Here is a 72,089-nt window from a genome sequence, read left to right as displayed (position 1 = left end):
GAATTCCATGGCCTCATGGGACACTGGCAAACTTCAAATTTTTGGACTAAGCATTGGCTCAATATCCAAACACAAGATCAAAACTAGAAAGGTTGACCGGATACGGTATGTTCCTCCAATTCTGCAAGCATTAGTTTTGCTAGAATCTAGGGAGATGCCTTTGTTTCAAGGGATGCAACAGTAAGCTAGGCGTTTTAGTTCGAAAAGGAAAGCAGGAAGCCGTCCGCGTGCATGTTTGTGAGTAGGAGAGGACCCATTATTTTTAAAGGCAAATTACCAAAATACCCTTGTAATTTGTGGAAATTTCCAAAATACCCCTGGTTGTGAGAATTTCTCCAAAAATAAAAAAATTTGTAGCTTTTCATAAGAAGACTTATTGTATATCATACAAGATGCTTAAACTAGAAATGATATGCTTCATTATTTATGTTTAGACATGCTTGCCTTCTTTTGCGAGGTGTTTGGTGACAAATTACATGCTAAGCACTCAAAAAAAAAACTAAAAGGAGATGTCATTTTTTTGGGTGGGCTTTCCTGCTGGCAAACGATAGTGGGCGTCATGAGGCAAGAGGCTGCATGATACACGTGCATGATCCTTGGGCCGAGGGATCACTATGCTAAGCTATGCTCTAAGAGTGATTATATGTGAGGAGACTACTTATTTCTCGTAGAGATACATCTTCTTCTCTTCGTCTTCCTCACTCCGTGCTAGCTCTCTCCACCTTTGAAGGTGTTTGAGGTCTTGGGATTGAGGCCGTGGACAAGTTAATGTTTTTGCAAGTTAGTTATGGGCATAAGATTGGTGCATGAAGGTTACCATCTTCATGGCATCAACAAGGTCTCAAGGAACACAAAGCATGTATTATACCAAGTCTCTCTTCAAGGGAGAATCTCTAATACAAAAGCCTTTTGGAGGGGGGACCGGCTCCAAGCAAATCCGGTCCTCAAGCCTTGTCAATTTCTCTAATTCTTTCTCTCTTTCGTTCATGCCAAGCTAGCTAGGTATAATGTTTATTTTGCTACCTTCAATCAAGTATTGTCCTTATGTTCATTAAGAATCCTCTTAAGGAAATGCTCAGTATTGTTACTTTAAGTTTGCTACAATCCATGTTATTAGCCATATTCCGTTACATTGGTATCAGAGATATTGGTTTCTTTTCTTGCATAAGAAGAGAGGTCCTTAAGTCATTCATGAAAGGTTGGAGTTGTTCATTGCAAGACAGTAAGTGGGACATGGATTTATTATCCCGGTTGGAATTAGCTAAGTTAGGTACACCGTTAGGAACTATAGACTTAATAATGGAGTCTTTTGGGGCTTTACCTTTGGATTAACCATTATTGAGCTACTAGCAAGCTCAACAAGAACCATAATCAACCGAGCACTGTTAGACCCTCTCCAATACTCTTTATATTCAACAATCTCTAAAACCATGGGTTTGGCTGCTTGAGACCTAATTTTCAAAAGTTAAGAAGAGTAGCAACTAAAGTTTTGAAGTTGCCAAAGCACAAAGTAGCATATATATAAACTTAGTTAGCATGATCGACAATAATAAAGAGAGTAGAATGAATATTGACGACTTTGATTTTGCACATGAAGGTGCACTAATGATGCCCCGTGTTTGTGAACTATCTTATTACTAGGTTGCAACAAGCCATGGGCAACCCTGCTTTACAAGCCAAAGTTGCTCAACAACTTCGCACCCATAGGATTCTCCAAACTCCCCAAGAAGAGAGAGAGCCTAGGAAGCCTCTTGTAGACATTTCCAAAAGAAGACTCTCTCCGGTGAGAGAAGATGAGGAATCCTATGAATGAGAAAGAAGTGAATCTCCGGTCAAGACAATCCCCAACTCCTCCCAAGAGGAAAAGGTCGTCATATAGTCCTTCTCCTCGTCCTTTTGAGAAGGAAAAGAGGAATCAAAAAAAGAAAAAGGCAAGAAATAGGTCACTCTCTTCTCCATCTTCCTCCTCTTCCGATGAAAGCAGTGGTTTTTCTCCTAGGGAGTACAAGAGGAGAGGATCCCCAACTCCTCCCAAGAGGAAAAGATTGTCATATAGTCCTTCTCCTCGTCCTTTTGAGAAGGAAAAGAGGAATCAAAAGAAGAAAAAAGCAAGAAAGAGGTCACCCTCTTCTCCATCTTCCTCCTCTTCCAATGAAAGCAGTGGTTTTTCTCCTAGGGAGTACAAGAGGAGAGATTCTTGGGAAAGGTCCTACATGCTTAAGAAGTTCAAGGAGGGAGGAAAGAGCATCTCTGTTCTCACCTATGATGGAACCTTTGGTGCTGTGGACAAAGTTTTGCCAACAATTTGATGCGGCCCTTTGGAGATGAGGGCTCCACGAAGTCCTATGCTACGCCATGTAGCTATGCATTTCCAAAAAGTCTGCCAGACAATGGTGGACCAGTCTACGAGGTAATGGCGAAGCTCCAAAGACATGGAAAACTCTACGAGTTTCCATAATGAAGGAGTTTCTTGCAAGTGATGCCAAAGACAAAGTACTTACTGAATGACGAAGTTTGCATGCTTTAAAAGGCAAGGCCGTGCAGGGGCTTCGTGTGAATGACCGCTTAGGGTATGGAGCTATCAATAAAGTAAGCAAGGCTTGATAATAATATTGGGGTAGCGCAGTCAAAAAAGCAGCGCTATTGAGAGGGGGGGGGGGGGGGGGACGCTCCAGGAGAAAGAGTTGGTGGGGGTTGACGCCGTCGAGCGGGGAGGGCGGCGGAAAGCAGAGACAAGGGGCATCAACAACAGGGACAGAGGACATGAAGGAGAGGAGGATTTTGATGAGTAGAGCGAGCTGCTGAGAGCAGGGGACTCCAGTAATAACGTATAGTGCCTCCACTAGTTAACATCCAATCCAACCTAAAAGTAAGCGATCAAGTAAAAGACAACAAAACATTCTTTAGTAAATTGGTCAAAAACTTAAACTCCGTACTGCAAAAATGTTAAGGAAAAGTAGGGCCAATAGTGACACAAAGACTGGTCCTATAGCGGCCACTCCTCCTAATTTAGCTATCTCCTAATGAGTCTATCCAGAAGTATGTGGACAAGTTTTGGGATTTACATCTCAAAGCTACAATCTATCAAATGATAGACTTTGCTGAACAAAAGCTATGATTTTGTGCGGACTACCTGAAGATATGGCGAGTATGTCAACTCTCAAAGGCCTAGGACTATCACTAAAGTGATTCACCATACTATGGTTGCTTCACGAATCAATTTCCAACAAGGGGCTAAAAGAAAATTTAAGCCCATGGAAACTAGAGATTGAAATGAACCTAGAGGGAAGAATAATGCTCAAAATTCTTCCAAAGGAAACTCTAGCAACAACAATAAATCTAAGGTGAAAGGAGTCTACAAAGGCAAGAATCGACTTTCTCCCGAGGAGCTACAGTGTTATCGCAAAGATAACCGGTGCTTCAAGTGCGGGGAGCAAGGGCATGCCTATCATGCTTGCCCCCAAAGAAATGTGCTCAATGAGCCGCCTAGAGCCTCTATGGTCGAAGCTCCAAAAGAGGATGGATTTCTCCTTTCCTATGCTTGGGGAAAGGTAAGAGAGCATGATGCCTTTATTTTGTTTGAACCTAGTTCAACTCACTTCTTCATATCCATCGCGTTGGCCACCAAGCTAGGCATACAAACCCACGGGATGGGATGCATTGAAAGCCAATGGATCTTTTAAGGGACAAGATGTCTCCCTTAATTGTATAATTGAGGCTTCATGTCCAAAGCTATGTGGACAAAGAGGATTTCTTCATCTCCCCTCTCAAACATGAGGATGTTATCCTTGGGGCACCATGGTTCACTCGCATGGCTGCCACTATGAAGTTCCCTGAAAGGAGAATTTATTTCAATTACAACGAAAAATCCATGTACATAGGTGCTAATATGTTTGATTTTGATAAGTCAATGAAAAGCTCTGCATATATGATTTTTGTTAGAGAATCTATAAATGATTCTTATGTTTTCACAAGTAGCAATAAAGGGTATCAAGAGGAATTATAGTTGTTTAATTTCCTAAATGGATTCTAAGATGTTTTCATTGATGACATCCCTAGTGTGCGACCTCCAATATGAGGGGATCAAGACTATAGAATAGAGCTTCTACCAAGAATCTCACCGCCTAATAAACCTCCTTATGGAGTTTCACAAGCTCAACAAGAGGCGATCATGAGGCTAGTGCATGAATTGGTGAAAAAGGGATGGTGAAGCCTAGCGTCTCTCCATTTTGTTCACCAGTACTTTTAGTGCAAAAGAAAGACTGCACATATCACATGTGTGTCGACTATAGAGCACTAAATAGGATCACTATTAAAAAAAAGATTTCTCGTGCTGCGGGTAGAGGATCTATTTGATAAGTTACAAGTTTTGGCCTGACAAATGCTTTAGCCGCATTCAAACTCATGATGGACAAAAATCTTCAAGCCGCTCAACTGCTCTTGAGGAGTACAAGCGACACCTCCATGTAATCTTTCAAGTTGTGAGAGAGAACAAGTTTTTTATCAATCAAAAGAAAAGTGATTTTTTCCTATAAGAGATTCAATATTTAGGTCACATTATCTATAAAGATGGCACCCGTATGAATCCAACAAAGTTAGAGGTAATAAAAGGATGGCCTAATCCGAGGAATCTACAGGAGCTACAAAGCTTTATAGGTATGTGTGCATACTATAGACGCTTCATAGAAAAATTCTCACTAATAGCAGGCCCATTACATGACTTAACAAAAAAGATTGTTAAGTATGTATGGACTGCAAAAGAGCAAGAAGCTTTTGAGAAGCTTATCTCTCAACTTGTGCTCACACTACTAGATCTCTCAAAGCCATTTGAGGTCCAATTGATGCTTGTGGTGATTGTCTTGGAGCTGTTTTGCTTCAAGAAGGGCATGCCATAGCATATGAGAGTTGAAGACTCAACTTCGATAAGCGAGTATTGGGCAAATATGAAAAAGAGCTACTAGCTGTTCTATATGTCCTAGACACGTGGAAACATTATCTCTTGGGGACTCCATTCATCCTACAAACGGATCACAAAAGCCTCAAGATCTTCATGACGCAAACCAAGCTCTCTGACAAACACATGAGGTGGGAAAATTTTCTTTTGCAATTTAAATTTCATATTTCTCACTTTGCTGGCAAGCACAATCAAGTGGTCAATGCACCTTCATGATGGCCAAGGGTAAATGTGGTGTCAATAGCAACTCACAATGATCTATCTTTTATGATAGATGAGTATGCTACTGACCAAGACTTTAAGTATTTAATTACATTAGGGAAGAAAGAAGAACCATTCACCTTGGAGGATGGTTATTTTCTAGATGGCAATAGGCTATGTGGTACTCATCCATACAATAAGAAGGTCATGTATGAATCCCATGCTTCTCCTCATGCGGGGAAAAGAGGGATTCCATAATCTACTCTTTGATGAGTAGAAATGTATTTCTGATAGCCTACCATGAAAAGTAAACATAAAAGAGTATGTTTCAAAATATATGGTGTGCCAAAAGTCAAAATTTGATCGAAGGGAGCAACTTGGATTGTTTCAGTCGAGAGGCTTAGCAAGAAAACACACTCTATGCCTGTCAAAAAGGCTATTAAGGCTCATCAAATGACAACCCTCTTCAGATCTCAGATTTTCAAGTATCATGGCTTGCCAACATCCATAGTGTTGGACATAGATCCTAAAATGACCAGTAATTTCTGGAAGGGTCTCTTTGAGAATCTAGGAATTAGATTAAATTTCTCTTTTGACCTATCATCCACAAACAGATGACCAAAGTGAAATAAATAATCTAACAATCCTTATCTACTAAAAGCCTATGTCATGGAAGTAGATCAACGTTCTCAAGGAGAGAAGTACCTACCTCTTATAGAGTATGCGTACAATGACATTGTACATACTTCTATGGGGAAAGCACCTTTTGAGGTTAAAGAGGGAAGATCCAAAAGTCCCTTACTACTTAAATTACATGGGAAGATCTTCACTGCTGATGAATATAGCCGAGACTTACAAGAATCTTTTCCAAAGATTAAAGAGGTTATATCCTTCTCACAACAAAGGGGAAAAGGGATGTTGCTAATGAGCCTTAGACTTTAAGGAAAATGACTGGGTCTTGCTAAAGTTTCTCAAGGCTCGCCTAAGGCATACTACGGACAACAATCCTACAGGCCACCAAGAGTATTATACTAAACTAGCAAAAAGATACTATGGTCCTTTTTAAATTCTTAAGCCAATCAATGAGATGACTTAACAATTACTGTTGCCCAACCATTGGCTCATACACAATGCTTTCCATGGGAGCCTAAAGCCTTACAAAAGAGCGCCACCAAAAGAAGCAATAGTTGCAAACCCTCCACAAATTGAAGATCAAGAAGAGCTACTTCAATCTGAGTCCATTCTACGACATGAATACAAGGTATTAAGAAATAGTAAGATTATTCGACGATATCATATTAAATTCAAAAATTATCCTTTTGAAGATGCTAGATGGATGAAAGGAACATAGCTTAAAGATAGTATGAACCTTGTCAATGTTTACAATGCTACACTAGAGTAAGCAAATATAAATGCTTTTTAAATGTACAATGCTTTTGTCTTATAAGTTCTCTTTTTATTGTGCACAAATTTAAGTAGTATGCATGCTTAGAATCATGTTTGTGATGATTACGTCTCCCAAACACCAAGTATAAATTTTCACTCTACTTTGGGATAAAATGGACTAAAGGGCAGAATGCTTGCGGAAGCTAAGTCTCCCAAGCACCAAATGGACTAGTCATCCATTGTGGAATGATGTCATAGGGTAAAAAGGGATCCTCTACCCGCTAAGAAACATAAACTAATGACTAAAGTTATATATTCTCTACCTCATAGTCGAGGACGACTATGGTTTTTCAAGAGAGAGGTAATGTCATAAAATCTAATATCTACCTATCCCAAATGAATTTCTCATATTGAAGTGATCATTTAATGTGGGAAAATGAATGGGAAAAGAGTTAGGCTATATATATGTGCTTTTAGACTTATCTCAACATGGGACCAAAGGGACATAAATCTACATCTCAGTGAGGGTCCAAAAAGGAGATGGTCTACCAAAGAGCAATGAACAGATAATGGAACTTAAAAGACCTTAAGGTTAGCTTCATTAAATACCTCCAAAGGTTAGTGTTAATAGTCCTTAGACCTAGGACCTTTAGGTACTTTAGACCTTAAGGTAAGCTAAGCATGTGCTTGATGACTTAGGTGCTGAAGGTGTTTATCATGCTTAATGACTAAGGTACTTGTCGTGCTTGATGACCAAGGTGCTTGAGGTGTTCAAGTCAAAGATGAGCCCTAAAGGTAGGGGCATGAGAGAGCGCACACGCACACGCACACACACACACACACACTCTCTCTCTCTCTCAAGGCAAGCCCAAGGCTCAAGAGACATTAAGGCCACATGTCAGGCCCCTAGCAATATTGCCCTCATAAGGTGCATGAATCATATTGGATGACCTATAGGAAGGTCCAATGAGAATTTAGATTCAATTAAATAATTAACATATTTCTCTTAAAGGGGGGAAGGAGGACACTTGTCCAAATACTACAATTAAATAATTACGATCTCTCTCAAAGGGGGAAAGGAGGACACTTGACCAAATGCTACACCCCTTGCTTGTTATGACTAGAGCCATTCATTGGCCTAAGGCTTGAGCCAATAGGCTTGTAGCAAGACTAAAGTAGCAAAATCTAACTCTCTCTCTCTCTCTCTCTCTCTCTCTCTCCGTGTCTCTCTCTCTCATACTCCACAAGCCACACACACACTCCCCCATTGTGTGTTGTGCACACAAGTCATCTCCTTCTCCAAGATTGAGAAGTGGAGAGCCTACACCAACACCCCTTGGGTATGGAATGCTTATCCAACCAAGAGTTATGCTCAAAGCAATGCTTATCAATCTCTCCATCTTCATTATCACTATGATAAGCTATGCTCTAAGAGTGATTATATGTAAGGAGACTACCCCTTTCTTGTCGAGATACATCTTCTTCTCTTCATCTTCCTCCCTCCCTGCTAGCTCTCTCCACCTTTGAAGGTGTTTGAGGTCTTGGGATTGAAGCCAGGGACAAGTTAATATTTTTGCAAGTTGGTTACGGGCATAATATTGGTGCATGAAGCTTACCATCTTCATGGCATCAACAAGGTCTCAAGGAACACAAAGCATGTATTATACCAAGTCTCTCTTCAAGGGAGAATCTATAATACAAAAGCCTTTTGGAGGGGGGACCAGCTCCAAGTAAATTCGGTCCTCACCAGTTGTCAATTTCTCTAATTCTCTCTCTCTCTTTTGCAAGTATTGTTCATGCCAAGCTAGCAAGGTATAATGTTTATTTTGCTACCTTCAATCAAGTACTCTCCTTATGTTCATTAAGAATCCTCTTAAGGAAATGCTCACTATTGTTACTTTAATTTCGCTACAATCCATGTCATTAGCCATATTCCGTTACAAGCACATCTTGAGATATCTAAAAGATACGACAGACAAGTGATATGCTTTGAGAATAGTGATACATCCATTGTGGGTTATACAGGTACGGACTATGCAGGTTGTGTTGACACTAGAAGATTCACATTTGGCTTTGTAATCCTATTTGTTGGAGCAATCGTGTCATGGAGATCATGTATGTAACATTGTGCGTCATCTTCCACCATAGAGACAGAGTATGTGGCAGTTTTTGATGCTAGCAAGAAAGTTGTGGTTAGCTCGCCTAGTGAGAGATCTTGGCATTACTCAAACTCCAGTGTTGCATTGTGATAGTGAGAGTGTGATCGCATTAGCAAAGAACCCCGTATTTCACTCCAAGTCAAAACACATAGGAGTTCGTTATCATGTGCTGCTCGATATATTGGCTAGCAAGCACATTGAGCTAGTCAAGGTTCATACGGATGAAAACTGTGCAAAGGTCTTGCGAAGAGCCTACCCTATAAGCAGTTTGCACATTGCATGGAGATGATGGGTGTAGGGTGAAGCCATAGGATTGCTTCACGGTTGTACAAATGTACATACGTACACATATAGCCACTTAGGCCACGTTGGACTTCAAGTGGGAGATTGTTAAGGTTCAGGCCACCTGGCCAGACCACTTACTAACCTATCATCTGCCCTAACCCTATTCTTTGATATAAATTAAAGAATAAGGAGTTGTGAGAGGTTATCTTCACCCACGTTGTGCTCCATCCATATTGTGTCTTTATCACCCTCGCACGCACGCACTCACACATCGCTCTCACTCACGCTCCCCACAATCATGGACAAACTTCTCACATTGGTGGAGTATCTTTGGATACTTGCATGTTTGGTCCATGTAACAATCACATGGTATAATCTATAAATGAACCAAAACGTTCATAACTTTCATTGCAAAAATTTTATGTTCAAAAATTACAGTAATAACTTGGCACCACCAAGGAACCTCTTGGTAGCAGAGCAAGAAGGGGTAACCAATGTCACATAGTACCTTAGGTGAGTACCAAGATTTCCTAACCTTGTAGGGTAACCAATGTTGATTAGGGGATTGTATTAGGGTAACACACTATGGATTGGACCCAAATTCTAAGTAGGGATTCGCTCCCTTTGTGAGAATGCACGCCTGAGCAAGGGGCTTACTAGCGGGCGGAGTTGAACTATGAGAGGATGCTTCTTTGCAATATGAGTTGCCAAGCAAGGATGGTGTATGTCCCCATAGAGGAAAACTTGGTGCATCGATCGTAACTCAACTAGACTAGTCAATTGAAGGGTGTGAGGACATAACATGGTCCACTGAGGGTAAGTCAAGTGAACCAATAATCAATTGAGGGGTGTGATTATTTGTGTTGTGCTTTGATTATTGCCTCATAACCTTTTCATGTGAGATGATTGTACGAATGTGGGAAGGTGATGATTGGATTGTGTTTATGATAGTGCTAACAACTCAATTTTACCATCCAATTGAGGGTTTTATTTTTTGTATATTAAGATGAGATTTAAATTTGAATGAACTTTCAAATTATTTCTTACTTGTGATAAAGCCTCCTAAATGTATGCATTACAAAAAGGTTAAACAATTTCTGCTAAGGCATCTAGAAATAAGACATCCTAAGGAGCTTTACGTACAATGACTTATACATGTGAGACATCGTGGTAGTTTAGGAAAATTCATGCCTCATTTTTCTCTCCTGGAAAGGAGGTGGCATGGCAAGGTGAACCCAAGGAGATGCGTGGTTTCCTTTATGTTAATGGTGGTTTACAGTACAACAGTAAGCATCCAACATCCTAAGGAGCTTTGGGTACAATGACTTATACATATGAGACATTGTGGTAGTATAAGAAAATTCATTACCTCATTTCTCTCTCCTTGAAGTAGAATATCACATTATGTGGAAAGAACTAGGTGGCATGGCAAGGTGGACCCAAGGAGATGCGTGCTTTTCTTTATGTAAACGATGAATTACAGTGCAAGGGAAGCTTGAGGAGCAGTTGTTGTGTGATCGGAGCAAGTGTATGAGAACGGCAGCAAAAACAGGAGCATGAGACATTGGCAGTGAGCACGTGAAGCCAAGCGAGGTGTCCCTCATTTTTTTCATTGGAAAAAAAGCCTTTGGAAACAACTTCAAGTGCGAGCGTGAGTGGCTATGCAATGTGGAACAGAGGCATTCACAGCCCTGCTCACGTTCGAGCATTGGATAAGAGTTTTACTCTTGGAAACTTAGGAACAAGGGGAGTCTACAAAGATTCCACTACATAAAACTGAAGAAGGGCCATTGACATTGATTTATTTGAAGGGGGGAATGCTATACTTTCACATAATGGTTCTCCGCGAAGTTGCTTGCCTTTACCTTAACATTGACAATATCACGCCAAGCAATGCTCCTCCACATTCACGGTGTCTTTGCCTCTCAGACAATTAGGTACAAGGAGGTATCTTACAACCCCGAGACACCCAAACAATGGACTGAGCAAGACACTTGACAAGAGATGTCCCACCTCCTTTTATCGTATAGATGAACGAACTAATCAAACCAGTTCTATAACCTTGTTACCCTCCCCCTAAGAATGACCATGAGAAGAGTCCCTTAGTAAAATACAATATTGGAATGCGTTCTCAAGTGCCACCATTACCTCTCAGGTCGAGACCCTTAAGCTTTATTCCTTCATGATAGTGTTTTACCTTTACCGAACATGCCAAGCATGACGCTACTAAACTAGTTCCTTAAGAGGCTATAGTTCTTTGGTCGATCCAGTTAGACTCTTAGGTCAACCCATTAAGGCAGTTGAGCTAAAGTCATTATAACAAGCAATGTCAGCCTAATCTTCCTCGTTTGTTTTTACTAAAAAATGATCGAGTGTTTAAGTACTCACCATGCTCCTTCACAACAGTAGTATGAGTTAACTTACCGTGCCACAAATCAACTCCCAAGCAAGTAACATGCTCCCATGTTCTTCAATTCAGCTATTAAGAGCCTGGTCAAAGTAAGCAAAAATGACACACAGAGAGAGAGAGAGAGAGAGAGAGAGAGAGAGAGAGAGAGAGCATTTGGTGCACAGTAAATTAGGCTTTCAGAATCTCCATTGCGGCAACTACAGACATCTAATTTGGATCTAAGAGAGGTGTGCATTAGTTCCTACAAGTTTCTATGCCAATCCAGACCTCTTCCGTTATTTATAAATTTAACTCATCACATTGGCCATTATCAATTTTCATACATATCTTCGGTCAATTTCCTCTCTGTACTTGTATCCAAAGGGATTCAATCTAATAAGACAGTTTTGAAATCCTTCACATTGACATCATTCTCTGAATTATATAGCGAATATCTTACAGAGGTTGCAAACCTTGCAAAAACTAGGCATAATACATATCCAGCCCTACATTGAGTAAATCTACAGATGGGTTAAAATGCCAGAATGAGCTCACCTTTACACCTTACATTACGCAAACCCAAAACCTTCGTAAATATGCCCTTCAACAACTGCATACAATTTCGCATGCATCAATTCGTAGGTTGGATAAGGTGGAAGAACAAGCTGGAAAAAACAAGTGTGTGCAGTGGGCAACCATGTTATGTCGGTGTGCGCTCTATGTATGTGAAATTTTGAGGGAAGGCCCTCAAAACCTTCAGCTGGAAGATGGGCAATAGAGCTTGAGAAGAAAAGTAGTCGTCTACGCTGTTCCACATTCATGCTGGTGACTGCCTGCAGTTCAGTGATACAATTTTGAGACGAGGCAACTTTGCAATTCATCCAAATAACATCAATACAAAAGAGTGCCAAATGACACGAGAATGGATACATTCCCAAAGAGGCAGGGGCTAGATGACACCTTGCAGTCAAAAGTCGCAAAGACCTCTCTCTCTCTCTCTCTCTCTCTCTCTCTCTCTCTCTCTCTCTCTCTCTCTCTCTCTCTCTCTCTCTCTATGTATATATAACTTGAAAAAAAACCCTCACAATGCCCATAAGGTGCCAAGGAGACAATAAAAGACTCTTGGGCCAGCTGAATGACATCTGCAGAAGATATACCTAGATGAATCCAGGATAAGCCCAAATTCACCCTTAAAAGAAAAGTGCAAGGTATGCATGGTAGTCACCCACAAGACAATATAACCATCAGCTCCATCATGTACAGTATTGACTAAATACCACGACATCTCCACTAACGTTGCCAGTGCCCAATAGTGGGTGTAGAACTAGGTACTAATATATGCTCCCAAACACAACACACCACACGCACATGAGCATACATCAACGCGAAGTTCAGCGTACTGAGTTTCCGTTATACTCTGGAGATCAAGGGCAGACTCGGCCATAATGAAGCCTAGCACTAAAAAGAAACATTAATTTGAAAAAATTAGCACAAAAGTGAGGTAGTGGATAGGGCATACGCACCAAAAAAGATAGAAAGAATTAGCACAATAACAACTGGTTGTAACTCGGTTGAAAACTTCACAAATGTGAAGTCTGCATGTCCGCTATACAACTAAAAATGAATCCAAGATAAGCCCAAATTCACCCGAAGGGAAATTGCAAGGTATAGACCCATGGTAGTCACCCACAATACAATATAATCATCAGCTCCATCATGCATAGTATTGACAATATCCAGTCGCAGAAGACGTGATAGAGACTCGAAAGAGTAGAAAGCAGACACCATGAAGGATCCCGCAAGAACACACACACAGCAACCAAAGACAAACACGGAAAATGATGGGGCCAGCCAAATGACATCCAGTCTTGATGAAGACTCCAGAGAGCAGAAAGCAGACGCCATCAAGGACCCCACAAGAACACACACAAGCAGCAAAAGGCACGGACAACAAAAGACAGCAATACAAACAAAAAACAGAAAGCAGATTGATCACCATCAAGATCCCCAACTAAAGAATGGTACAGTAACCCGTAAGGTTTGGGCAAAGTTTAAGCCCCCTTTAAAAGCTCAATGGATGAGCCAAGGGATGTTGCTAAACAGGCTATTTCTGTACAATTTCCAACCATCCGGAATGGCCATTTCTGATACGTCACAGGATGGATCACTAGTACAGAAAGGCTTCACGGTCTTAGTGGAATATGGACTAAGGACCAGGTAGATGAATGAAGATGGGTTCTCAAAAAGCCTTTCCGACAAGCAGTTGCTTTCTGAAAAAGCAAGTTTCTCTACAATTGCTTTCCAAGAAAGCAAGCGTTTTTCTGCATGTCAGCATCGCATCCATGCCTAACCGATAAGTTTTTACGTTAGTTTAATTCTCTCTTCCCATCCATTCTGGCTTCTAAAAGCTTTTTCTGTATTCTTTAGTATCAAAATTCAGTTCCGCTTCTATTTTTTGACAGAAAATATCATCTAGTAGAGAAGTTGCACAAATAAATCCTTTCCAATTTGTTTTTAAACAACATGGATTTGAATTTTGATGAGGTGTTTTCAATAGATGTGGCATGATCCCAGGTTTTCAGAGATATCCACAGGGAACTATGTATGGTATGATACCAAGTATGTTCCCAGATGGCATCCAACATCCAATCAGACACAAAAGAAGACCAAACTTTCTGGAGAAATGAAATGAAATGTTATATTAACGTCTTCAAAAGGCCAAAGTGACGTATGAGACCAGAAAGTTACAATGCGGTGTATCTGATACAAAGTCGAGAGAGAGAGAGAGAGAGAGAGAGAGAGAGAGAGAGAGAGAGAGAGAGAGAGAGAGAGAGAGAGAGAGAGAGGAATGGTTCAAGCAAGGGAAGCGTTTCACTTGTGAGGAACAAGGGCATACTTCCGACATGGTGTCCCTCCTAGGAGGAAGACAAGACTGCTGAAGAAAGAAAAGCCAAGAAGGTAAGGCACGACCAGAATAGGTGCAAACAAAGACATGGTTTCAAAAATTTGCACAATCTCTTGTAACTTTCTTTTCAGTTGACGAAGGTTTTGGAAGGATTCAGACTTTGATTTGTGCAAGTAGAAGAGTTGGATGGTTTGTGAATACTTTATGAACAAGGTACATATTAGGCATGGATACAAAACGTCTCGTGACGTGAGCAACAAGTGCAAGTGAAAGATGATTCATGTAGTGAGCTACTTGATTTGACATGTTCAGAGAGGGATATTTTAGAATTCTATTTGAAAATGGCCAGAAGGCTCCTAGAAGTTTGGACTATATCATTGGAGCGGGACGACTTCACGGTAAGTCCTTGAGAAAAGATCTTCTCCTTAATACCTTAGGCATCCCTCTAGATTCGTCTAGTCGATCCGGGTATCTCTCGGGGACAGGTAGTAGGGAGTGAGGGCTGTGTTGAGGTTGTGCCCCACCAGAGTGATCATGTCGGGATTTTCCCCTACAGGCTGGGAGTATTTCTCCCCAGCCTTAGCACTTTTTCCCCTGAGCCCTAACGGCTTCTTGCCCTTTCTCCTCTTTTCCTATTATTTGCCCCTATTTTTATAGGTCGTGGGCTAGAGGTGTTGGTCAGGCATTTTTATATAGGGAGTGGGGGGCTCTCTCTTGGACACAGATTTGCAGAACCCTTTGTGAGGCACCCTCATTGGGTAGGCAAAGACAGTCAACCAAGAAAATGATTCCTGGCACTTTTGCTCCCTCTCTGGCGTTTTCCCAAATCTTCTCACAATATTGGAAATATAACAACGGAAATATGGAGATTAATTTGTAGATCAATCACTTTGTGCATACCTAAGGCTTAAGCACGTTGTAGTATAACATTTGCAAAGACATGCATAATTTCATCAAGATTCAATCACGCATGCATACATGAACTAAAACAAAATTACAGAGAGAGAGAGAATTCGACACTAGTTGAGGGCCGGACTTTTTGGAAGCGACCTCCCCCCCCCCCGGAAAGGACTTTGTATTGACTGTTTTCTTCAATTAAGGAGCATTTGATTACTTACGATGCTAATCACAATTCCCGCTAATCGAACGGAGACTCTAAAATTCGACAGCATCTTGTGAATAGACTAGATCTGCAATTGACTCAGGTAGGACTCAATCTCAAGGCCTTAAACACCTCGTGGGTGATGAGATCTACAGAGATCAAGTAAGAACTCAGGTTGCAAAAGAGGAATAAGAAATAATAACCTGTTCTATTGCTAATTAGCATAAGCAATATACTTAGCCATGGAGACGAGAGAGAGAGAGAGAGAGGATTAACCTTGAGAAGAGCATGGCGACCTTTCTTTAGATTGAGGACTGCATGAAGCTTCAAGAGCCAGGAAGACATAAGACCCCTACTCTCTCTAGTGCAATCCCACAAGAAAACAATAAAATCTCCCTTTTGCGGTCCTCAAATTAAAAAACGCTAAACATGAAAAGTTGTTCATCTCGCCATTTCCACCAAGTCATCCCAATTTTTAAGAAACGTCTTCTTTTTTAAGTTATTTTGAAAATAATCAAACTAGGCCTTTAGCAGTTTTCTATTTTTAAAACTACTCTTTTTACCTTCTCTCTTGCACCATGTCCCTTATCTCCATACCTTTAGCTTTGCATGTGTGGACAATAACACCTTGGCTCCCATTCCCACCTTTTGGTAAGCCATACTGCTTACTTTCAAAGGCTTATCGAATCCATTTCTGACTCTTTTGGACTCCTAAGTATCCCATTTTCGTCTCGTAAAATACCAGTTGAATCCTTATCGAAATCTGTTGCCACTTTTATAAAATGCATTTACCTTATGGAACTCTCAGTCCTAGAATACATTGTACTACCCATTTTACATTATTAGCCCTTTTACTTTCTTTTTATTTTCTCTCACTAGAATGGCCAATTCTAAAGAGAGAAAATCGGCTTAGTGGACCAAAAGAGAAATTTAGTGACAGATCTGTCTTGGCATTTTGTTGAGCAGCAGAAGCAATGTTGCAACCCCTCTATACTGCAGTTCCCACCTCAAGGCAACCTTATATAAAGTGACGTGCGCAGTGCACTTGAGCCACGTGGACAAGCTACTGCTACAGGTCAACGTTAGTCTTAGTTAGTATAGCTTAGGATCTAGCCAGGCACTTTGTGAGCCTCTAGGCAGATCGGTATGATCAGGCAGGTCCGACTCTCTCCAAGACTATGCCACTGGCTTGACACGTCAACAATTTGTGACATCCCCCCTTCTTGAAAGAAGAGTAATCGTCAGCGATTACAATATATCTGCAAAAACAATTGAAGTTAGCTCTATAACTTCTGAGGGTCATTTCGAGGGACATTGCGGGGGACAATCAATTTTCTCATTCCAGATCGGAGCTCTTGATATTCTAACGTAGTAAAATTAGCTATCACACCCAGACACTGATCTATAACGGTGTCTTGATGCACGAAAATTACATACCCAGGCAATCTCACCCAATTAGGAATATTCAGTGGCTGGCACATCACAATGCAACACAAATGCTCACATATACATGTCACAAGACATAACGAACGCCGCCTCTATGCACTCCACTGAGACAAACGGTTTGCGGTATGAAGCTACTCAATGACTACCTCATCACTCCCCCCACAAATAACCTAAAAAGTTACGTGCCATGAGTTAAGAGGACTGAAACAATCAAACACTCCCCAGACCGCAACCTGCATCGCTTGGAGGTTTCAAGCATGCAACTAAACGCTCCCCTAATCCCGTCTGCGTCGTTCAGAGGCTTTCCAACGTACAACAAAACGCTCCCTAGATATCTTGCCTACGTCATTCCGAGGTTCAGATATTATCAAACAACATTTCTCACTACTCCATCTGGGAGTGAATCACCAATCATTGAAACCAGTATTTGAAACCTGAATCAAACAAATCAAATTGGCACCAAGAAAGGTTTAAAACAGTTTCAATCCATTTCAAACAAATTTCAAACAGTACTTTCTCAGACAAAGTTTAAAAGTATCTGAATACAAAACATCAAGAAAATTCATTCAGGTTTTTTTTCGGAGAGCCGAACTTTGAGGACAACTTTCTTGTCCTTCTCCATCAAGATAATGGTGCGGTTCTGGATTTGGAGTGTCACATCATTCTTGTTGTGCTAAGGCATGCCCAAGAGAACGTCGCAATTGCCCAACTTAATGATGTGGAAATCGGCTTTTCCATGGTATCCATGTATAGTCACTTAAAGAGCCCCAATTAGCGGGACCATTTTGTGAGTTTGTCCATAGCTAACTCGGCTTCAATTTCGCGTCCTTGTGAATCATAATCAAAGTCCATTTGCTTCAGGAATTCTAGGTGGATGAAATTTTCGGTAGCTCCAGGATCAAAGAAAATCACGCTTTCAAGCCGTTGATTTTGTCATATGCTTTGCACAATTCTCTCTGGATTTAAGCCACAAATATCAAGTACTAGTCCAATAGTGGATCGAGCTCTCTTAGGCGAAGGTGGCCCTAGGCATCTTTCTGACGTCGGAGGGGAAGGTTGCTCTATAGACGTCCAGGCTCGTTGAGGACATGTATTGAATGTATACCCTATTTGAAAACATTCGAAGTATCGGCCTTCTTGTAAGAGGGTTTCTCGTTGACGCTATGTCAGACGAGGCCTTTGAGGTTGACTGTCACACAATTCCCGCAGATTGGTTCGTTGTTGCCGGGAATTCTAATTGCTTGCCGCAATTGCTTCTATGGTGAACGCCAGCTTTCCTTTCATAAGTTTGTAGCCGACCGCGGCGTGGTCCATAGGCTCTTGCATGGTTGAAACTTGCTTGGACATATAATATTACCACAACGGTGATGGCAGTCCGATGGTGTATCGTGATGGTGTATCGCTCACAATGGTCCTCCAAGGGAATGAACTTAAAGAAAGACACCCGAAGGTAGAGGTCGAGAAACAGTTGGTTATAGTCATCCATGGTCTCTGTCGCAAGAATTTTCAAGTTGCCCATTCTAATAAGATCTGGACTTCAAAGAGGGAAGTCATGTAACTACGTGCAAAATTTGTCTTAAAAGCTTGCCATGTCCTTGGAGCATGCGGTTGTGTCACGATTGAACTCCACCATTGCATAGCATGATCTTTAAGAAATCCCATTGCTCAAGAAATCTTGGATTCTTCTGTATAGTTCCCCAAAGCATAGATGTTGTCGAATTGCTATAGGAACTGCAATGCTTTCTTTCAATATTTCACCCCAGAAAAAGTGAAAAATTTTAGTGTCGTGCTTCCATCTTTGATATCCTTCAGCTGGTTAGGTGCATACCTTGGGTACAATAATAAGGATATTCATACAGGCTCCAACCATTGTACCCTAGTGGCGGTGGTGGTGGAGGAAGCGGTGGCAATGCCAGTGGCAAAGGCGGTTACACTCAATCAGGGTCAAACGGCTGCCCCATATTCTTGAACACTCCCCCGATCGGAACAGACGGCTAGGAAGGTGGCCGATTAGAAGCTCTCGTACTTTTTGGTGCCGGAGGAGGAGGTACCACCTGGGGCATCAGAGGGGGTAGCATATAGTCAGAAACTGTTGAAAACCCTCCAGTATCGGAAGATTTTGCTGAGGATGCTACGAAAGTATGTTGCAAATCTCGTCGAGAAGAAACTGCATGTACTTTGCCGAATCCATGAACGCCATTGTGCTCCGTCTGTTTTGGCTAGGACCGGTGTGCTTTTAGAAAAGCGCATAACTAGAGCTCTAATACCACTATAACGGAAGGGCACCACGTGCCAACGGCAAAAAACAGATAAAACAACTTTTAGTACTTCAAAACAATTGAATTGAGAGAGAGAGAGAGTATACGACACACGAGACAAGGAGTGGCGGAGTTCCATCCCAAGAGAGCACTCGCCCCAAACCCTGGCGCCCCTTTCGGTATTTCTTTATATTGCTTCAACCCAATACATCAATAGTGGCTCTGCTCTGCACTTACACACGGTAGAGTGCCAAAGAACAAGCCCATAACTTGTATTTAAAAGCCCCTTAGGCCATCTAAAAGCAGTACAATGAAAAGCATTGATTCTAAAAGCAACTGGCCTCCAAAAGCTCAGTCGAAATCAGCCAACAAGCAGGAAATCCGTACATTGCCAAGTCAATGGCTATCAACGCGATTCACCGTGTCCGTACAGCCTGTCAACGTAAAACGCAGGGGCATCCGTACAGACCAGCCACGTCATCAAACAGCTACACAGGGTTTTTTTGTGTGTATGTGTGGGTCCTACTTTATTTTAAGCCCCTAGGCACTTGGGCCCCCATTAGACGGGGTCCCATAAGTTGGTGGGAACTTCTTTTAAAAATTAGGCCACTCGGCAAGACTTTGTAAGTTGGGTTTAGGCCCCTCGGCCGAGATCTGTAGGTCAGCTAGGGTTGGGTCTGGGAAACCCCAATCCGCCGGGTCTTCAATGGCTTGAAACGTCAACAGTTAGTGACAACACTGATAAACTTACAAGGGATGCCCAAAACCAGAGCCCAAAAGCATCTGATCCAAAAGCACTTACACCCAAATGCCTTATACAAAAACTGTCAAAATCAGTAGCGCAAATCACGGAAATCCATATAGTGGTTGTACCTAACTTGGACATCCCAAGTCGAGAATCTGGCACAACACGTGAGAGAAACTAAAAACAACTTCATAAACTTAATCACAACTAAGAGAGACGACACAGCCCGGCGTAAAGTTTGGCGCCCCTTTTGATACTTCTTTTTATATTAATGCTTGGTAAAGTACAATGTCCAAGGGCCCTCTCTCTCTGCTCAATGCTCCCAAGCAAACGTGAGGGAGAGAGGCCCTTGCAATTCCTTTTAAAGGCCTTTTTCACGGGGGCACCCCAGATAGGGGGGGCGGGGGGGGGGTGGGGGCGAGGTGGATTTTTTGGAATGCCACAGAGTAGAGACATTGAAACCGGCCTATTCAATCCAAAAAGGGCGGTAGACTTTACTTCAAACCTTGATTTAGCTTTCACCCATTATTAGTCGTCTATTCTACCTGTACTTTCAAGACACAACACGGGGGAAAGGGATACAGGCTGCTAGAATGCACCTGTATGAGAAGACCGACACCAGATTGGTCCCTAACTTAGGCGACCCTTTCGGTATTTCTTTATTGTTTAAAAGAGGGAATAAACGCTGTGGTTCCCTACAAGCTGCCCCGCACAAGCTTTGCTGAATTTCAACTGTTCCGGCCCAATTTCGGCAGCATAACTATACTAGGACCCTTCACAGTCAGTATTCCCACGCATTGAATGACTTTCCCGACGCATACGGGCACTTTGCAAAACCTGGCGAGAATCTGCAGCACGCTGAATTCTCTGTTTTCAGCCCCGAAAATGCGCCAGATCACCTGTACAGCGGTCCCCTCGCATCCTCGAACCTCCTGGGGGTATTAGGGACCGTTTAGGGCCAAAACCCTAAACCTGCAAAATACACAATAGGATGTAATTTACTGTTTCGGGCTCCGTTTCGCGTGCCGGTCGCATCCGTAGCAAGTCCTCGAGTTCCCGCACCTGTAGGGCTACTTGCCCTTTGAATCAGACGAGATTTCTGGCGTGAAACCTCTCCGAATTCACATGTACCTGCGGGGGATTAGCCGCTAGCTGATCCAGTACCTGTGCAAGAGGCTCTTGCCTCGGCAATCACGCATGAACCCACACAACTGTACATTGGTCAAATGAAAAGCCCACTAGAGGGGCATAACATACTGCCATAGGGGAGAGAGAGGGCAGTGCGTAGCGTGCAGGGCATCACTCCTGGCACCGCACTGTACATAGGAGGGAAAGCAAGCACTCCATAGCTCTTAACCTGTGACAAAATCTGAAAATGAGCCTCTCCCAGCTTCAAATTCAGCGCCACCTTCTCTTGCATGAGGAAAGTGCACTAGAATGTGCCACTTGGCGCATTTACAAGCATTTTCCCGTTTCGGGGTTGCCGCCTAAAAATCTCCCAACCGGTTGCCCAGTTCACTTCACGGCAGAGTAAGAAAATGTTCTCCTTGTCATTCCGGAGGTAATGACGCAAACACATTTTCAGGTCTCAAAATAGCAGTTCCCTAAATTTTAGGAGATGCTGCCATTGTATCTTTCTAGGTCATCTGACCCCCTTGGTACACTGCAGCCACACCCAAAACTGAAATGTAGCCTCTGTAGCAAAGGATTCCACTTTGGCTAGTCAATGACCCCACTTGGCTAACCATAGTCCTTGTCCAACCTTAGTGCTCTCTTGCCCTCAGGCCTGGACTCCCTCTGAACAGTTCCACACTAGCTATGCAATGCAGGGCAGTTAGATTTCCCGAGGGGCGTTTTTCAAAAAGTGGAAATAAATAAATAATAGGAAAGAAATCATAAAAAAGGATAGATAGTAGTCACACGCTGGTGACATACCCCCCTCTTGAAATCTCAAACGTCCTCGTTTGCATCTATGTCGTACATGCTCACACTCAACACTGATGTATTCAACACCTGTCAACACATGTACGACACATACATGCTCATTGTCAACCCTGGTGTATTCAACACCTCGTCGACACATGTATTGCCTGCGTGTGAACCCTGTTCCAATGACATAGTGGTAGCTTCGCACTCTGCCATTGCTTTGAGTCACTAACTTTCCAATGACAAAATGGTAGCCAAATATTTTGCCACTGTCTTATAGTACACGTTGGGCCCAGTAACACTTTCGAGCATACCCAAACCGACAGTTTAAGAATACAGTTACACATGTACCCTTTAATAGAAGCAATTACTGTATCCTTGACAAACTGACAAGAAATACTCACTTCTATAGCACTAACCATCTTTTGGACATTCCATAAGAGCAATTGCCAAACTGACAATCTGTACAGCTCTAACATTCATGTAACAGGTATTTCATTTGAGCTCACTTTAAATACCATGTACATCATTTGTTTCAAAAGCCATTGTCACACTGACAATCCATGTAGCTTTGAAACTCAATAGGTCAATGTAGGTTGCAAATCGAAGGCTTCAAGGTAAAGTGATAACACAGTTGGTGACTCTGCAAGTTCACCTTCTTCCATCCACTTAGCATCCATTGGTGGATAGTTTCTGAACTTTACCAAGTAACGCCTAGCAACCTTGCCTTTCACTTTTCTTTCCTTATGTGCCAAAATCTGTTCCGGGACCAAGATCTCGTCAAGTTCCTCGACTTCTGGCTGATCTTCAGCTAGCATATCTTCTGGCACATCACCCACATAGGGTCTGAGAAGACTCACATGAAACGTATTGTGAATCTTCCAACTGTCAGGCAATTTCAGCCTATATGCAACATCACTGATTATGTCGCACACTTGAAAAGGCCCATAGTAACGCATGATGAGCTTTGGAAACAGTCTTTCCTTGCCCTTCATCTTCTTTAACCTTGCCTTTTCAAAGCATAAAAGCACCCAATTACCAAGTGAATATACCACTTCACGACGGTGACGATCAGCTGCTTTCTTTTGCTTTGCCGGAGTCTTTTCTAAGGCCACTTTGACCCTCTTGTACATTTCATCCATGTCCTGAACATACTTATCTGCTTCAAATATCTTGTCCTTTGTATGCAGTATGGGGGGAACTTTATTGCCACCTTCAACTATCTCAAAAGGTGCCTTGCCAGTGGATGAATGCACTATATTATTGTATGCATACTCCACCAATGGCAAATATTGCTCCCACTTTCCTTTATGCTCTGACACATAGCACTTCAGCAGATCTAGGACAGTAGAATTTGCCTCTTCTGACTGCCCATCTGTTTGAGGATGAAATGACGAAGAGAATTTGAGCGTTGTGCCCATATTCTCAAACAAGCCTCTCCAGAACAAACTTGTCCTGCGTGGATCACGGTCGCTAACAATCGACTGTGGGATGCCATGATACTTGAATATATTGCTCATAAACAAGCGTGCCATCTGATCTGGCTTTATCTTCTTCCTGACAGGAATAAAATGAGTCTGTTTGCTAAATCTGCAAATGATGGGCCATACCATCGTTTCCTGTCTGCGTTCTCGGAAGATCAAAGATAAAATCCATAGCAATACTTTCCCATGGTTTATCTGGAATAGGTAGTGGTTGCAATAACCCTGGTGCCTTTTGCCTGTCAAACTTGACCTTCTGGCAAATTAGGCATTCTCGCACAAAGGCATCCACATCCCTTCTCAATGTAGGCCAGTAGAAGAATGTCTCAACCGCTTTAAATGTAGCATCGATACCACGATGCCCTGCATACGGTGGGACATGACTCTCTTCCATAACTTTGCGTCGCAATGGCTTTGTGACACACAATCTGCCATGCATCATCATGAACCCATCTTTGAGAAGATAGTGTTTATGACATTGTCCATCCATTAGCTGCTCGAAGACCCTTGCAAAATCTTCATCATTTGCATACTGTTCTCTCATATCATCAAGTTCATGATGATAAGGAATTGACACAACTGAAATTTGTGGCTTCCTTGACAAGGCATCAGCCACAACGTTCTTCTTGCCTTCCACATGCACAATCTGAAAGTGGAACATGGACAAGATATTTGCCCATCGCATATGCTTCTCAGATAACTTTGCCTGTGTCAAGAAGTATCGCAAGGTCTGATGGTCCGTTTGGACAACAAAGTCTGCACCTAGCAGGTAGTGTTTCCAATTTAAGAGCGCATGAATCACAGCCAGTAACTCTTTCTCATAGACCTGCATGGTCATCTCTGGCCCTTGCAAGATTCTACTCTCATAGGCTACTACCCTACCATCTTGCATTAGCACTGCACCAATGCTACTACCACAGGCGTCACACTGGACCACAAATGACTTCCTAAGATCTAGCAACACAATGACTGGATCTGAAGTCATCTTTTCCTTTAAGAGATTAAAAGCTGAAATCTCTTTCTATGTCCATCTAAAGGTGACTGCCTTCTTTTGAAGAGCATGTAAAGGTGAAGCAATCTCAGCGAAATTTCGGATAAACCTTCTGTAATAGGAGTATAGTCCCAAGAAACTTCGGACATCGTGCACCGTCTTCAAATCTGGCCATGACTTGATCACTTCAACTTTAGCAAGATTCATTCTGACACCATCCTTTGAGACAATGTGTCCCAGAAAGTGGATCTCTTCCAGAAAAAATTCACTTTTCTTTGCATTGATGAGCAACCTATGACTGCGTAGCTCTTTGAACACAATGGCCAAGTGATGCCTATGCTCCTCTTCATTCTTTGAGTAGACTATCATGTCATCAAAGAATGTACCAACAAACTGCTGGTGTGGACAGAAAATTATGTCCATCATCCTATTGAACGTAGCAGGAGCATTTGTGAGACCAAAGGGCATCACTAAAAATTCGTAAAGGCCAAACGTTGTTCTAAAAGCAGTCTTGTGCACATCCTCTGATCTAATGCGGATCTGATGGTACCCACTTTTTAGATCTATCCTGCTAAACATAGCTGCTGCTTCTAAATTGTCCAGAATATCATCAATTCTAGGTATAGGGAACCTATTCTTGATGGTATTCTTGTTCAGTGCACGGTAGTCGATGCACATACGTCATGAGCCATCCTTTTTCTGCACCAACAACACTGGAGAACAGAATGGAGATGAACTGGGCTGAATCAGCCTCTTTTCTAACAGCTCCTGTACTTAGCCCATTATCTCTTTCTGCTGAGCCGCACTAACCCTGTACGGAGGCTTATTTGGTGGGCTACTGCCTGGCACCAAATCTATCGCATGGTCCTCGGGTCTCTCTGGCGGTAATTGAGACGGTAATGAATCGGAAAAACAGTCACTATACTGTTGTAAAAACATTGACCTTTCTTTATCTAGCACAGATAAATTTGATTCATCACAATCTGACACTTCACGTGCAAAAACCAAGTACGCAGAAAGATGCTTTTTCATTACAGAAGTAACAGCAGAAGCTGATACAGTGGGAATAGACTCCCCTTTAAGCTTTACATCCAGAATGTGAGTCTTTCCCCTGCTCTGTACAGTGATCTTTTTGTTGTAGGCATCCATGATTCCCTGTACACGAAATAACCAAGGAATACCTAACAACACATCACATCCGTCCAGTGGCATGATGTAAAATTCCTCAGCATCTACATAGGACTGGATATGTAGGCGCAACTTTCCAATGATGGGTGTCACAGCCTCTGTATGGCCAGGACATGCCAAACCTGCCTCTACTGTATACCCCATCTCTTCAGGTCTGATTCCCAACTTTGAAGCCAATTCTGGGGAAATAAAATTGGCTTTGGCACCTGGATCAAAGAAGATAAGCACTGTTTGATCCCTGACCTTTCCCCATGCTCTGCAAAGCTCACTTGCATCTGAATTTGGCTTGTCTCCCACCATATCTGGCACTAGAACAAAAATGGACTTCTTTCCTTTCTTGTCTTGTCTTCAGAATCAGCTGGCCTTTTCTTTGTAGGACAATTGTAAGCAATGTGGCCAGGCTGCTCGCAGATGAAGCATTTGTTCTCTGACCTCAGGACCTTCTTTTGTTCTTCCGACTTGCGAGAGAAACGTCTTTTCCATTTCTTCGCTGGTCCCTTTTCTGATTCAGCTGTAGCTTTGTCTTTCCCTGCGTTGGCCGGCTCCTGAGTCACTTAATTTTTCTTGGCTGATCCTTCCTTGACGCCAGTATTGAATTCACAATCTTCTCCCTTGAGCAAACCATTGCCAGTGTTTGCTACCTCGATGAGCTGCGTCAAAGTAGTGACTTTGGTCTTCGTGCAGTACTTTCTCAATCCTTTGGATAGGCCACAACAGCATTTTTCAATCTGTTTTGTCAATGGCACAAACCTATAGGAAGTTACTGGAAGTAGAGCTTTCCAAAACTTTCGATTGTAGTCATCCAGATTCTTGCAAGTGGCAGCATTAAGCTGGTGCCATTCTGTCATGACATCTGCTTCAAAGTCATCAGATAACCATGCTGCTGCAAAATCTGCTTGAAGTAAATCCATGTGGACGGAGCTTGCCCTTGCAGCAATAAAGTTGTCCACCATTGTCCCACATTCCCTGTCAAGAAAGTGGCTGCCTTGCGGACCTTTGAAGCCTATGTAAAGTTTCCTCCTGCATAGGGCTTGTCAAACTGCTGGAGGAATGAGAGAGCCTTCTTCCTGTCATCAAACCCTGTAAAGGTCGTGAATGTCACACCTTTGCCACCTTCTTTGTACGGAGTTGGCCTCTCCAGCGGCGTTAAATTGTCATATGGAAGTGACTGAAACATGGGAACACTATTAGGGTTCATTTGTGTTCCCTGACCGCAGTTAAGTTGACTTGGAAATGCCATATTTGGCTGCTGATTTGTAATTCCAGCCATACCAAAATTTGTCTGTGGCATCCCAAATTGGCCCTGAGTGCTTTGAAACCCTGGTAGCATGCCTGTGACACCATACATGGGGTTAGGCATCATTGTTTGAGCACCCCCGAACACTATTCTTGGCGTGTAATACTGATTTCCAGGTGCATGACCAGCCATGCTCTGGAACACCGATCCACCTCCAAAATAGCCAGGGTGTACTGAAGATGCTGGGAAGACCTGTTGCATAGCCTGTAGGTTGCTTCCCTTCCCATTAGAACCAGCTATAGGCTGCTGAAAAGTGGCTGGCTGAACTGGTACAGCTTGAAAGACTAGCATCTCAGCCACCTGTTCTTGCACCTTAGGCACAGGTTGTGGAGACTGCATGTTCTCCGTCAAGTGTACAGGTGTTTCCATTGACTGTGCAGTATGAATCACCTGTGCTCGAGCCTTAACAGGCTTTTGAATATGATCCAGTGACCCAACTTGCTGAGACGGAAGAGAAGGTTGCAGAAAGGCTAAAAACCTAAAAACCTCGGGTTCTGCATTACTTGTGTGAACATAACCACAGCAGTAGCCAACTGGGTCCCGAATATATCATCATCCGTCTGTGGTGGTCTTGAAGACTCACCCACTTCATGTGTCTGCTGACCCTGTGAAGAGGAAACCTCTTCAGTCACATCATCTGGTCTGACAGCCATAATTGCAATTCCCTGTGTCTGGTCTATGATCGCATGTGTCTTCAAGCCCAACCTGACCAAGGCTCACTTCTATGGGAAAAAGTGATTTAATCCCGTCGATGGAACCATGAAACCGGCCTGTTCAATCCAAAAAGGACGGTAGACTTTACTTCAAACCTTGATTTAGCTTTCACCCATTATTAGTCGTCTATTCTACCTGTACTTTCAAGACACAACACGGGGGAAAGGGATACAGGCTGCTAGAATGCACCTGTATGAGAAGACCGACACCAGATTGGCCCCTAACTTAGGCACCCCTTTCGGTATTTCTTTTATTGTTTAAAAGAGGAAATAAACGTTATGGTTCCCTACAAGCTGCCCTGCACAAGCTTTGCTGAATTTCAACTGTTCCGGCCCGATTTCGGCAACATAGCTGTACTAGGACCTTCACAGTCAGTATTCCCACGCATTGAATGACTTTCCCGACGCATACGGGCACTTTGCAAAACCTGGCGAGAATCTACAGCACGCTGAATTCTCTGTTTTCAGCCCCGAAAATGCGCCAGATCACCTGTACAGCGGTCCCCTCGCATCCTCGAACCTCCTGGGGGTATTAGGGACCGTTTAGGGCCAAAACCCTAAACCTGCAAAATACACAGTAGGATGTAATTTACTGTTTCGGGCTCCGTTTCGCGTGCCGGTCGCATCTGTAGCAAGTCCTCGAGTTCCCGCACCTGTAGGGCTACTTGCCCTTTGAATCGGGCGAGATTTCTGGCGTGAAACCTCTCCGAATTCACCTGAACCTGCAGGGGATTAGCCGCTAGCTAATCCAGTACCTGTGCAAGAGGCTCTTGCCTCGGCAATCGCGCATGAACCCACACAACTGTACATTGGTCAAATGAAAAGCCCACTAGAGTGGCATAACATACTGCCATAGGGGAGAGAGAGGGCAGTGCGTAGTGTGCAGGGCATCACTCCTGGCACCGCACTGTACATAGGAGGGAAAGCAAGCACTCCATAGCTCTTAACCTGTGACAAAATCTGAAAATGAGCCTCTCCCAGCTTCAAATTCAGCGCCACCTTCTCTTGCATGAGGAAAGTGCACTAGAATGTGCCACTTGGCGCATTTACAAGCATTTTCCCGTTTCGGGGTTGCCGCCTAAAAATCTCCCAACCGGTTGCCTAGTTGACTTCACGGCAGAGTAAGAAAATGTTCTCCTTGTCATTCCGGAGGTAATGACGCAAACACATTTTCAGGTCCCAAAATAGAAGTTCCCTAAATTTTAGGAGATGCTGCCATTGTATCTTTCTAGGTCATCTGACCCCCTTTGTACACTGCAGCCACACCCAAAATTGAAATGTAGCCTTTGTAGCAAAGGATTCCACTTTGGCTAGTCAATGACCCCAGTCCTTGTCCAACCTTAGTGCTCTCTTGCCCTCAGGCCTGGACTCCCTCTGAACAGTTCCACACTAGCTATGCAATGCAGAGCAGTTAGATTTCCCGAGGGGCGTTTTCCAAAAAGTGGAAATAAATAAATAATAGGAAAGAAATCAACAAAAAGGATAGATAGTAGTCACACGCTGGTGACAGACATGGCATCACCAAACCAGATTGGACACATGAGAGGCCGACCCGGAACAATCCCAAGACTGTACAAACATGTGCTCACGTGGGAGCATACAGATAGGACTGACATGGATGATTTGTGCTTTTGGGTACCAATTATTGAGAGCAAATGACTTTGAACTGCTTCTGGACGTCAATTAAAGATATCAGATGATTTATGTGCTTTTGGGCAGTAAAAATAATTAATAATTTTCAAGTCGTTATTGGAGGTTTTCGGGCCAAATGCCTATAAAGGAAAGACCAAGGTACCACTAGTTCTTAGTGTGTGACCATGTGATCGCATCACAGAGTGTGCGGATGCACACAAAACAGTTGTGACCGCAACAGTTCACCAATAAAATAAAGGGGTCCTAATTGAGGGCGTATGCTTCTGAGAGTGGAACTTCGCCACTCTATGTCTCCTTCCTACAGTGAATTTCAAGTTACAGTTTGCTGTTTTCTGTTCAGTTCAGAGTTGTTGCAGTGTTTTTACCCCCTTGTCAGGTAACTTGCAGGTTTCAGAGGCTCAAATTTCACAAGGCTGATTTTCTATCATTTCTAAAACTGAGTGGAGTATCAAACATGTGTCCAAATCACAAGATGTAGCAGACTGTAATCGCTCAGTAACTTCTTTGAACTTACATAATAAAAATCAAGACACATTTATAAACAAATGCGAGGAAGAGAAAATTACACGTAGGTGACAAATAAAAGAATGCAGAAAAATTTTACCTCCCAAAACCAAATAATGTGGCAATCTGAGCTCTCATAGCCATGGTACTCTGTGTGTCCTTTCCAATCTTCCATACAAATGTTTGCATCCTTACCAAACAACATTAACTCCAAATCACTTGGCTCCATAGCTTGCAAGAATTGCTGCACACTGCCATTTAGAAGTAGGTCTGAGAAACCTTGGCAAAAGCACTTCACCTGCTTTTGCACACACGTAACAAAGCGATGCTTAACCAAAAGCTCCACATACAGAATCCTGTTTCCACTATCTACAACCATATCCTTTCCCCCATCACAAAGCTCTACTGTTTTCAGCATTCCTAGCTCCTCAAATTCATGTACAAATGTCAATCCAAGAATATCCATATCAACTAGCTCAGGATCTAATTCCAAAATTTTCTTGCAGCTTTGGTACAGGACAGGGTCAGCATCCTTCACATCCTCCCAAGACATTGAAAGTCCAGCCAACTGCTTAAAGAAAATTGAGGAAAATACAACATTAACCTGAACCTTGTGCATCAATGCCAATGCTATTACTTGTCCAGAAAACCGAAATAAATTGAGATGTTCTGGATTCATATTAGAAGCTGCAAAAGAAAAATTAGCAGAGGTCAACAAAGAAGTAGGCAAGTAAAGTACAATGCTGAGCAAACAAACAATAAACTAATGATAACATCTTGTACCCTTATTTACTTGTTGCTTGTAATAAAAGAGGGAAATTAAATCGACAATTGAGGCGGTGTGTGTGTGTGTGTGTGTGTGTGTGTGTGTGTGTGTGTGTATGTGTGTGTGTGTGCGCGCGCGCGCGTGTGTGCGTGTTTGGGGGAGGGGGGATTACTTGATGAAATTTTGAACAAGACCTTGACTTTAAGGTCGTGCACCTTGACTTTAAGGTCGTGTGCAAGGACTCCATTCTTAGATTCCAAACTTGTGCAACAACACAGACTAATACAAAAGAGAAAATCCTTGAATCCTGATCTAAGCTATACACAATAGGAGATTGTACAACACACAAACCTTGAATGAAATTCTAGCATGTGCCTTAGGATAGACTTTCACGATACGTGACCTACCGACCAAGACAAAAAAGCAGAGTTGTAACAGCAAATTGTAATTTGTTCCATACATTTGAGAGAATACATGACGAGTTGACTAACAAAAGACGTTACATTGGCAGCAGTCTTAAACAAATGACGAAGGTTTAAAGATTAGATTAAGTCACAACTTTTGACATCATGGCAAAGAGCTTATATACCTAGATGAATACAGGATAAGCCCAGATTCATCCTTACAGGAAAGTGCAAGCTATAGACCCATGGTAGTCACCCTCAAGACAAAATAACCATCAGCTCCATCATGCATAGAATTGACTAAATACCAAGACATATCCCCACTAACGTCTTCAGTACCCAATGGTGGGTGTAAAACTATGTACTAACATATGCTCCCAAACACAACACACGCCACACGCGCACACACACAACCATACATCAACACAAAGTTCAGCGTACTGAGTTTCTGTCATGGCTCCGGAGATCAAGGGCAAACTCATCCATAATGAAGCCTAGCACTAAAAGGAGCTTTCAACAGTACTTGAATTACACGTTGCCACCTCTATCGCCTCAGATTGTTCCTCCTCCGGCACCAGAAAGCACAAGGGCTTCTAATCGACAATCTACTCAATCTTCAATTCCCATCTAGGGAGTTTTCCGGAATATGGTTCAACCTCCTAAAGTGTACCCAGTGCAACCGTCTCCTCCACCGTCGTTGCCATCACCTCCTCCACCTCCACCCAAATACAATGATTCGACTACTACTATTGAGGATCCACAGGTATGGCACGACTATGCCAAAAGACCCTATGAGGTGCCAAGCCAGCCTCCGATTCCACAACCACCTGAACCTCGACCCACGAGCTCTTCTTTCTTCAAAGCAGAGATGGTCAAGAAGGCCATCGGTCATCAGATCATACAGATTCAGAGTGAGCACCTCGCTGCCACGATAGCCCCCTTGATTGCACATGTATTCAACCGAGCTATAGGGGAGGGCTATCACGGGGACGGGCACCACGTGCCAACAAAAAAAAATAGACTAAGCAACTTTAAGCACTTCAAATAACAACTGAACTGAAAGAGATACACAACACGAGACGGGGAGTGGTGGAGTTCCACCCCAAGAGAGCACTAGCCCCAAACCTTGGCACCTCTTTCGGTATTTCTTTATATTGCTTGAACTCGGTACAATGCCGGTACTCCAAGCTCTGCACCTTCACGTAGAAGCGTGCCAGAGAATGAGCCCTTGGCTCATATTTAAAGGCCCTTGGCCATGAAAAGCAGTTACATGAAAAGCTTCAAACTCAAAAGCATCTGGTCCCAAAAGCAACCCAGCATAATTTACGGAATTCAATACAATTGCCACGGCATCAACATAAAACGCGAAAATCCGTACAGGTGCCACGTTAGCATGTCAACACGTTTTGCGGGCTGTCCGTACAGCTTGCCACACCATCATCTTCTACGCTTTTCGCGCGCGCGTGTGTGTGTGTGTGTGTGTGTGGGGGGGGGGGGGGGGGGTTCCTTCTTCTTCTGCTATTGCTTCTTGGGGTTTAGGCCTCTCGGCCAAGATCTGCAAGTTGGCTCCGTTCTTCAGTGGCTTGACACGTTAGCAGTTTGTGACATCCCCCCTTCTTGAAAGAAAGTAATCGTCCGCGATTACAGCATATCTGCAAAACAACTCAAGTTAGCTCAAAAAATTTTGAGGGTCGTTTCTGAGAGACATTCAAGCGACAATCGGAGAGACAATCAGTTTTCTCAATCCAGATTGGAGCTCTTGATATCCTCGGTCGTTGGCTTCCCAAAAAAATATCATCCATTAAGGAGTCTCATTCCAAATCGGAGCTCTTAATATTCTAGGTTGTTGGCTCCCCAGAAAAATCTCACCCAATAAGGAGTATTTAGTGGTTGGCACATCACAATGCAACACAAATGCTCACATATGCATGTTACAAGACACAACAAACAGCACCGTTGAGCACTCCCCTGAGACAAACGGTCTGCAGTATGAAGCTACTCAACGACTACCTCGTCACCTTCCCTATAAATAATCTAAAAAGGTTCGGGCCATGAGTTCAGAAGACTCGTACAACCAAACGCTCCCCAAACCACAGCCTGCGTCACTTGGAGGTTCAAGCATACAACCAAATGCTCCCTAGACATCTCGTCTGTGTCGTTCGGAGGTTTTCTAGCGTCAAGATCCCATATGAATAAGATGACTGGACACTGTGGTGAGCGCATCAAGAGTTTCGAAGGGATAAGATAGCTACACAGGGATCTAGGTGCATCTAGACTTTTGGACGTTGAGATGACTAGACTGAATGATTGAAACACAGTATTCAGTGTGAATTAAGTGTGTGATTTGTGAGTTGCATGTTCAGTGAATGTACGATCTTGTGGACTCTAGTACATAGGTACATAGAGTCAATGTCTACTGAAGAAGGTTTATGTCCTATAGCTGTTTTGCAGGTGTAATTAAGGACTTTAAGAGAGGGGTATGTGACAAGTCAGTGACGTAGCAAACACTAGTAATACCAACTCATGGAGCACCCGTTGAGGGGCATAAACCCAATTATCAAAATCTTGAATTCTGGAGCAAGTTTCTGTAAATCGCGCTGACTTGATGACATGGCACTGCTGTACGGATTTCCACATTCTGCGTTGTTGCCGATGACGTGGCAAGTTGTATGAAATTCTGCAAATTACGCTAGTTGTTTTGAACAACTTCTAGCGCTAGCTTTTTGGAGCAGTTTCTTTTGAGTTTAAATGCTTTTAGAACTTATGCTTTTGGGGGTCTGTTTTTAGCATCCCTTGTAATCTTTACAAGTGCCCCATGGGCCAACCTTTGGGGCATCTGGGCATAGAGCTTGAAGAGATGGACCCATCGGGAGTTGTACAGTCTTAAAGCAACAATAAAGAAATACTGAAAGGGGCACCAGTCTTTGGGGCCAACACGTCTCGGCTTGGAACTCCGCTGCTCTCTCTCTCTCTCTCTCTCTCTCTCTCTCTCTCTCTCCACAGATATTTGAAGTGTTTTAAGTGTGAAGTTTCCAGTTATCTCTGTGTTTCCGTCCGATCCCTCGCCGAAAGTGATTACATTTGGTGATACTAGCAATTCATCCTCTTCCATCCACTTTGCATCCATAGGTGGATAGGTTTTGAACGTCACCAAATGACGTCTTGCAACTTCCCCTTAACTTTTCTTTCTTTAGGTGCCAAAATCTGCTCAGGTACCAAGATCTCATCAGTTCCTCAACTTTAGGTTGATCTTCACCTGGCATATCTTCTGGTACATCACCCACAAAATGTCTTAGAAGACTTACATGAAATACATTATGAAACTTCCAACTGTCATGCAATTTCAGCCTATAAGCAACATCGCTGACCTTGTCAAGTACTTAGAAAGGCCCATAGTAATGCATGTTGAGCTTTGGAAACAACCTTTCCTTGCCCTTCATCTTCTTTAATAAACAGCAAAAGAACCTAATCACCATGTGAAAACAAGAGTTCACATCGGTGACGATCAGCCCCTTTTTTGCTTTGCTTGAGTCTTCTCCAAGGCAAGCTTAATTTTCTTATACATTTCATCCATATTTTCTACATATGGATCTGCATCAAAAATCTTATCCTTTGTGTGCAAAATGGGAGGAAGATTGTTACCTTCAACAATTTCAAAGGTGCCTTGCCTGTTGACGAGTGCACCGTATTGTTGTATGCATACTCGAGCATGGGTATATATTGTTCCCACTTGCCCTTATTGTCTGACACATAGCATTTAAGCAGATCTAAGACAATAGATTTAGCCTCTTCTGACTGTTGTATGCATACTCAAAGCATGAGTAAATACTTTTCCCACTGTCAAAGGTGGGAGCGGAAGATGCAATGAAGACAAGAACTGGTTCATGATCCGGTGGGCACCTCAACTCAGATCTAGAACACCTGCAATGCCGAACACATGAACAAGGCACGCCGAGGTAGAGCGAGACGGGACATTTGAGAATGAGAGAGAGAGAGAGAGAGAGAGAGAGAGAGAGAGAGAGAGAGAGAGAGAGAGGTCTCGGAAAGGCTCTCCATGTTGATAACAATCTGCTCATACAAGTGACCAAGGGTGGTCCGGCATAGAACTGACATGCCCAAGGGATAGACCCGAGGTGCACACGACAACGGCTGCTACTGACACTGCCAACTCCTCCTGCACACGAGACCATTGACATGGCCTCGGCATGTGCATCACCTCCAACATGCTCTGAGAGCATAGAGCTGGTGCATCTCCTCCTGGCTAGATCTAGATGTGGATCTAGATCTTGGTCGAGGAAACCTGCCACTACATGATCACAAGGGCTGTAAAAGGCTGCCCTGAGATGTAACTGCAATGTAGAGATGAACCCCAAGCACTGCTCCTGCTGCCCATGAAAAACGTTGGGCTCATCCTCCTCTGCAGGCTGCCGGCTGCACCAAAAAAGCTGGTGTGGGTGCTGCCCAAAAACGCTAGGTTGCCAACCTACTGTCTACCGGCTGCTGGCCTCAAAGGACTTCCCACTGGGGCACCCATGGGAGGGTGCCCCCCAACTAGGGTTGATCTGCAGTGAATGGAAGTGACCCCCCCCCTGCCTGCCTATATACGGCTGTCCTCAGCCTGCCCGACCCACACCTCCAGCCCCACGACCTGGTGAATAGTGGAAAATAGGGAGAGAGTAGAAAGGGGGCACCGGATGCCAATAGGCTCAAGGGGGAAAAAATATGCCAAGGCTGAGGAATGCTATTCCCAACCTGCAAGACAACTGGAGACCATGGAACCAAGACAAAACTTGAGCTAAACATGGCTAGACACGATCCGACATGAGAGACCTACCTCACACTGCTCTGGCACAGCCACAAAACAGCCCACTCCCTAGCACCTGTCCCAGGGAGAAACTAGGATTGACTAGACAAATCCGGAGAGATGTCTGAACTCTAACACCCACTTGCCCTTATCGTCTGACACATAGCATTTAAGCAAATCGAAGACAATAGAATTAGCCTCTTTTGATTGTCCATCAGTTTGTGGATGAAATGAGTGTAAAACTTGAGCGTAGTGCCCATGTTTTCAAACAAGCCTCTCCAGAATAGGCTTGTCACACAAGGATCACGATCGTTGACAATTGATTGTGGCATACCATGGTACTTAAACACGTTGTACATGAACAATTGTGACATCTGATCAGATTTTATCTTCTTCCTGATAGGAATAAAGTAGGCCTCTCTGCTAAACCTGCAAATAATCGTCCATATGCCATCATTCCCTGTCCACGTTCTCGGAAGATCAAAGATAAAATCCATAGCAATACTTTCCATGCCTTATCTGGAATAGGCAGTGGTTGTAACTGTCAAAGTCGACGATGCGGAAGCGTAGAGACCAAGGGGAGTGAGCACGAGAGAGAGAGAGAGAGAGAGAGAGAGAGAGAGAGAGAGAGATTTATCGTCCACGAAGGTCAGATATGACCTATGGGACCAAAGCAAAAATAGTACATCGATACCTTTCAAGCGAAGGTATGGGATACATATCAGCTAAGGTCTGAGGGACCATCGATAGGGTAAAAGAAGATGAAAAAGACAAACACAACTAGAACTAAAACTAAGGAGGGTTAAGGGATGAGGTGTCCGTTTGGGAGTCCGAAACTCTTGGATGACCGCTTTACCATCTCGGTAGACCGCCCATTTACCTTGTTTGCGGGCTTCATGTATCTTCTTGAGCTCATCTGCTTTGAGTTTCAGTTGGTTGGTAGTCAATTCCTTTGCTATCTAGAACTTGGTTCCCTTGAGGAGGCGGGATTGGCGCAATAGCTTCATCCGTTCCTCCTTTGTCTTGAAGGTGACGACGCAGTGCTCAAGTGGCACGCGACTATTTGTGTCGTTGACTGTGTTGGGCTCAATGGTGATTCCTTGGAGGATGTCGTTGAGCTTGGCGATCACATCCTCTAGTGTGTCCTCGTTAGTGCACCAAGGTGATGGAAGTCCCCAATTCTCACTTTGAGACTGAGAGATTCTCGTAGTTTGCGTTCTTGAAAGGCCGCATGTATTTCGGTGTCGATCTTCTTTGTGATTTCATGCGTTACCTCGTGGACTGTCTCTTGAGCAATTGTGACTTCGGCGAGGGAGGCTTCAACCTCGCATGCCTTTGCGAGAATGGTTTGACTCCCTGCTTCTTGCAAGCTCTCGAGCTTGTGTACCCGTTGCTTGAGAGTTGCGTTCTCCTCTATGAGGACTTGGACCTGAGCCTCGAGGGCGGAGATTCTTGATTCTTGGCGGGCGGAGGTATCCTTCTAGGGGACGACAGCCGCAGCAAGGAAACTCCGTGGGCAAAATGCCGGCGTGCCAAAGGTGGACATATCATCCACGGGTTGTATGGCTGAGGCTCGTTGAGATTGAGTTGAGACCTTGGGCATTATGGCACTCTCTGTAGTGGGACACTCAGACTTTTGACTGTGGGACCGTCCCCTACAAGGCATCAAATCCTTCGACTGTGGGACTCGGTACAACAAGGGAAAGTACCCAACAGTTGGGCTACATTGCATTTTTGGATGCGGTCCCAATGGGGATAGATGGTCAGAAGACCAGTGGGAGCCCAACGGAAGCTTCTCCTAAAAATTAGGAAAAAGCTATTTTGGGCCACAAAATCTGTTCGCATCATTACCTCCAGAATGACAAGGGGAACATTTCATTACCTCCGGAATGACTAGGGGAACATTTTAGAACTCTACTGCAAAGTCAGGCAACCATTCAGGAGATTTTTCAGCGACAACCCCGAAACGGGAAATTGCTTATGAATGTGCCAATTGGCACACTGTGGTGCACTTTCCTCATGCAGAAGAAGGTAGCGCTGAATTTAAGCTGAGAGAGCTCATTTGAGAGATTTTGTCATAGGTTAAGAGCTACAGACTGCAAGCTTTCCTTCTCATGTACAGTGTGGTGCAAGAAGTCATGTCATGCACATCTCACAGTGCTCTCTCTCCCCCCTACGTGCAGTAATGTGATGCTCCACAAGAGGGCTCTTCATTTGACTCATGTACAGCTGTGTGGTTACATGCGTTTTTGCTGAGGCAAGAGCCTCCCTGAGCAGGAAGAGGAGTAGCTAACTGCTACTCCAAAAAGCAGCCACCGGTGAGGGTGATAACCTCACCGTACAGGTGCGTTTTCAGCGTGGTTATGCGCTGAACTTTGACTGTTTTTCAGCCATACGAACACCAGAACCATGGGGAATAGTGCCCCACTGTTAGAGGACAGTTCAGGGACTGTTTGGGGCTGAAAACGGGGCAAAAAACAGTAAATACAGCGTGCTGAATTTACTGTTTTTGGGCAGAAATCAGAGGGTTTATGGGCATTGGTTTCGGGCAAGTTTTGGGGCTGTTATGCTGCCGAAATTTTGCCAAAACAGGTGGTATCAAGCTAGATACAGGTAAAGAATTCCCAGGACTCTTCTTTGTAATCTACCCACTTAAAGCATTAAGAAATACCGAAAGGGGCGCCAATTTTGGGGCCTAGGGGTTGTCGGCGTCTGCTCGGAGCATTCTAGTTTCCGAGCCGTGTGTGCTTTAAGTGTTAATTCCCGTCGCAGGTTACCTTTGCTAAGTACTCTCCGTGTGTGTGTCTAAAGTAAAGTAAAGAATTTCGGGTGAAAGCCAAAGTCTACCGCCTCACGGGCCGGTTTCAATGTGCATGTGGACAAGCTACTTCAGGTCTAGGGTTCAGGTCAGCTTAGGAAGTGTTCTAGCACCTTTGTGAGCCTGTGCGTAGGCCGTGCATGTCTAGTTGCATATCCTCTGGTTGCACACAGCATGATCATCAGCATGACAATCAGTACCCATTAAGAGCATTTTGGAGTGCAAAGAACCCATTTTCCCTATTTATCCATTTTTCACATATTTTTTAATAAGTGACTTTATTGAGAAACTGAGTAGGCCAAATTTGCTAAGTTCTATAAAAGAAACCTAGCGCTAGCACTTTTTGGCAAAAGAGGTAGCAGAAGTTCCAACAACTTGCAGTGCACCTTCTCAGCAAGACGGGCAGGAGGCCTAGCATTTTCCAGCCAACAAGAAGCAGATAGCGTTTTGGTTGCAGATCAGCCTAGCGTTTTCAGCAGATACCGGATTCAAGCACTTGCAAATTGCATATCAGGCCTAGCGTTTTTGATCTTGCAGACTTGTCTAGCCTTTTGTAGTTTCGGCGTCAGATCAGCCCCAGATCATTAGGGTTTTCAGTTTTCAGCTATTATCCTTGCAGAATCAGTCCTTAGCCTCGCTGATCTCACCTACCCGCAGCATATCCTCACCGTACCGTCAAATCAGCCAACGTTTTCAGTTTCAGCCCGCTGTCTGCGTTTTCAGCGCATCGTTGTCGCGTCCTCGCCATCGCCGTCCTCGCCGACATAGTGTCGGAATTCAGCAGAAGTCAGCGTTTTGCAGATTTCAGTCCGTCCTCGTCGTCGTCATCATTGTCATCGACATCGTCGGCAAGTCCATTGCATCTAGACCATTGTACCAGATTTGTGCAATCAATAGCATAGACCTCTCTCGCCATAGAGAGGGGGGCCCTTGGAGGAGGGTTTGAGAACCGTCTGGTGTCATATTCTTTTCTCTCTCTCTCTCTCTCTCTCTCTCTCTCTCTCTCTCTCTCTCTCTCTCTCTCTCTCTCTCAGCACCTTCATTCACAGTGTCATTCACTTTGTTTGTGATCATTTGCACTCTCTCTCTAAAGGAACGGAAGGCTCTCCCTTCCGTAAGTAAAAGGAACCCTTGAGCACAGTTCGGAGCCTTATCTTGAGCAAAGTTCAACATTCACTTCCGCTGCACCTTACATTCTTCTTGCCTTCCACGTGTACAATCTGAAAGTGGAACATAGAGAGAATGTTTGCCCATTGTATATGCTTTTCAGATAACTTTGATCGTGTCAAAAGTATCACAAGGTCTGATGATCTCTTTGGACAACAAAATCAACACCTAGAAGGTAGTCTTTCCAACTTGAAAGCGCATGAATCACAGCCAATAGCTCTTTCTCATAGACTTGCATAATCTTTTCTAGCCCTTGCAAGATTCTGCTTTCGTAGGCTATTACCCGACCATCTTGCCATAATATTGAACCAATACTATTGCCACAGGCATCGCACTGGACCACAAACGACTTCCTGAGATCTAGTAAAACGATTACTGGATCCAAAGTCATCTTCTCCTTCAAGAGATTAAAAGCTGAAATCTCTTTTTGTGTCCATTTAAAAGTGACCTCTTTCTTTTGTAGAGCATGAAGGGGTGAAGCAATCACAGCAAAATTTCAAATGAATCTTCTGTAATAGGAACACGGTCCCAAGAAGCTACGGACATCATGCCCAGTCTTCAAAGCAGGACACATCTTGATTACTTCAAACTTGGCAAGATCCATTCGAACACCATCCTTTGACACTGTGGCCTAGTCAGTGAATCTCTTCCAAAAAGAATTCACTTTTATGGGGGTTGATGAGTTACTTGTGATTGCGTAACTCTTTGAACACAATGGTCATGTGACGCCTATGCTCCTCTTCATTCTTCCAATAGACTATCATGTCATCAAAGAATGTGCCGACAAAATATTGATGTGGGCGGAAAATCCAATCCATCATCCTATTAGGCGTAGCAGGAGCATTTGTAAGACCAAATGGCATCATTAAGAACTCATATAGACCAAATGTCATCCTAAACGTGTAACAGACTTAGACACTCCAAGTCAAGAATCAACCGCGACAGCACCAAATAACCACTTCAAAACAATCCACAGATCACAATAGATTTGCACTGGCCCAACGGAGTTCCGTGCCTAGAGATATTGGCCCCAAAGACTGGCGCCCCTTTCAATATTTCCTTTTATATTAATCAATTCAAACTACAAGAGAGTGTGTCGGGATTCACTCTCACACTCTGCGTCCAGATGCTCTGAGAAGTGAGGCCCTCACCACTAATTTAAAGGTTACAAGGGACGCCCAAAAGCAGAGCCCCAAAAGCTTCAAATTAAAAGCAATTGCTCTCTCTCTCTCACAGAGAGTCAAAACTTGAAAGCAAAAGCATTCTCTCTCTCTTTCTCATTGCGTAGAGAAAAAGCAAAACGTCGCTCATCATTTAAAGAAAGATTTTTTTTTTCTTTTTTGAACCTCCACGATTTCCAGAAATTAGGGTTTCTCGCAAAAATTAGGGTTTGCAAGAATTTTAGGGTTTCTGGTATAAATTAGGGTTTCTGTTGTCCGCCACGTCATCACTTTGTGACATACCCCCCTCTTGAAAGCATTGTAATCGACCGCGATTACGCCTGCAAAACCGACAAAAGCCATAAACCGTCTTACCAGACACTGACTGTTAGTACCTACATACTAGGAGCACACATCTAGCACATGTACAAAATCGATAGTCACATCACACGACATCACAGGACATCACATGACATTCAACATTCATTCGGATCTTAGACCATGATTTATCGGCAATGTAGCTAGCAATCACATCTAGGTCCAATCGGGACCTCATCGATGTCCGATTGACTAACCCCTATTGCAACCATGTCTATTCGAGATCAATCACATCAAAATGCTACAGTCATTTCGGCTATCAGTTCCTGCACTCAAAAGAAGTCAAGAACAAATCAGTATCATTATCAAGAATTCCATTTCATAAAGTCATCAAGCAGAATACTATCAGCTCTCAGTATCCCTGAAGCTCAAAGAGACATCAGTGACTTTAGTATCAAAATCAAGGCATCTGTTGACAAAGGAGCGGAGTAACTCCCCTCTTGTGCATCCCATTGCACCAGATCTTCGGCCAAGCTAAATTTCTGGGTTCCGTTTGGAGTAGACTATGCTAAACCAAAACATCAAGGTAAAGTTTCACAATCCGAGGAGTATCTGCTAGGTCCTCCTCCTCCATCCACTTCGCATCAAATGCAAGAAAGTTCTTGAACTTAACCAAGAACCGCCTTCGGACATTACCTTTCTTCGTATCCGTATGTACCAAAATCTGTTCATCTCCTCATTTTCTTCCACTGCGGGTTGCTCATCAGGCACATCACCCTTAATAGGTTTCAAGAGACTCACATGCAATGCATTGTGAATCCTCCAAGTATTTGGCAGTTTCAATCGAAAGGAGACATCATTTATCTTTTCAATAATCTGGAAAGGCAGTTTCAATCGAAAGGAGACATCATTTATCTTTTCAATAATCTGGAAAGATCCGTAGTATCACATACTAAGCTTTGGAAAGAGCCTCTCCTTTCCCTTTTTCTTTCTTAGGCGTGCCTTCTCAAAACGTAAGAGCACCCAATCATTCTCCTTCAATTTCAAGTCGCGACGATGGCGATCCGCTGCCTTTTTCTGTCGTTCTTGAGACTTCTGTAAAGTCTCGCGAACCTTGGCAAAAGCCGTATCCAAATCTCGCAAATATTCATCCGCTTCAAATATCTAATCTTTCGTGCTCAGGAAGGATGGGACCTTCGCATCACTTTCAACAATCTCAAATGGCGTCTTCCCCATCGAAGAGTGTATCTTGTTATTGTAGGCAAATTCCACCAAAGGTAAGTTCTTTTCCCATTGAGTCTTCTGATCCGAGATACAAGACTTTAATAAATATAAAACCACTGAATTGGCAATCTCAAATTGCCCGTCAGTCTGCAAGTGGAACGATGGCGAGAACTGCAACCGCGTGCCAATGTTCTCCCAAATTGCCTTCCAAAACAAACTCATAAATCTGGGGTCTCTATCGGAGACAATCGTCTCAAATGTGCCATGTAATCGGAAAATCATCGTGATCATTTTGTGTTCTCGGGAGATCAAAAATGAAATCCATTTCAATATTTTCCCAGGGGCGGGTGGGTATGGGTAAAGGCTGTAACAATTCCTGTGCCTTATGCCTGTCAAACTTGACCTTCTGGCATACTGTGCACAAACTCTCCACATCCTTTTTGAGTCTCGACCAAAAGTAGTATCTCTCTACCCCTTCATGGTGGTAGCAATGCCGCTGTGACCCGTAAAAGGTGGACAGTGGCATTCGGTCATAACCTTTTCCCTCAAGGGCTGAGTAACGCAAGTAGCCTTCCCGAAGGGAGTATCCAGCTACTGTCTCCCCATCCCGTATCTGTGTGAAAATATTTGCAAAATCTGTATCTGTGGCATACTGATCGACCATATCCTCGAAGCTCCTATGATGTATCGCGGAAATAGCCAGAACCAACGGCTTCCGAGACAAAGCGTCTGCCACCACATTCTTCTGTCCCTGCACATGGACAATCTGGAATTGAAACTGTGACAAGATGTTCGCCCACCGCATCTGCTTTTCCAAAAGCTGCTTCTGTGGCAAGAAGTAGCGCAAACTTTGATGGTCTGTAAAGACGGTAAAATCCGCTCCGAGTAGGTAATGCCACCACTGAGTAAGAGCATGGATAACCACCAAAAGCTCTTTCGCATAAATCTGTGCTGTCATCTCCGGCCTAGAGAACAATCGGCTCTCGTAAGCAATGACATGGCCTTCTTGCATCAAGACCGCACCCAGACTATGACCATAAGCATCACAAAATACTTCAAATGACTTCTGCAAGTCTGGCAAAGTCAAATCTGGTCCTATAGTCAATTTCTCTTTCAATGTCTGAAAGGCAATCACCTCTGTGGATCCCCACGAGAAAGGGACTCCTTTCTGTATCAAGATATGCAAAGGGGAAGCAACCTCTGCAAACTTTCGAATGAACCGTCTGTAGTACGAACACAGTCCCAAGAAGCTTTCCACTTCATGGACATTCTTCAAATCGGGCCAATCACAGATAGTGTCTATCTTGGCCGGATCCATTTGCACTCCTATCACTGAGACAAAGTGTCTCCAAAAAAATGTTATCTCTGAAGCATATGATCTTTGTGGTCTGCTTCATTCTTGAAGAAAACAATGATATCATCAAAGAAAGTGCCAACAAATAGCCTATACTCTTGAAAAATCCTGTCCATCATCCGGTTAAATGTCCCAGGAGCATTGGTTAAGCCAAAAGGCATCACCAAAAACTCAAATAACCCAAAAGTCGTCCGAATGGCTGTCTTGTAGACGTCTCCCGGCGCGATTCGGATCTAATGATATCCACTCTTCAAGTCAATCCTGCTAAAGCACGAGGATCCCTGTAACCTGTCGAGTATATCATCAATCCTAGGAATCGAAAATCTGTTCTTGATGGTGATTTCTTTGAGAGCGCTATAATCGATACACGTTCTCCAAGATTCGTCTTTCTTTAAATCCAACAACAGTGGAGAGCAATACGGTGAAGTACTATACTGGACAAGACCCTTTTCCAAGAGGTCTTTCACTGGGTTCATAATCTTTTCATTCTGTACTCGGCTCACACGGTAAGGTGGCTGGTTCGGTGGCGTGCTTCCAGGTATCAGATCAATGGTTTGATCTTCAGACCCTCTGAAAAGCAATCGGCATAAGTGTGGAGAAAAATCTTGGCGTTCTTTTGATCGGGTCAAAACATATTCACAACCTTTATCCATCGTTCAATTCTCTCCCAAAAGAATGAGTAAGAAACTAAAGTTCATCAAGTACAATCTCTAAGCCCTTCATTTATCGAAGTCGCTTTCTCGGCCCGGTAGTCAACCACGGCGTAGTTCTTGTGGTACCAAGGGATTCTGAGTAGAACGTCACTCGCGTGCCCTGAACACCCCTGTCATTGCAAACGAAGTTTGCCAATGCTCGGTGTAATGGCAACATCCCATCCGGGTGCCAGTCGGACTACCTCCGCCTGCGGCGTCAGTCTGTCGGGCGTAATTCCAAATCGAGCCGCCAATTCCAAGTGAAAAGAAGTTGGCCTTGGCTCCTTCAAAAGAGCTTACTGATCCTTCACTTTGCCCCAAAAGCGGCAAAGTTTGTACTTTCATTCATTAGATTCGGTGCAGGTCCCACGCCGTGTGGTACCAGTTCTGCTTTTCTATCTGCCTTTTCTACCACGTTCGTCAGCTGCTCTCGAACTCTCAGGCCTGTCGTCGTCTTTATCATTATGTTCTTTCTGTGCCTTCTTAGGGCACTTCGCAAAGATATGTCCATGTTCCCCGCATCCAAAGCACTTCCCCTCTCTGATGAAGCGAGCTCTCTCCTCAGGAGTAAGCTTGGGTCGTGCATCCTTTTTCTCTGGGTTGCTCTTTTTCTTTCTACTTTCATTCCCAGAAGTCTGTTCGGCTCGTTGTGTCATGGCCTCATCTGTGGGGTAGGTCAGACTGCCAAAGTGAATGGCAAAGCCCCGCTTCGCATGACTCATCAACTCCTAAATAGAAGCTGACTTCTGTTCCAAGCAGTGATCTCGGATCTCTGTAGGTAGACCCAAGGTAAACCGCTCAATCTGTTCTCTGAACGAGATCTTCTTGAATGAAGAGGCGGGTAGAAAAAAACTCCAGAATCTTTCACAGTAAGCATTGATTGTATCTTTCTTGGTCATCCGAAGATGGTTCCAAGCAGCTCGTATATCTCGTTCATATTCTTGCGTCAACCAAGAAGAAATAAAAAGCTTCTTAAATTTCAGCCATTTAACTGGCGCAGTCTTGTTTAAAAGAAGCGTGGACCACCAAGTATGAGCATTCCCCTTAAGGTAAGAGGTAGCTCTCCGAATCTTGGAGTGCTCCGAATAGCATCCTCCCGCGAAAGCCATGTCAAACTGTTGTATAAAAGACAAAGCCTTCGAAGCATCTGAATATCCTGAAAAATTATCAAACTTGATCGAGTGGCCACCTTCCTTAAACTCTCGGACTTTCTTGCTTTTATCTTCAAGAAAGTCATACGCTTAGTTTTGTAAAAAATTTTCTTGTTCACATAAAAGTTTCCGTCATTGGAATCTGAGTTGTCTATAGACGAGTCCTCAGTAGAACTGTCAGTCTCTGGGCGAGATGTAGCCTTCTTTGCCTTTTTCTTGCCCTTTCCGAAGCTTTGTTTCTTGCTTCACTTTTTACCTTTTCTGTCTTCTTCGCTCGAATTTGAAGAGCTAGAAGAACTGTCAGATGAAGATGAAGAAGAAGAAGAAGACGATTTGGGTACTCCTTTAAATCGAACACGCTTCTTCCGTTTCTTTGCCTTGTCAAAAGTCGACTGACGACCCAGATATCCCGGGAAGTCGGTGCTTTTCTTCTGCTTTTTGTTGTGCTTTTTGGCTTTCTTTTGCGCGTCAAAAAGCTGATCAATCCGTGCATCAACCACCTCTTCTAATTCCTTCTCTAAATATTTCTTGTGAGCAGAAGGTTTCTTGCGAGTGGGTGTAGTGGTTTTCTGTCACTGCTCATGCACTTCTTAAAAAGAAGTCTCGCTCATATATTTTGCAAATTTTGGGTCCTTCGCAAAATTGAGCATCATCTTCGTTGCATCACCGATCAACTGGCGACGCTCCATCTCTCGCCGCTCCGCTGAGTAGGCCGAGGCGAGCCATACTCTCTGCCGGAATCTTCGTTGTGATCCCTACCCGCATCTCCAGATGCAGAGGGAGTCTATTGATCCTTGCGTGAAGCCATAGGTGCCGCGGAAAAAAATTGGGGATCGGATTTCTCGTAGAAGAGAAATCGGTCGTGCTCTGATACCACTGTAACAGACTTGGACACTCCAAGTCGAGAATCAACCACGACAGCACCAAATAACCACTTCAAAACAATTCACAGATTACAATAGATTTGCACTGGCCCGGCGGAGTTCCGTGCCTAGAGATATTGGCCCCAAAGACTGGCGCCCCTTTCGGTATTTCGTTTTATATTAATCAGTTCAAAGTACAAGAGAGTGGGTCGGGATTCACTCTCAGACTCTGCGTCCAGATGCTCTGAGAAGTGAGGCCCTCACCACTAATTTAAAGGTTACAAGGGATGCCCAAAAGCAGAGCCCCAAAAGCTTCAAATCAAAAGCAATTGCTCTCTCTCTCTCACAGAGAGTCCAAACTTGAAAGCAAAAGCATTCTCTCTCTTTCTCATTGCGTAGAGAAAAAGCAAAATTTGCGTCGCTCATCATTTTTATTTTTATTTTCAGCCTCCGCAATTTTCGGAAATTAGGGTTTCTGGCAGAAATTAGGGTTTCTGGCAGAAATTAGGGTTTTTGTTGTCCGCCACGTCATCACTTTGTGACAAAATGCACTCTTGTGTACGTCCTCTGGCTGATACAAATCTGATGGTATCCACTCTTAAGATCTATCCTGCTGAAAGTTGCCGCACTCTCTAGGCGATCAAGAATATCATCAATCCTTGGAATGGGAAACCTGTTCTTAACGGTATTCTTATTCAATGCACGGTAATCAATACACATGCGGCAAGAGCCATCCTTCTTCTACACTAGAAGCACTCGGGAGCAAAAGGGTGAAGAACTTAAATCAGCCCTTTTTCTAGCAGCTCCTCTACTTGGCTCATAATCTCTTTCTACTGGGCCGCACTAACTCGGTAAGGAGGTCTATTTGGTGGGCATAGACCAACTTTGACCTCACATAGACGTTAAAAAGCTCTCTCTCTCTCTCTCTCTCTCTCTCTCTCTCTCTCTCTCTCTCTCTCTCTCTATAAATAAATATAAAAAAACGGCTTGTCCCCTCTTTATTACCATACATTACAAAAGGCAAAGTCTGCTAATTACAAATACAACATAAAGCCACATTACATGATAGAAAAAATTGTGACAAAACCCCGCAGGATCTCCACAAAGCACACAAGGCATCCAGATATGAGCAGATAATCAGAACCGAAGGAGGCATAAGACTCCACGACACATCTGCCCAAATGCTCCTACAGCCCCAAGAGATACAGCATGTCACAACTCTGTGACGTGGCATCCTAACACACACACACTCGTGCACGCCGGGGGGGGGGGGGGGGGGGGGGGGGGGGGGGGGGAGGGGGGGGGGGCAACTCCCGGAAACTGCGGCTACAGGCTGGCTGGACTGACACGTGGCTGACCTGAGATTGCTGACTTGGCTGGTTGGACTGTCTGAAGGCAGCATACGGAAATCAGTACAGCAAAATGCTTCACAGCGCTGGGAAAGAAAATAAACTACGCAATTTTACTGGCAGCTTTTTGCTACGCTGGCTGAAATTCTACGTCGGTTGTTGGCCTTGCTTTAGTTTACGCAAGTAGTTGAGAGAGAGAAAAACTAAAGTTGCTTCATTTTTTAAAAGCCTAGTTTAGAGGCAGTTTTTATGGGCAGTTTTTAACGAAGCTTTTGGCATCCCTTGTACTCTTTAAATAAGCAGGCATGGCCTCTCATAACTCAAAGCATCTGGACGCAGAGTCTGAGTGTGAGCGCCTGCCCGCACTCTTGTACTTTGAACTCAGATTAATACAAAAAGAAATACCAAAAGGAGCGCAAGGTCTTTGGAGCCAATATCTCTAGGCACGGCTCCGCCAGGCCAGTGTCGAATCAATTGTGAACTGTGAACTATTTTGAAGTGGTTATTTGTGTTGTCGCGGTAGATTCTCGACTTGGAGTGTCCAAGTCTGTTACAGTGGTATCAAAGCACGGTCGATTTCTCTTCTACCGGAAATCCGATCCATATTTTTTTTCCGCGGCACCTATGGCTTCAGGCAAAGATCAATCGACTCCCTCTGCATCCGGAGATGCGAGAAGGGATGACAACGAAGATTCACATGAGTATGGCCCGCCTCGGCCTACTCCGGCGGAGCGTCAAGAGATGGAGCGTCAACAATTGACCGGCGATGCAACAAAGATGATGTTTAATTTTACCAAGGACCCGAAATTGGCTAAATATATGAGCAAGACTTCTTTCAAAGAGGTGCACACACAGTGGCAGAAAACCACAAAACCACCCCGAAAACGCGCTCTCAAGAAACCTCCTACTCCCAAGAAGTATACAGAGAAGGAATTAGAAGAGGTGGTTGATGCACGGATTGCTCAGCTTTTTGACGCGCAGAACAAAGCCAAAAAGCACGGCAAAAAGCAGAAGAAAGGCACTGACTTCCCGGGTTATTTGGGTAGTCAATCGACATTTGAAAAGGCAAAGAAACAGAAGAGCATGTCGATTTGAAGGAGTACCCAGTTCTTCTTCTTCTTCTTCTTCTTTTTCTGACAATTCTTCTAGCTCATCTGACTCGAGCGAAGAAGACAGAAAAAGGCAAAAAGCGAAGCAAGAAGCAACGCTTTGAAAAGGGCAAGAACAAGGCAAAGAAGTTTAAATCTCGCCTAGTGATTGACAGTTCTACTGAGGACTCGTCTACAAACAGTTCGGACTCTGATGACAGAAACTTTTACGCAAAGATGAAGAATTTTTACAAAGCCAACCAGTATGACTTTCTGGAAGACAAAAGCAGGAAAGTCCGAGAGTTTAAAGAAGGTGGACAGTCAATTAAATTTGACACGTTTTCTGGTTATAGAGATGCTTTGAAGGCTTTGTCTTTTGTACAGCAGTTTGACATCGCTTTCTCGGGAGGGCGTTACTCAGAGCACTCTAAGATTCGGAAAGCTGCCTCTTACTTTTAGAGAAATGCTCGAACTTGGTGGTCCACGCTTCTATTAAACAAGACAACGCCAGTTAAATGGCTGAAATTCAAGAGGCTTTTTATTTCTTCTTGGCTGACTCGAGAGTATGAACGTGATATACGAACTGCTTGGAACCATCTTCGGATGACCAAGAAGGATACAGTGGATGCTTATTGCGAGAGATTTTGGAGCCCTTTTCTACCCGCCTCTTCATTTAAGAAGATCTCGTTCAAGAAACAGATTGAGCGGTTTACCTTGGGTCTACCTACAGAGATCCGAGATCACTCCTTGGAACAAAAGTCATCTTCCATTCAGGAGTTGATGAGTCATGCGAAACGGGGTTTTGCCATTCACTCTGGCAGGTTGACCTACCCACAGATGAGATCATGACGCGAAGAGCCGAACAGACTTCGACAAATGAAAGTAGAAAGAGGAAGAGCAACCCAGAAAAGAAAGATGCACAACCCAAGCTCACTCCTCAAGAGAGAGCTCGCTACATTAGGGAAGGGAAGTGCTTGTGGAGAAACTGGACATATCTCCGCGAAGTGCTTTAAAACGGCACAGAAAGGATAGAATGACAAGGACGATGAGAGGCCTGAAAGTTCGAGAGCGGCTGAGGAACGTGGAAGAAAAGGCAAGATGAAAACAGGACTGGTTCCAGATTGCATGGGTACCGATCCCAGCACATTGGACGAGAGTACAGAACTTTGCCGAGCTTGAGGCAAAGTGAAAGACCAAGAAGCCCTGATTTTCTTCGATGGAGGAGCCAAGGCCAACTTCATTTCACCGGAATTGGCAATTCTAGCGGCACCCGGCAGGGACGTAGCCATTACACCTGTCATTGGCAAACTGCGGTTGCATTGTCAGGGGTATTTGGGGCATGAGGACTTTTACATAATACCTTTGGAAGGTTGTGATGTCCTCTTGGGAATTCCCTCGTACCACAAGAACAACGCCGTGGTCGATTATCGGGCGAGGAAAGCGACATTGACAACAAAGAAGGGCAGAACCATTGTACTCGATATAAAACTTAAGGGTGAGTTTGTCCCTATTGTATCGGCTTCGGCCATTTCTAAATTAATGAAATCCAGCCTGTTTGTTTACTCAATTTTTTTGAAAGAGTTGAGTGATGAGGATAGAACAAATATGTCTGAACTTGATAAAGAATGCCAAGATTTTCTCCACTCTCATGCCGATTGCTTCTCAGAGGGCCTGCTAGGCGAGAGTTACCACCCGCTCGTCCTGAAGATCATACCATTGATCTGATACCTGGAAGCACACCACCGGACCGGCCACCTTATCGTGTGAGCCGAGCCCAGAACGAAGAGATTATGAACCAAGTGAAAGACCTCTTGGAAAAGGGTCTTGTCCAGCCTAGTACTTCACCATATTGCTCTCCAGCGTTGTTGGTTTTGAAGAAAGACGGATCTTGGAGAATGTGCAACGATTATAGAGCTCTCAACAAAATCACCATCAAGAACAGATTTCCGATTCCTAGGATCGATGATATACTCGACAAATTACAGGGATCCTCGTGCTTTAGCAAGATTGATTTAAAGAGTGGATATCATCAGATCCGAATCGCGCGGGAGACGTCTACAAGACAGCCTTTCGGACAACTTTTGGGTTATTTGAGTTTTTGGAGATGCCTTTTGGCCTAACCAATGCTCCTGCGACATTTAACCGGATGATGGACAGGATTTTTGGAGAGTACAAGCTATTTGTTGGCACTTTCTTTGACAATATCATTGTTTTCTCCAAGAATGAGGTAGAACATAGAGATCATCTACTTCAGGTCTTTCAGGCATTACGAGATCACAAGTTAGTGATTAATGCAACGAGAAGTAGATTTTTCCTACCAGAGATACACTTTTTGGGACACATTGTGTCAGCAGAGCAAGAGTGCAGATGGATCCGGCCAAGATAGAGACTATCCGTGATTCGTCCGATTTGAAGAATGTCCATGAAGTTAGAAGCTTCTTGGGATTGTGTTCGTACTATAGGCGGTTCATTCGAAAGTTTGCAGAGGTTGCTTCCCATTTGCATATCTTGACACAGAAAGGAGTCCCTTTCTCGTGGGGACCCACAGAGGTGACTACCTTTTAGACTTTGAAAGAGAAATTGACTACAGGACCAGTTTTGACTTTGGCGGACTTGCAGAAGTCATTTGAAGTATATTGTGATGCTTGTGGTCGTAGTCTGGGTGCGGTCTTATGCAAGAAGGCCATGTCATTTCTTACAAGAGCCGATTGTTCTCAAGGTCGGAATTGACAGCACAGATTTATGAGAAAGAGCTCTTGGCGGTTATCCATGCTCTTACTCAGTGGCGGCACTACCTACTCAGAGTGGATTTTACTGCCTTTACAGACCATCAGAGTTTACGCTACTTCTTGTCACGGAAGCAGCTATCGGAAAAGCAGATGCGGTGGGCGAACATCTTGTCACAGTTTCACTTCCAGATTGTCCATGTTCAGGGACAGAAGAATTTGGTGGCACATACTTTGTCTCGAAAGCTGTTGGTTCTGGCTATTTCCACGATACATCATAGGAGCTTCGAGGATATGGTCAACCAGTATGCCACAGATCCGGATTTTGCAGACGTTTTCACACAGATACGGGATGGGGAGACAGTGACGGGATATTCCATTCGGGATGGCTACTTGATGAGGAAAACCATGTTGTGCGTTACTCAGCCCTTGAGGGAAAAGGTTATGACCGAATGCCATTGTCCACCTTTTACGGGTCACCGCGGCATTGCTACCACCATGAGAGGGGTAGAGAGATACTTCTTTTGGCCGAGACTCAAGAAGGATGTGGACGAGTTTGTGCGCAGGTGCTTGGTATGCCAGAAGGTCAAGTTTGACAGGTATAAAAACAGGGATTGTTACAGCCTTTGCCCATACCCACCCGCCCCTGGGAAAGTATTGCAATGGATTTTATTTTTGATCTCCCGAGAACACAGAGTGGTCACGATGGTATCTGGACTGTTATTGACAGATTTAGCAAGCAGGCTCATTTCATTCCTAAAGAAAACAGTCAAGCCGGATCACTTAGCGAGACTAATTGTGGCCCAGATTTTCAGATTACATGGCATGCCTGAGACGATTGTCTCCGACAGGGACCCCAGATTTACGAGTTTGTTTTGGAAGGCAATTTGGGAGAACATTGGCACGCGGTTGCAGTTCTCGTCATCTTTCCATCCACAGACTAACGGGCAATCTGAGATTGCCATTTCGGTGGTTTTAGATTTACTGAAGTCTGTTATATCTCGGATCAGAAGACTCATTGGGAAAAGTATCTACCTTTGGTGGAATTTGCCTACATCAACACGCTACATTCTTCGACGGGGAAGACGCCATTTGAGATTACTGAAGGTGCTCCGAAGGTTCCACCCTTCCTAAGCACGAAAGATAAGATTTTTGAAGCTGATGAGTATACGCACGACTTAGACACGGCTTTCGCCAAGGTCCGCAAGGCTTTGCAGAAATCTCATGAAAGACAAAAAAAGGCAGTGGATCGCCATCGTCGCGATTTGAAATTGAAGTAGGATGATTGGGTGCTCTTACGTTTTGAGAAGGCACGCCTCAGAAAGAAGAAGGGAAAGGAGAGGCTTTTTCCAAAGCTTAGTATGAAATACTACGGACCTTTCCAAATCTCCGAAAAGATCAATGATGTCTCCTTCCGACTAAAACTGCCTGATACTCCTCAGATTGTGAACCTTTACCTTGAAGCTTTTGGTTTAGCATAGTCTATTCCAAATGGAACCCAGAATTCAGCTTGGCCGCAGATCTTGTGCAGTGGGATGCACAAGAGGGGAGTTACTCTGCTCCTTTGTCAACAGATGCCTCGAATTTTTAGAATACTAGAGTCACTGATGTCTCTTTGAGCTTTAGGGATACTAAGAGCTGACAGTATTCTGCTGTATGACTTTATAAAATGGAATTCCTGAATATGAAACTAATTTGTTCTTGACTTGTTTTAAAGTGCAGGAATTGATAGACGAAATGATTGCAACATTTTGGTCTGAATGATCTCGAATAGACATGGTTGCAATAGGGGTTAGTCAATCGGGCATCTATGAGGTCCTGAGTGGATCTAGATGAGATTGCTAACTACATTGCCGATAAATCATGGTCTAAGATCCGAATGAATGTTGAATGTGATTTGTCATGTGATGTCACTGTCGATTGGTACATGTGCTAGATGTGTGTTCCTATGGCATAGGTACTAACAGTCAGTGTCTACTAAGGTATTTTATGGCCTCTGTTAGTACCTATGTCTGTTTTGCAGGTGTAATCGAGGGCGATTACAATGCTTTCAAGAGGGGGGTAAGTCACAACTCTGTGACGTGGCATCCTAACACACACACTCTCGTGCGGGGGGGGGGGGGGGGGCAACTCCCAAAAACTGCGGCTGCAGGCTGGCTGGACTGACACAAGGCTGACCTGAGATTGCTGACGTGGCTGGCTGGACTGTCTGAAGGCAGCGTACGGAAATCAGTACCGCAAAATGCTTCACAACGCTGGGAAAGAAAAAAAACTACACAATTTTACTAGCAGCTTTTTGCTACGCTGGCTGATATTCTACGTCAGATTTTTAGCCTTGCTTTAATTTACGCAAATAGTTGAGAAAGAGAAAAACTAATGTTGCTTTATTTTTTTAAAGCTTAGTTTAGAGGCAGCTTTTAAGGGAAGTTTTTAAGGAAGCTTTTGGGCTCTGCTTTTGGCATCCCTTGTACTCTTTAAATAAGCAGGCAGAGTCTGAGTGTGAGCGCTTGCCCGCACTCTTGTACTTTGAACTCACATTAATACAAAAAGAGATACCGAAAGGGGGGCCAGTCTTTGGGGCCAATATCTCTAGGCACGGAACTCCGCCAGGCCAGTGTCGGATCAATTGTGAACTGTGAACTATTTTGAAGTGGTTATTTGTGCTGTTGCGGTAGATTCTCGACTTGGAGTGTCCAAGTCTGTTACACAACACTACCAAGATGTCATGCTCTAATATCTTCCCTGACTAACCATTGCCACACACCACCAGGTCAACAGCAAGCTGGACCATCATCCACACCAAGGAGCTCAACCAATAGTAAAGATCTTGAACACCAGAAACACCTGGAAAAACCCTAAGGAGAGAGCCTCATCAACCTGCATAAATAAACCTTGGTGCAAGAAAGATCGATGAAGAATGTTGGGCAAGAGCAAGGGGCAGGCATGTAATAACGCTCACCCCAACGATGGACCGCGGCGCACAAGGGGAACCCAGCCAAACTCACAAAGAAGGTGGTCAAAAGCAGGTACAGCAACAAGCAGAAGGCAGCTGATTGGAGGGGACGACTCAGCGCCAGGGGAGGAGCAGTACGATGAGGCAGCCGTCCGTGAGCAAAAAATCACAATATTCTCGGATTTGAAGGTTAAATTCTTTGTTCGGTGGCTCTTCATGTCTAAAGAGCCTCAATCGAATCATTACAAGAATGACAATGAAGATTATCATATGCCACAATCGCATGGAATAGAAGAGCACCCGCACCCTCTCCTTAATCAAAAATGCATTTCACCTCTCTATATTAACTCAACATGGTGGCAAATATGAATCAGAATCTTAGATGAGAGCACACGCACCATCAAATATGAGCTACAATTGCTAAGTAGCCCAATCCTTGTCTATGTATAATTCGAAATAACCTCTCATGCACATTTTGAAGGCATAAAACTAGCATGCGATCACACTTACAACAGCTGGATGAACAAGCTATTTTAATCTGAAGTTAAGTCAGGCTTGACTAGGCAAGGAAAGAGAAATAAAGTGAAAACAAAATGATGAGAGTGTCCAATCATTACCTGGATTTGGAAAAACCCTTCGAGGATCATTTGGACACGATAGGAAAAGAGCATTCTCTGGATCAAAGATTTCTTTGCATACAAGATAAAACCACTCGCGTAAGACACCAGGTCCTGTTGCTTCTTCTGAGGCAAACTCCACAGACAACCCTCCCTGTAGCACCTCAGCTTTCACATGTTGAAATGCATGAAAAGAGTCCGAAAGCAAATAATCCCGATGAATGAAAATATCATGTCTTTCTTCAAAATCCTCTTGCGGTTCAGGGAGCATGCCTAGCACAAGCCTTTTCTTTGATTCAAACTCGAGTAGAGACTTGTGCTCCAACAACCAGATGTGATCATTATGACACTCTAATTGTTCAATTATTGTATTCAAAGCTTTGCTCCTAGAATGAAGAATGGTATGCAAGGTTTCCATGAACCCTCCAAACATCTTAGCCATAACATTCAGCCCCTTCAGCACTGTCAAAACAGATGACCAGTTATAGGGCCGACTGAGTGAAGTTTCTTCAACCTTTTTTAGGCAACTGTCAACCTCATGGAGCAATCTATTAAAGACTGCAAAGAGCCATGCATAAGAACCAGTCTCGCCCCCTCCTTTCTCCACCTCATCAAGTACCTCAAACATTGGAGCATCAACCAAGCTAGAAACAGCCTTGTCAAAATTTTCAAAACTGTCATCTTCTGTGTACCTTAAGGCAGCAAAAGTATTCTGTAAGCAGTTGTCCATTACTATTGACGACTTGGCACTTGTGCATGCCTCCACCATTGCCTTACAAAGAGGTGCTATAAAGGCAGTAAAGTCATGCCCCTCCTTAGCATCAGGGTGAAGAATGGAAGGCAAACCACTGGCCGCATAAGCTCCATAGAATTTGGCTGTGAAGCACAAACTGAAAGATAGCTTTACAGCAAGTTCCGTGACAAATGGAGCAAAGTCATGCACAATATTTTCTGCTTTTGCATCATTGAAATAGACACTTCCATGGGCCTCGCAAACAGTATCAAGAATGCAAGCCAGAGCATTTCTACACGTGAAATATAGATAATGGCGCGGTGCAGCCTTTCTTAGCAGCTTGCAAAAGTCCAAGAGTATGGGTGCACAGTAGCTGTGAGTGTCTGGGGAAGACCCATCGTCAGTTGCACTAACAAAGAGCTTGATAGAGCATTCTGCACAGTCCTGGTTTGTGTCAAGGGGCGAAAGAAGTAGGACCACCAGCGCAGAAGTTGCTCCCGCAAGTTGAAAGACCTGCATGTGTTCTGAAACAGGAACATTTTCTGCAGCTAGCTTCAAAAACTCCTTCACATTGGCTCGAATCTTATCTTGTGCCTGTGTCAAAAGCACTCTGGAACGCCTACCATTATCTGTCATTGAAAGGACACGATGTATAGTGGCTACGAGATCGTTCACCAGCTGCCATGACCGATGAAGATGTGTGCTAAGCATCCTGGCCACAAGGTGTAAAGTTGCATCATTGCTGACTTGGCACTCGGAAAGAGTCTGATGCCGCTGCAGCTGCCTACCAGAGTAAATAAGCCGCTGTTCTGAAATGGGGAGCCCTGTTTTCTTGTAAATGAACTCATGAACCAACTCGATGGTATCCTCTGCGTGCGCCTGTACGACGAGAGTTCTAGCATCATTGAATGTCCTGACAAAGAACTGAAGCATGGGATTCGATGTGTCTGCATGGCTATCACGTGGAGAAAATCCAAAGCAGTTGCTAAACGAGTTTGCTACTTTAGAAGCTGCATACGCACCATGAGAGTAAAGCGCAAAGCAATGCCGCTCTATTTTTGAGGACCTGTCTGCATCAGCAAGAGGTAAACAATCCATAGTAGGTGCCTGACTCAAAAGGGTGTCTTTAACCATGCAACTTACTCTTGAGCTTGCTGGCCTTGGCGATGCATTCAAGCTGCAAGTATTATCTTCTTCACCCTTGAAACCCATGACAAAGCCTCCATGCTGTGCAGTCAATGTGAGATCAGAAGAAGTTGTCAAAGTGCCTTCCTCACAAGCTTCAAGTATCTCATCCCTAAGCTCTCGTTTAGGGCGAAACTCAGTGGCAGAAATATCCATTTCCTCCAACTTTCTTTTAACACAAGTGGTTCGAGAGCTCAACCACTCCGTATTCATATTTACTTCATCCTCCTGCAGTAAACCTTCTACGGCCTCCTCCCCTGTTTCAGATGCAGCCTTGTGATATTCTGCTTCCATGTTAGTACCGACTCTAATCCCCACTATTGTTTACCTTTACATTTTTCAACAAACAATGCACAGTTTGAAGATTCTGCATGGGGATGACATGACCCGATACCATCGTGAACTTGTACCCATGTTATACCCATTTGCAAAGAAGGAGCTGATCGACGACCTGCTGAATTTCATTTTGCAGAGAATTTCTTTTCGATGCCAAGCTGTTGTGATTTACGAGGTGTAGTGTCATGCGACCTGCTGAATGTTGAAATTTACCGAGTGTAGTGTCACGCGACCTGCTCAATTTCACTTTGCAGAAAAAAAAAATTCGATCCGAAGCTGTTGAAATTTACCTGGTGTCATGCGTGCGAGCATGCGTGTGTGTGTGTGTGTGTGTGTGAGAGAGAGAGAGAGAGAGAGAGAGAGAGAGAGATGCCTTCGCAAGCTCGATCACCTCTGCGCGACAGGAAAGAATACTTTTATTGTTGTGGATGGTGGAGGACCGGAGGTGAGAAAAGGGTCGAGAGGGAGGTTTCTTTTTCTGGCTGTCGAACACGGCCCCTAGTAGTAAAATTGGACATTTGAATTTGTTTTGTGCTGTGTAAAGATAGCAGTCACTATACTTGTTACATTTGTTGCAATAACTAACCTATCATCGTGACTTAGCCTTTCTTCACACACCATCGATCACCATAAAGGAACGGTTTATGAAACTTTTGCACAATGCCAAATCGAAATAAACAAGGTGAAAATTCACTACGGCCTACAAAAGGCTATTGGGAAGATTTCTGTAATAAGAGGTTTCTTTGTGAGAGAGGAAAATTGAAAGTGACATTAGTATTTTAAAACATGTGGTATCACACTAAAATATCATGTTTTTTTGGAAAAAAAAGTGCAACAATAAACTATTTAAATTACAATATACTCTAAAATCATAAAAAATAATGTTTGGCACAATACTCAATGCTCCTCTTTGAAAACGTAGGTACACAAATGTCAACACCCTCTAACAAAGGCCTAAAAGAAATAATAAAACAAAAGTTTATTATAAGTAACTTGTCATGTGGCACTAATTTGCAAGCTTTATCCAATGGTCAAAAGATGCACCCAAAATCCAACCCTTCACTAAGGACTACTTAAGTTGTCCAATTAGCTAGAGGTAAGTGCCAAATCTCTTGGTGCATATGACGCAAAGTCCAAAAGCCCCACCTGTCATCTCTGTTATACTTTGCGCGATGTCGTGGATGGTTGGTGTCCAATTCACTTGGTGGTTTTCATTGCCCTTATTGTCATGTCCCTCTTCTTCCTCAAGTGCTCTTCCAAAGTAGCAGGATTCATCATGACTACTCTATGACGGGCTAGAGAATAGCATTACCAAAAAAAAAGCATCCTTTTTAGTTGCCCCTTCTCGATTTCTTTAGTGGGCATAGGCTCTATGTGTGGACACACATGGACACATGTGTGAGCATGCAAAAACTAACTACTTTAGTAGGATTTGTTTATCAAAAGGTCCACATAGAAGAGCAAAATTTGGCTATGGTGCCACCTTTAAGTTGTTGTGAGTTGGGTTCTCTTAGGCAAGGTCTTACTTCTTCTACACATTAAACACCTCTCAAATCCCACTAAAGTGATTGGGATACCAACATTTTATCTGCCCTAGAAATAAGGGTGAAGAAAATTAAAATTTACCGTCACCCTTTCCTCCTACCCTAGGCGTTAAGTCATGCACAATCCCTTTGTGCATGTTGTGTGTGTGTGTGTGTGTGTGTGTGTGTGTGTGTGTGTGTGTGTGTGTGTGTGTGTGTGTGTGTGTGAGAGAGAGAGAGAGAGAGGAGGAGGAGGAGGAGGAGAAGTAGTAAAGATGAGAAGCTTTAACATCGATGGAACAATCCCAAGAGACCTCAAAATCTCCTTGACAACTCAAAAACTTTTTATTGTTGAGAAAGGGAGAGAGAGAAAGCAACAATTTCTGCAACCCTATTTCCAACAATTTGTATCAGAGTAGGTTGCATCCTTTCGAGCATAATTGCCAACATCGCCAACACAGGTGAGCTTTGGTGAGTGCCAGAAGGTCGATAAACACTTTCGGATAAGCTTGTAGAGCTTGGAGAGCTCAGAATTTTGATTCGAGCTCTCCTCGGCCTTCGTTTCCACTAAAAGCAATACTGCACAAGCAATTTTGTCCTTGTGTGCAGAACTTCTATCAATTCTATTTTCTTCATATAGCAGGTCTCTTATAGTCTTCTTTGGGTTGTGTGATATAGCACATGTTAGTCCCGCTCTGTTTCCCCTCTTTTTGTGCAGTTTTCACATCAGGTGGTGCAGGCACTCGCCATGGCTGACAACAACACAGATGTGTTCAAGATGATGGTTACTGAGGATAAATTGGACGGGGACAATTACCCAATGTGGGCCTACATGATGCAACATGTTCTTGTGTCAAAGGGTGTTTGGAATGTTGTACAAGGCATTGATGTACGTCCCGATTCTATGGATGTAGGCACTGTTGAGGATGTTGCAGGTTTTGGTGGCACGGTCAAGTTACTCCTAAAGTTGTTTTGCCTACATTTGAGCAGGCTCATTGGGATGGTGGAGATGTGTAGGCTCATGCATTGATTGCATCATATATGAAGTTCACTATTACTTTTCACATTTGCTCAGCTAAATCAGCTAAACAGGCTTGGGAAATTCTAGATGGTCTTTATGCAAGTTACAATGAGGCTAAAATTGCATCACTGCGTAAAGAGTTGGAGTCAAAGAGTATGCATAAGGAAGCTGACATGGACACTTTCCTTATTGGTATCAAGGATATTAAATAGCAACTCATTTCTGCACGCGAAGTCATTTCTGACAGTTCCCTTATGCAGATTGTTCTTGATGCTTTGCGAGATTCTTATCAACAGGGATTTCATTAACGTGTTCACAAATGAGTGAACACCTTAATATCATGCGTTAATAATATAATTTATGTTGTGATCACATATGCACACAACTTTTGCAATGACCGGCTTATACTTGGTCTGCTTGTAAACCCTCCGGCATTTAGATATTCCCGGTGGGGCCCACCAAGAATATCTTGTTGGAATAAGGGTTGCAGAGAAATGCACACAGCTTGGAGAAGACGAAGGAAGCTCAAGGCACACAATAGAGAGTGTGTTACTTAGTGTGCAATGGACAGATAGATAGCCCTAGAGTGATGGGCGTATATACAATGCTTGGGGGGAAAAACCTCCTAAACAGGGAAAAAATACCCCGGCGGTCCTAGTGTGTTCACACACATCACTACCACATGTATGTAGTAACAAATCCCCCCTGGAGTGATGCGGTGAACAAGAGCTGGCACATGAGTAAAGGGAAGTGCCATGCCCTGAGGACATGATCATTCCACAAAGGGGAGTAAGCCCAAAGCTTTGTGGAAAGCTTCAAGCTTCTCACGAGACAATGCCTTTGTGAAAAGATCTGCAAGGTTGTCCTGTGTTGGCACATAAGCCAAGCTGATTGTTGGAATTAGGGTTGTAGAGAAACGCTCACATCTTGGAAAAGATGAAGGAAACTCAAGGCACACGATAGAGAGTGTATTACTTAGTGTGCAATGGAAAGATTGATAGCCCTAGAGTGATGGGCGTATATACAATGCACGGGGGGGAAAACCTCCTAAAGAGGGAAAAAATGCCCCAGCGGTCCTAGTGTGTTCACACACATCACTACCACATGTATATGCTAACAAATCCCCCCTGGAGTGATGCGGTGAACGAGAGCAGGCACATGAGTAAAGGGAAGTGCCATGCCCTGAGGACATGATCAGTCCACAAAGGGGAGTAAGCCCAAAGCTTTGCGGAAAGCTTCAAGCTTCTCACGAGACAATGCCTTTGTGAAAAGATCTGCAAGGTTGTCCTGTGTTGGCACATAAGCCCAACTGATCTCTCCTGCTGAGAGCCTCTCCCTGACATAGTGGTAATTCACCTCAATGTGCTTTGTGCGAGCATGAAAAACTGGGTTCCTCGCAACTACCAATGCACTCTAACTCTCAGTGTAGATAGTGTTGGCAGTGTCCTGTCCAACACCCGAATCAGCCATAAGGCGTCTAAGCCATACATCCTCAACCGTAGCTGTGAAGACTGCCCTGTACTAAGCCTCACAACTCGAAGTGGCCATAGTAGGTTGCTTCTTGCTCAACCATGATATACATGAACTGCCAAGCATGAAACAAAAACCACTTGTGGACACTCGCATGTCAAAACAACCAGCCCAATGTGAGTCCGAAAAAGCATGTAAGTCTGGCAGCAATGATCCCCCCTTGGGATAAAACAAGCCAAGGTGTAAAGTGCCACTAAGGTAGCGAAAAATCCTCTTGACAGCCTACCAATGCTTAGACCTTGGGCTATGCATGAATCTGCTGACCTGTGAGACTGCAAATTGAATATATGGCCTCGTGTTGCATACATAAATGAGGCAGCCAACAGCAGTTTGGTAAAGAGTGACATCAGCAGAATCGCCAGCATCATGTAGACTCAACTTCAAACCTGCTTCCATGGGAGTGGCAATAGGTTTGCAATCCTCAAGTCCAAACTTACATAGCAATGTCTCTATGTAACTTTTCTGACACAAGGCAATACCACCATCACGCTGCTTAAACTGTATACCCAAGTAATGATGCAACATCCCCAAATATTTCATCTTGAAAGTAGCATTCAAATCAGTCTTAAATTCAGCAATATGTCTCTCATTTGGTCCGTTGATCAACAAATCATCAACATAAAGAACCACAATGAGAAGTACATCACCCTCACGCTTTACATACAATGTGCTTTCTGTTGGACTGTTACGAAAGCCTCGTTTAACCAAATGAGTGTCAGCTTTCTCATACCAAGCACGAGGAGATTGCTTCAACCCATACAAAGCCTTCTTACATTTGCACACTTTGTCCTCTTGCCCTTTTATGACAAAACCGCGAGGTTGTGTTACATAAACTTCCTCAAATATGTCACCATTCAAGAAAGTAGTAACAACGTCTGATTGATGTACATCCCAACCAAAATGAGCTGCCAATGCACATAGAAAACGCACAGTAGTCATACAACAAGTGGGAGAAAAAGTCTCTTGATAATCTATGCCTTTTTGTTGTGCATAACCCTTTGCAACAAGTCGAGCCTTATGGCGATCGATCTCACCATCCGGCTTGCGTTTCAACTTGTAAACCCACTTTGTACCAATGGCCTTTTTTCTAGGAGGCAAATCACATAAAGTCCATGTGTCATTTTCTATAAGTGCATCATATTCTGATTGCATGGCAGCCATCCAATTTTTTGAATTCTGTGCTTCATCAAAAGACAGAAGCTCCTCAACATCATGTAAGCTAGACACAGCCAAAGCATAACAATCTGATGCATAAGATGCATGGCGAGAGCCTGAACGAGTATGACTAGACAAAGGTGCATCCAATTTACTATCACGCAAAGTGTGCACCAGCCATTTTGGCATACTTCTAGCCTGCTCATTTTCAGCCCTTTCCTCATCAAGTACATCATGTACATCTGCATCAGTAATAGGGTGATCTGTAACATTTTTAGAAACCCCCATAGGTTGTACATTTGCCTCATTGGAAATTACATTTGTATTTCCACCACTGAAAAGAGGCAACAAAGTGTCATAAATGTCCTGTGAGCTTACATTACTGTCTCTAGTACATGACAGCAAGGGCTGAATAGAATCTTCCACAAACACTACATCCCGTGAAACCAGAATACACTTTGTTTGCGGATGATATAACTTGTAACCTTTGCTTTCAACACTATAACCAACAAAAATTCATTTCACGGCCTTATCAACCAATTTTTTGCGCTGTGTTTCTGGAACCAAAGCATATGCCAAACAGCCAAAAATAAGCATGTGCTCAATAGACGGCTTTCTATCATCCCATGCTTCATATGGAGTAATAGACTGCAAAGCTTTTGGAGGACACCTATTTAGTACATAAGTGGCACACATGATGGCCTCAAGCCAAAAAGAATGCGGCAAAGCTTGACTTTTGACCATACATCGTGCCATTTTCGTGACCTCTTTTTCCTCTCAGCAACACCATTTTGTTGAGGTGTATAAGGCACTGTACATTGGTGTTTTATCCCATGACTAGCCAGAAATGTATTAAATTCGTGAGACATATACTCCCCCCCTCGATGGGAATGGAGGGTGCCCATAGTACATTTCGAGACATTTTCAGCCATAGCCAGAAATTGTTTGAAGCACATAAAAACTTCGGACCGCTTTAAGCGGAAATACCCATGCATGCCTGGAGTAATCATCACTGAAAGTCACGAAGTACAGGTAATTGCCCAAGGAGGGAGTTTGCATGGGCCCACAAACATCACTATGCACAAGCTGCAAGCTGCAAGCTGCAATCTGCATGTGGCCCGAACTGAACCATCCTTTGGAAACTTAGAACGCTGCATCTTACCCAAAAGATAGCCTTCACAAACATGTTTGACAGGTGCTTCAAGAGGCGGCAAAGAAGTAACCATATCAGATTTCTGCAAACGCAGCAAATTGGCAAAATTCAGATGACCAAAACGTGCATGCCAAAGTTTTGCATCTGAAATAGTCCTCGAATCTGCAACAGCATTTGCAAAATTTTGTCCACACTTGTCATACAAAGTGAGATTATACAGCCCACGGCACAAAAGGCCAGATGCAACAATTTCATCACCAAAACTGAGATCATGAACTTTACATCTCTCATCCACAAATGTGACTACAAGTCCAAGTCTAGCAAGTGCGGATACAGACAAGAGATTCTTCTTGATCCCAGGTACATAAAGTGCATCAACAAGTGTGAAAGAACTACCATTAGCAGCAGTCAGCACAATCTTTCCAACTCCCTGAACTGGATAAGAGGCATTGTTGGCACAAGTGGCTAAATTCCCATGAGGGACAGACTTGAGAGAGGTAAACAATTCACGATGTGAGGTAATGTGCTTTGTAGCACCACTGTCAAAATACCACACATGTGAATCTGCAGCAAATTGACAAGCATGCATCATGGACATCAGGATTGAAAGTGCACTCTGCGCTAAAAGCCCATTCTGCATCAACATCAGCATTACAGTCTCCTTTCACACAAGACTCAACAATGGCTGCATTTGTACTAGAACCAACATTTTGCAGTGGAACCACCCTCTTTCTTCTTAGCCTCTTTGGCCTTCAACTTAGGACACGACTTGATCAAGTGATCATTAGCTTTACAATAATGGCAACGCATCTTCTTTTTGCCCTTATCACCAGAATTTCCAGATGAATTGCTGCCAGCAGAAGCATTAGGAACAGAATTTTTGCCACTCGCAGCAGAACCATAAGAAGTGGCTGCATTACTGTTACCACCCTTTCTTTGAGAAGCAATAAAAGCATGTTCAACTGCATGTTGCCTAGTCCTGTTTTTTCTAGAAAGTGACTCTTGCAACAACAATGTGCATAATGCATCAAACTTGACAACTTCAGGATTTCCTTGGGTCATAAGTCTCCAAGTACTAGCAAAAGTCTGGTAGGAATCTGGTAAGGCATCAAGAACAGTCTGCACAAGGGAACTGTCTGAAATGACTTCACCTGAAGAAATAAGTTGCTCATTGATATCCTTGACACTAGCAAGGAAAGTGTCTGTATCATCTTCCTCATGCATAATCTTCGACTCCAGCTCTTTACGCAGCAAAGCAATTTTAGCCTCATTGCGTCTTGCATAAAGACCTGCTAGAATATCCCAAGCCTGTTTTGCAGATTATGCTGAACGGATGTGAGGAACAATGGTGCGCTTCACAGACAACACAATCAATGCATGAGCATGCGCATCCTTTACATCCCAACGAGCTTGTTCTGCCATAGGCAAAACAACTCTAACAGCAACAATCCTTGCAGCAAGACCTGCAACATCCTCAACATCGCCTACATCCTCAGAACCAGGAAGTACATCAATGCCCTGCACAATGCTCCAGACGCCCTTTGACACAAGAACATGTTGCATCATATAAGCCCACATAGGGTAGTTGTCCCCATCCAACCTGTCCTCAGCAACAAACATCTTGAACACATCTGTGTTGTTGTTGTTAGCCATGGTAAATGATGCACCTCATGTGAAAACCGCCCGAACATAGGAGAAACGGAGCGGGAACAACACGTCCATAACTCTTTGCAACAAGTCGAGCCTTATGGCGATCGATCTCACCATCCGGCTTGCGTTTCAACTTGTAAACCCACTTTGTACCAATGGCCTTTTTTCCAGGAGGCAAATCACATAAAGTCCATGTGTCATTTTCTATAAGTGCATCATATTCTGATTGCATGGCAGCCATCCAATTTTTTGAATTCTGTGCTTCATCAAAAGACAGAAGCTCCTCAACATCATGTAAGCTAGACACAGCCAAAGCATAACAATCTGATGCATAAGATGCATGGCGAGAGCCTGAACGAGTATGACTAGACAAAGGTGCATCCAATTTACTATCACGCAAAGTGTGCACCAGCCATTTTGGCATACTTCTAGCCTGCTCATTTTCAGCCCTTTCCTCATCAAGTACATCATGTACATCTGCATCAGTAATAGGGTGATCTGTAACATTTTTAGAAACCCCCATAGGTTGTACATTTGCCTCATTGGAAATTACATTTGTATTTCCACCACTGAAAAGAGGCAACAAAGTGTCATAAATGTCCTGTGAGCTTACATTACTGTCTCTAGTACATGACAGCAAGGACTGAATAGAATCTTCCACAAACACTACATCCCGTGAAACCAGAATACACTTTGTTTGCGGATGATATAACTTGTAACCTTTGCTTTCAACACTATAACCAACAAAAATTCATTTCACGGCCTTATCAACCAATTTTTTGCGCTGTGTTTCTGGAACTAAAGCATATGCCAAATAGCCAAAAACACGCATGTGCTCAATAGACGGCTTTCTATCATCCCATGCTTCATATGGAGTAATAGACTGCAAAGCTTTTGGAGGACACCTGTTTAGTACATAAGTGGCACACATGATGGCCTCAAGCCAAAAAGAATGCGGCAAAGCTTGACTTTTGACCATACATCGTGCCATTTCCGTAAGTGACATGTTTTTCCTCTCAGCAACACCATCTTACTGAGGTGTATAAGGCATTGTACATTGGTGTTTTATCCCACGACTAGATAGAAATGCATTGAATTCATGAGACATATACTCCCCCCCTCGATCGGAACGGAGGGTGCCCATAGTACATTTCGAGACATTTTCAGCCATAGCCTGAAATCGTTTGAAGCACATAAAAACTTCGGACTTCGCTGTAAGCGGAAATACCCATGCATGCCTGGAGTAATCATCAATGAAAGTCATGAAGTAAAGGTAATTGCCCAAGGACGGAGTTTGCATGGGCCCACAAACATCACTATGCACAAGTTGCAACCTCCATGTGACACGAACTGAACCATGCTTTGGAAACTTGGAACACTGCATCTTACCCAAAATACAACGTTCACAAACATGTTTGACAGGTGCTTCAAGAGGCGGCAAAGAAGCAAACATATCAGATTTTTGCAAACGCAGCAAACCGGCAAAATTCAGATGACCAAAACGTGCATGCCAAAGTTTTGCATCTGAAATAGCCCTTGAATCTACAACAGCATTTGCAAAATTTTTCCCACACTTGTCATACAAAGTAAGCTTATACAGCCCACGGCACAAAAGGCCAGATGCAACAATTTCATCACCAAAACTGAGATCATGAACTGTACATCTGTCATCCACAAATTTGACTACTGCCATTAGCAGCAGTAAGCACAATCTTTCCAACTCCTTGAACTGGATAAGAGGCATTGTTGGCACAAGTGACTGAATTTCCATGAGGGACAGACTCGAGGGAGGTAAACAATTCACGATGTGAGGTAATGTGCTTTGTAGCACCACTGTCGAAATACCACACATGTGAATCTGTAGCAACTGAAAAGCATATTGTAAGTGCACTATGCGCTAAAAGACCATTCTGCATCGACATTAGCATCACAGTCTCCTTTCATAGAAGACTCAACAATGGCTGTATTTGTAGTGGAACCAGCAATTGTAGTGGAACCACCCTCTTTCTTCTTAGCGTCTTTGGCCTTCAACTTAGCACACTACTTGATCAAGTGATCATTAGCTTTACAATAATGGCAACGCATCTTCTTTTTGCCCTTATCACCAGAGTTTCCAAATGAATTGCTGCCAGCACAAGATTAGGAATAGTATTTTTGCCACTCGCAGCAGAACCATAAGAAGTGGCTGCATTGCTGTTACCACCCTTTCTTTGAGAAGCAACAACTGCACGCTACCTAGTCCTGTTTTTTTTGGAAAGTGACTCTTGCAACAGCAATGTGCATAATGCATCAAACTTGACAACTTCTGGATTTCCATGGGTCATAAGTCTCCAAGTACTGGCAAAGGTCTGGTAAGAATCTGGTAAGGCATCAAGAACAGTCTGCACAAGGGAATTGTCTAAAATGACTTCACCTACAGAAATAAGTTGCTCATTGATATCCTTGACACTAGCAAGGAAAGTGTCCATATCATCTTCCTCATGCATAATCTTCGACTCCAACTGTTTACGCACCGAAGCAATTTTAGCCTCATTCCGACTTGCATAAAGACCAGCCAAAATATCCCAAGCCTGTTTTGCACATTTTGTTGAACGGATGTGAGGAAAAATGGTGCGCTTCACAGACAACGCTATCAATGCATGAGCCTGCGTATCCTTTACATCCCAACGAGCTTGTTCTGCCGTAGGCAAAACAACTCTAATAGCAGCAATCCTTGCAGCAAGACCTGCAACATCCTCAACATTGCCTGCATTCTCACAACCAGGACGTACATCAATGCCCTGCACAATGTTCCAGACGCCCTTTGACACAAGAACATGTTGCATCATATAAGCCCACATAGGGTAGTTATCCCCATCCAACCTGTCCTCAACAACAATTATCTTGGACACATCTGTGTTGTTGTCAGCCATGGTAAATGCTGCACCTGATGTGAAAACTGCCCGAAAATAGGAGAAATGGAGCGGGAACAACACGTGCTATATAGCACAAACCGTAGAATACTATGAGGCACCTGTTAAGAGAAAACGACACTGACAGAAATTCTGCACAAAATGACAAAATAGCCTGTGTAGTACTGCCTGTAGTGGAAACGAAGACCGAAATGAGCCCGAATAAAAAATCTGAGCAGGCGTGTGCTGGAGCAGCTGGCAACTAAGCCTGGGAAGATGTAACCTGCTCTGATACCAATTGTTGGAATTAGGGTTTTCGAGAAACGCACACAGCTTGGAGAAGACGAAGGAAGCTCAAGGCACACAATAGAGAGTATGTTACTTAGTGTGCAATGGAAAGATAGATAGCCCTATAGTGATGGACGTATATACAATGCTTGGGAGAAAAAACCTCCTAAAGAGGGACAAAATGCCCCGGCCGTCCTAGTGTGTTCACACACATCACTACCACATGTATACGTTAACATATCTAGATCCCAATGGGCTATATCATAGCATAAAGAGCAGATGATTAGCCACATTTTTAGCTTTTTGGGAAAGATTGATTTTGTTTAGAACTCTTGGTTGGTTAGGAGAGTCCTTTTGGAAAGAACGTCCTTATTTTAGGGACGGTCATCTTTCCTTATAGGCTCGCCTAAGGCTACTGAGCCACTAGTCCTCAGTTCTTTGAATTGTGGGTAAAGTGTGATTTGTCGCTAATACCTGTGGAGATTTAGGGACAAAGTTGGAGTCACTTGAGCTTGTTTTCATTTGAGAAGCTTAGCTAATTTATATATTGCTTGCTCCCTTATGAGGTTTTATAAATGATTTGATAAAGCCAAGAGTCATGTGTTAGCAGCAGCTAACAGTTGCACCAATTATGCACTAAGCTCTGGATGTGCCATAGTGCACAATATTTACTTTTCATTGTATAGGGCTTGGGCTCATTTTGGAGTTCCAAATTTGTATGAGTCTAGGCTAGAGAGCTCACTTTATCCCATAGTTGAAGAGTTTGAGGCCCAAAACTATAAAAGAGCCCTATGCTTAATGAGAGGTCATTCTTGAGTGGTCCTTTTGAGAAATCTCTCCCTAGAGGAGTTCTTGATGGCCTAGCCTTTGAGCTTAATGCCCATGCTTAGAAGGCTAGTGCTAATCTCATGTAATTAGTGTAATCCTCTCTTAATTAATCTAGTCTTCATCATGTTGTCAATCATGTTTATCTACTTTCCTTCATTGTTTTGAAGTGTTGATCTTCTCTAATCTAACTCTTACTTATGCTAAGCTACTCCGATTAGTGGAGTCCTTATCTAACTCTCTCGATTAAGCGGAGTGAGTGTAGTCGTGATTGAGGGATTAGAGTTGTCCTCTAATGGTGTGCTTGTGTGTGTGTAGGTTTAAGAAGCCTTGAGCTTAATTTGATTATGTGTGACTTGATTTGGACACCATGATGGGCATGGTTGGGGTGGCCGACTTGAATGCGATCTTGTGTGCTTAATCGTCAATGCATGTAATTAGAGTTGTGCTCGAGAGATTCCAAGATTAGTGTGTTTCACTTCGTTGCTTGATGTGTGTAGATGATTGCTTGAATTGATGCTTGATGTGCGATTAGCATTAGTTGTTTGGGATGATTTCTATTTGCATTGGAGGATGCACGCTCTTGAATCCTCTCAATCTTTGCATCCGATGACGCTTTCGCACATTCTTTGTGTGATGCCTCGAAGCCCTAGCCGGGTCTTTCTCTCTCTCTCTCTCTCTCTCTCTCTCTCTCTCTCTCTCTCTCTCTCTCTCTCTCTCTCTCTCTCTCTCTCCGGATTGATAGATTTTGTGGGAGATTGCCTATGCTATGGCGAGCCTCCAACATTGGCGCCGCTATCGGGGACGGGTTGCCTAAGCTAGTGGAGTTGAGGTTGCAAAAGATAAGAGTAATTTGATTACCGATTTCTTGTAATGAGGTAGGATTTGATTTGTGTGTAGTGTAATTAGGTTTAATTGGATGTGTATAGAGTCATTTCACCCCAAAAAAACCCCTAAATTCTCTTTTGATTTTACTAATTTTTCACTAACCTTCACTAATTTTGCATCCCATTCATGCTAATTTTGTGCTAATTGTACTAATTCCATGCTAATTTCATGCTAATTGTGCTAACCTAACCACTAATTTTGATTTGGAATGTATGCTAAATCCCCTTAATTGAGGAGGTTCATCACTCTTAGTTGCTCTAATCTATGTCTAATCATGTGATTGAGTGTTGATTTTGGTCAATTTTTTGATCAATTTTGGACCGAATCGGAGTTGCACACATGTGTGTGCAATGGAGTGTCTACGCGAGGAGCAAGGATTAAGCGAGCAAGTAATCAATTGTAAGTGGATTGACCTACTCCGTTCAATTTTTGATTGATTAAGTTGATCCCATTGAGTTGCTAAATCATTGCTAAAATTAGGTGTGTGTGCCTAATTGATGGAATTTATGCCTAATTTGATGAAATTGGAATGAAATTGGATGCCTAGATGCTTGAGGAATGGTAGTTTTGCATAAATTGTGTGTGCAAATCACTAAATTGATGTGTATGTGAGGCTATTCCAGTCATGGAGTAGGCCTAATTGCCAAAATTAGGGCAAGATTTGAATGTGTGTGACCATTTTAAATAACTTTGATGAGAAGATTTATGGTCAAATTGAACACCTAAATGCTTGTAGATTGATAATTTTGCAAGAAATGTGTGTGTAAGCATTAGGAATTGGCCTAATTTCGTTGCTAATTGAGCAAAAAAAAAATGGAGTTGTGCATCTAATTTTTGTGTGTGTGCAATGCTAAATTGAGTTAAAATTTGATCAAATTTTGATTAAAATTGAGTTAATTTAGCATGTATATACTCATGTATGGGTGATCAAGTGTGCAATTGATGAAATGCAATGAGTGTTTAATGAATTTTTTGCACAAGTCGACGGTCTAAATTTAGGTGTGTGTGCCTAATTAATGGCCAATTATGCCTAAATTGTGAATGATTAATTGGTAATTTACCAATTATGATGATTAAATTGGCTAAAAGGTTAGTAGATGCACCACAAATTTGACAAACGGTTGAAGCTGATTGCTCAATTGATGCACAATTGTGGACAAATTGTTTGTATGCCATTGTTATGATTGAAAATTTGTATGAACATGGCAATGTGGTATTGAATTTGGGAATTTTCGAAGATGAAATGAGCAATAATGTGGAGCTCATGTATGAATTTTGATTTTATGCTCCTCGCCAATCCACACACACTCGCACATACTTTGCAAGAATTGCTTGATTAGCTTCTAAACGACAAAACACACACCTCTACCATGCAATTTCTCGGCCATGTTTAGAAACCACCAATTGCCGGCCAACCTCTTATGAGGAGCTCATCGAATCTCTATCATGTGTCGGGTCTTTAGTGGGAACCCATCCTTGATTATTTGCCTAGCTCGACCAACCGATTTTGATTTTGCAGGCAAGTAATCCTTCACCTTGAAGCTACTCACCCTCTAGTCCCGCTGCTCGCTAATCAACTCTGTCACCACTTAACCTTGGTCATACTCATACTCTTCAATCCCACTTTGATCGTGAGAACCAACCCCAAGGTGGGTCATTTTTTAATCGACCACACACACACACCAAGGCTATTTTCCCTGGCTCGTTTTGTCGCCTACATGCCAAGCTCCCGTCAGCATGAGCCCACACACACACATGCCCGCTCGCTATCATCTCGGATGATCGCCCTCGCACACTGCCCTCGCTATCATCGCGGATGATCGCACACTGCACCGCGTGGCTCAATGGCTTGGTGTAGGTAACTCCACAACACG

The 72,089-nt window shown here is 43.4% G+C and overlaps 1 protein-coding gene across 2 annotated transcripts; it reads right to left on the bottom strand.

Moving 5' to 3' along the window:
- Positions 1 to 11,723: 11,723 nt before the first annotated feature.
- On the bottom strand, positions 11,724 to 57,761 carry LOC147458555 (E3 ubiquitin-protein ligase UPL5-like). 2 transcript variants are annotated; one of them, XM_086513209.1, is made up of 4 exons: positions 57,284 to 57,761; positions 55,038 to 57,212; positions 29,684 to 30,270; positions 11,724 to 12,207 (listed from the first exon to the last, which is right to left on the bottom strand). In XM_086513209.1, exons 1-4 carry the CDS (start codon positions 57,378 to 57,380, stop codon positions 11,944 to 11,946), a joined length of 3,123 nt encoding a protein of 1,040 aa, XP_086369335.1. In that variant the 5' UTR covers positions 57,381 to 57,761; the 3' UTR covers positions 11,724 to 11,943. The 2 variants fall into 2 exon arrangements, with proteins under 2 accessions (XP_086369335.1, XP_086369334.1); XM_086513208.1 differs by having other exon boundaries at positions 11,724 to 11,984; positions 12,071 to 12,207; positions 55,038 to 57,760.
- Positions 57,762 to 72,089: the final 14,328 nt, after the last annotated feature.

The sequence above is a fragment of the Adiantum capillus-veneris genome, chromosome 5 (genome assembly GCF_014529385.1).
Source record: "Adiantum capillus-veneris isolate H3 chromosome 5, ASM1452938v2, whole genome shotgun sequence".
Classification (NCBI taxonomy): Eukaryota; Viridiplantae; Streptophyta; class Polypodiopsida; order Polypodiales; family Pteridaceae; genus Adiantum; species Adiantum capillus-veneris.
Note: the sequence above shows the minus strand (reverse complement) of the source record. Positions and strands in the feature narration are given on the sequence as shown.

What these genes read in the sequence shown, in the direction of transcription:
- LOC147458555 (XM_086513209.1), bottom strand. Translation starts at nt 57,380, where the DNA reads ATGGGTATAACATGGGTACAAGTTCACGATGGTATCGGGTCATGTCAT. An exon ending in GTTTGTTGAAAAATGTAAAG is followed by an intron (nt 57,213 to 57,283) that starts GTAAACAATAGT and finishes CATCTGAAACAG; the next exon opens with GGGAGGAGGCCGTAGAAGGT. An exon ending in AAGGGTTTTTCCAAATCCAG is followed by an intron (nt 30,271 to 55,037) that starts GTAATGATTGGA and finishes TTTCTTTTGCAG; the next exon opens with CTTCTAATATGAATCCAGAA.